The 60948-nt window shown below is 28.1% G+C and overlaps 2 protein-coding genes and 3 long non-coding RNA genes across 7 annotated transcripts; 2 read left to right on the top strand and 3 right to left on the bottom strand.

Moving 5' to 3' along the window:
• Positions 1–284: 284 nt before the first annotated feature.
• Positions 285–6386, bottom strand: LOC8286127 (protein DETOXIFICATION 41). Its single transcript, XM_002531076.4, has 8 exons — positions 5985–6386; positions 5312–5856; positions 4346–4432; positions 4207–4263; positions 2795–3033; positions 989–1107; positions 784–870; positions 285–610 (listed from the first exon to the last, which is right to left on the bottom strand). Exons 1-8 carry the CDS (start codon positions 6291–6293, stop codon positions 530–532), a joined length of 1524 nt encoding a protein of 507 aa, XP_002531122.1. The 5' UTR covers positions 6294–6386; the 3' UTR covers positions 285–529.
• A 14229-nt stretch (positions 6387–20615) lies between these two features.
• On the bottom strand, positions 20616–25774 carry LOC125370084. Its single transcript, XR_007215794.1, has 6 exons — positions 25099–25774; positions 24678–24742; positions 23899–23973; positions 21269–21785; positions 21048–21134; positions 20616–20954 (listed from the first exon to the last, which is right to left on the bottom strand). It is a non-coding gene; the product is annotated as an uncharacterized LOC125370084 (long non-coding RNA).
• A 15039-nt stretch (positions 25775–40813) lies between these two features.
• LOC8261168 (protein DETOXIFICATION 41) lies at positions 40814–48497 on the bottom strand. 2 transcript variants are annotated; one of them, XM_048370812.1, is made up of 8 exons: positions 48100–48497; positions 47000–47544; positions 46353–46439; positions 46210–46266; positions 45530–45666; positions 41869–41987; positions 41694–41780; positions 40814–41058 (listed from the first exon to the last, which is right to left on the bottom strand). In XM_048370812.1, the coding sequence occupies exons 1-8, from the start codon at positions 48406–48408 to the stop codon at positions 40987–40989; spliced, it is 1413 nt and encodes a 470-aa protein (XP_048226769.1). In that variant the 5' UTR covers positions 48409–48497; the 3' UTR covers positions 40814–40986. The 2 variants fall into 2 exon arrangements, with proteins under 2 accessions (XP_048226769.1, XP_048226767.1); XM_048370810.1 differs by having other exon boundaries at positions 45530–45768; positions 48100–48495.
• Positions 48498–53568: 5071 nt separating this feature from the next.
• Positions 53569–58578, top strand: LOC125369100. 2 transcript variants are annotated; one of them, XR_007214593.1, is made up of 3 exons: positions 53569–53893; positions 55573–55799; positions 58419–58578. It is a non-coding gene; the product is annotated as an uncharacterized LOC125369100 (long non-coding RNA). The 2 variants fall into 2 exon arrangements; XR_007214591.1 differs by having other exon boundaries at positions 53570–53893; positions 58430–58578.
• A 26-nt stretch (positions 58579–58604) lies between these two features.
• On the top strand, positions 58605–60438 carry LOC125369099. The gene is made up of 3 exons (XR_007214590.1): positions 58605–59073; positions 59479–59544; positions 60192–60438. It is a non-coding gene; the product is annotated as an uncharacterized LOC125369099 (long non-coding RNA).
• The last annotated feature ends 510 nt before the right edge of the window (positions 60439–60948 follow it).

The raw sequence follows: 60948 nt of genomic DNA, 5'->3' as shown, positions 1-60948 counted from the left end.
CTTAAACGATAATACTTTAATAATAGAATAGTCAATAACTCTAATATTAACTCAATTTTTTTTGTTATTGCTAGAATTCACGTTATATTAACATATTTGATAAATAATTTTACCAAATACTAAAATTGAAATCAATATTAAAGTACAGTATTACAAATTACGCACTAAAATTAATAAAAAGTACAAAATTCATGATTTTTTGGGCAAATAAATCTAAAATTAAAACTAAAGTAACTGAAGTAACTAGATGTTCTATAGAAAAATAAATATTTAATTAATCATTATAGACCTATTGAAATGTCAATATGCTTTTTATAATTTTTCTTTGGTAATTGTATTCGCAAAAAAGGAGCTACTTTTCTCTGTCTTACTGAACTTGAATCTCTTGTATGAGCAATTACATGATTTGCTATTGATTTTGAAAAAAGATTAATCAGATTCTTGAATTCCAATCTCACCTTCCAAACAAAAAGTGATATTTTCCCAGAAAATGAGAAAAAATAAAATAAAATGTGAGAAAACAGAAAACCTAATGACCCCCCTCAATATTGCCCACTAGTTCCATTGCCTCTTTCCCAGACACCTTCAATCGCTCAGCAGCTTTTTCAACCTACAAAATAACCATTAATTAAGAATAATGACAATAAAAGAATTTAATATGTATATAAGACTTTTCTAGGGTAATTTTTTATATATGTATTATATTCTATTATTGAATGAGTGATAAACATAAAAGATTATATATATATATATATTTAGTAACAGTATAATTATTTGAATTACCTCAGCTTCCCAATTTGTTCTTGCAGCAATAAAAAGTATAACTGCAGTCTGACAGAAAACTCCAATGATAAGCCCAATCCAGATGCCCTTACATAAACATAAAATGGCATTAGTTGATGAACAAGATGGGTTGTGAGAGAGGGAAAAAAAGAAAGAAAGCAAAGAATTTAAAGAAGAAGAAGAAGAAGAAGAAGAAGAGGCTTACTGATACTCCTAATTTGGTTTTGAAGCCAAGAGCACATCCAATGGGAAGACCAATACCATAATATGCCACTATGTTAACATAAGCTACAGTATCTTGCCATCCACTGCCAACAGCCACACCTGCATTTCATATATATCATCATAATACTAATTTTGCACTAGTTGATATCTTTTATCACTTTCAAATTATGCAATTGTATGTTGAAGATATAAACTATTCTTAGGGACTGTTTAAATTTTTGGATAAAGTATTTTTTTAATAGTATGAGAATTTATTAATTAAATATTTCGGTACAAGATAAATTGGATATATATTGGTTTAAAATTAATAATTATATTAATTATTTAATTGCTTTTTTAATCATATATGTTGCACGTGAACTATAATAATTTGATTTTTTATTATTTATATAATAAAAATAAAATAATTTAATTATAATAATTAATATTAAAAATATAATCAATATGCTAATTTATTAGTTAATATAATATTAAAAATATAATTAAATTGCTATAATCTAAATTTAGAATCATTGCTAATTTTAAATTCTAATAGAGTTGGAATTTTAATAGTAAATAAATTATTAATTATAAATATTATATATTATTAAATTAAATTAATAAATGACTAAATTAACGTAATTAACTAAAGAATTAGTAAGATTTTATTAATAAATTTATCCGTCCTCCTCTCTTTTTATATTTTTATATATGTTATGATATGTCATGTTTGTATAATGCAGCATAAATATTTATTGGTTAAGATTTATTAAAAATTTAAATTTTAAAATTAGAAGGTGGGAAGCTATTTATTAGATAATAAATCTTGAATATTTATTTTGAATTCAATTGTCAAACTCTATTCATCTAGTGAAGTTTTAAATTTGTTGATATTTTTTCAGTAATTTTTAATTAATTGAAGCAGTTTATTCTCACCTTTTTCTGTTATTTTGTAAATTATTACTTGATTCTTATTTGAAATAATTAATATAGATTATTTATAATTTTATTTATTAGGTTAAGAGAATATATCAAATGCACATATTTTGCTTATATCATGAAAATCAATTTATAGAACAATAATTTACTGATTTATTTGATTATTTTATGTTTGTACCTTTTTTTAAAAAAAAAATTTCTCATTAGTTAGGTATATAAATTGGATTAGTAAATTCACATAAAATAGTTTAATACTTTAGTATTGGAATGCAATTCTTTTTTTCTTTTTCTAAAGCCTAGTTAATAATTTGGAGGGTAGAAAAAGGGTACTCATTTCAAGTTAAATGTCTGATAATCTAGAATAAACATTAATAATTAATACTATGTACTTTCATATGTATTCAGGACAGAGCAAGGAATTGTACTAAGAGAGGGCTAAAGATAAGGAATTTCTTTTGGGGAGTGGAAGACACATTGCACTATTGTTTTCCAAAAGTACAAAGAAAAAACTTTACCAATAACATTAAATTAATATAATAATATATACATTTATCATTATCCGTCAATTATTTAATATCAAAATATTAAATATTTATAAATAATATTTATTTACTTTACATGTGTATATTATAAAAGTAAGTCAATAAAATATATACATGAGTATTTTATATTTTATATTAATCCATTAAATCTCATTACATATATTAATTATTTATGTATTACTTATTCAGCGAGTAGATTTGGATACGATATTAAAGTAAATTTCTTTCTTTTTTAAATTCAGCATCACTCGATTATTTATTGTAGTTTATATAAAATAAAAAAAAATGTGAAAAAGATATAAAGGAAAAAAAAAAAAAAGAGTTACCTGAAAGAATAGGCTGAATACCATTGAGTAAAACAGAGACGGCAAGCAATGGAATTAGCTTGAGAACTGCTGCAATAACCTCAGGATCACTTGTGAAGAGTTTACTTAATCCGACCCGACAGCTCAACACAATAACAGTGAAAATTATACTGATAATGATGCTGGTGACATTCACCACTATCACTGCAAATTTTGTTACTTTCGGATTTCCAGCCCCTAACTCATTACCTACTCGGATACTGCAAATTAATTTCATAATTTATTAACAATTTTACAATAAAACATTATTACCTATTTTCGATATATGATTATCATATATATATATATATATATATATATAAAGTACGAGAAAAAGAATTTTTAAGCTGATTAAAATATTCATGTTAATTTTATTCTAATTCTAATTCTAAATGTAATTAATTTAATTTTTAGTCTTAATCCTAATATAATTAATTAGTGATTATTCTCTTAATCATAATAGAATTAATCTAACTCAATCCTAATACTACGACAATTTCATATATATTTCTAATCTTATAGGAAATTGATAAGTTTCTATATATCACATTATGATAGAGTTCAAATAAATTAATATAAATTTTTATAAAAATTAAAATAAAAAGTCATAGAAAAAAGATATGATACGTTCAATTTTATTTTATTAACAATATTAATTCATGTGTTCTTATTATTATAATACTTCATCAGTATAATTATTTACTATTTAATAGTATAGTATATGTTAATTTATTAAATAACTTATATCATAATTATTATAATAATAATTTACATACATAACACCCATGACGAATAATATTAGTATAACACATATGTGTATTTTATATTCGGATAATAAAAAAAAATAATACATATTGATAATTTTGTAATATGGTGTAATTACTAACTAAATAATATATTTTGCACTTATATTCAAAAATAGCACGCAGTTGTATTTATTTATTTAATATTAGCAATGTGTTTTTATATTAATTTTTAATTTTAGTATCCAATGAAATTATCAACTAAATATTTTTTGATGTGACCATAATTGTTATGATAGAAAAAAGAATTTTGGACAAGTATTAAAGTTGCTAACTTATTATTAGACAATTTTTTTAAATTTTTTTTCTTATCGTTTTTGTTTGAAATCCTAAAATCTTAAGATTTTAAATACTTTTAACCAATACACAAACATAAAATGAACAAAAAAGATAAAAATATGGATAAAAGGTTAGATTACTATAATAAAGATGGATAAAATATTAAAAATAGTATCTATTATTAAATCATCTATTTTTTTATTTAATAGATGTATACAGTATGGTAGATGTATATATATATTCAGGATATTATGGAAATAAGAATTTGTCAATAAACAGAGATGTAAATCAAGTAAAAGCTAAAATGGAAACCTGACAGATATGGAGAGGCCCAGTAAGAATGTCAAGTCCCAGTTCCAGTAATTCATGCTGCAGAAGTTATGCTTACAGATGAGAGCAATGCAAGAAGAAGTATTACCATGAAGAGGAAAGTTGGAAAATAATCAAATACCCAATAGACATAGAGTCCAGTGAAACTGTTGGGTTTGGTAGAAGCCCAGATAGAAGTATAATCCCTTGGTTGTACCACAGCTCCAAACTGCCCATGCAACAACAAAACAGACTTATATAGAGATGGAATTTATTAAACCTTAAAAAGGTTTAATTTTTATTTTAAGAAATTAAATTAGATCAAGATTTTTTATTATATATAATATGTAGAAGACCCGTTAGTTTTAATCAATAATGCTATTGAATTTTAACTATTAAATCTACAAACTTACATCAAATCAGAATAAATCAATAAGTTTAGTTTAGTTATTTTTGTAGGTACAGAAGGGGGCAAACAAAGCTTTAAAGCAAGGAACAACCTATTGATTCAATTCAGTATTAGAGGGTTCTGCAAATCTATTATCTAACAAGTTTAATTTATGAATCACTAATTACTTTTGAGTCAATTCTAAATTAAAATATCACTAAGAGATTATATGATTCAAGTGTGGGAACAAATTGAAATTGTTAAGAATAGAAATTCTAAAGGTGGCGCAAACTTGGACTTTGAATGGTAAATATAAGGAATTAATTCAAAATTTTCTTTTTTTTGCTAGCCATATCTATATATACACAAAACTGATAAATGATTGATATATATTTATTAATTTTATATAATCGAATGTGTCCATCATTTAATATTAAAATATAAAGAATTATATATATAATTTTTTTATTTACTGTAGTTTACATACTTGATATGGGTAAATATTACTCCAAAAATTAATGAACCTTTGGAGACAATGAGCACAAGTGTCTATTGCCCCGATGCTATGTTTTATATCTCATCCTTAGATTCATTAGAACACGAATGACCGAATTATTTATTTTAGTATATAAGTGAAAACATAGACTAATATATATATTATTTTTGTGTTGGATGGTGTTATATGTACATGAAATGAAATGTAAATGGAAGGAGTATTACCAGAGCATGGCACCCGAGGCAGCAGCAAATTTAAAAAACGGCAACATGTTTCTGAAAGCATTTAAAGAAAAACCAGTCCAGGTTTCCTTGCAGTTAGGGCTTAGAAGAATGTAAAGTGCGAGTGAGATGACAAGAAGCCACCAAGAGATACCTAATACAATGGATACCCCAAGAAGCCCAAACTCCAAGACATAGACAACTAGCCATGAAAGAAGAATATGAATCAAGAATACCGCAACCGACAGGTATGCTATAGGGTTCACAATGTTCTGCGCCTGAAGAAATCTCTGCAGTGGGAAGCATATGGCAAGTGCATATAACTGAAGGATCAAACCGTGGGAAAATATTTGGCCTTGCTCGGCGATGGGCTTCGATTGCCCAATAGCTCTAAGGAAATCGCCCGACCATATGTAGAGGAATGTGAGGAGGACAGCAGCTGCCAGTTCCAGTATAAGTGCTCTCTGGCAAATGATGCCTAAGGCTGCGTACTGTTTTGCCCCATAGGCTTGACCACATGTGGTTAGCACAGCACAAGACATACCCAGCTGCGATTCATGTTGTTTCTATTAGATTTCGAAGAGAATAACATAACATGCAAAAATAAAAAATAAAAAGAAGAAAAATCTATGCCCTAACAAGATAATTCAGAGAAAAGAAGAAGAAACACTTGTACCAGAATTCCATAAGTTAAACCCTGAATTCCAATCGTGGCAACAGACGCACCAGCAAGCTCGGTGGCACCCAGATGGCCAGCGACCAGTATGGATACAAAACTGAGCATGAAATTGCAGAGGAAGACAGGTATTGTCGAACCAGAAAGAGTCCAAAGGATCTTTGATTCCCAAGCAAAGAGATAAACCCACATTCGGAAAGATAATCTTCTTCGTTCCAGTATCTTCTCCACTTCGTTAGATGGCAAATCGATAATGCTTGCATACGATTCATCTCCTGGTATCAGTTCTTGATCTAATGTCGGCTCCATAATTAATACCTAATTTTGTGGTTAAGTTATTAGGGAGAGCCTATAGATAGTTCAGAAACAAGAAGGGGTTCGCAGTCTATACTTATATACATGTTCATGTAATCGGATTATGCGCATGATAACCAAGTAAAGAAATCATATATTTTCTCACAAGGAAAAGGAAAACAAGAAGGTGAAAGAAAAAGACACCACATGCAGAAGTTGTAGCTACCATTCCCATGTACGTAGAATGTCTAGCCTTATCATACAGTAAAACCTAACCATCCTCTTTCCTTCCTTCTTATTTTCGTTTAAGAAATTTATGGCTAAGAAACACACACACACACACACACACAAAATAAAAATTAAATTATCTTATGTAATTTAAAGGAAAAGCTGTTTCATGATTTCTTTGTGCTTTCTTTTATCTTTTATTATGATTTTGAAGCAAATATTTTACACTAAATTTTACAAAACTTTAAATTATTTCGTCTCCATTTTTATCTCCCTCAATTTAATTATAAATGCAAGATTAACATGTAAAAGAATAGCCACCAACAAAAGAGATATGATAATTAAATTGTAACTAAAATTAAAATTAATAAATAAATGAAATAAATCAACCAAACCTAATTAGAATTCATGTGCAATTGTGCTATTAGAATCTTTTTTAAAAAAAAATTTAAAAAGAGATTTGAAATATGAGAAAACAACCCCGTAAAGAGGTTGCATCTTTTAATATAAGGAAACAATTCTGTAACAGGGATAAATTTATAAATGTTAGAAAATAATCTTAGAAGAGAGGTATATTTATGAGTGTGAGAAATAAATCTTGTAGAAGGAATATATTTATGAGTATAATAAAACAACTCCAAAAGAGGGTATATTTGTGAGTGTGAGAAAAATTTTCCTAAAATGGATATATTTATAAATATAAAAAAATAATCTCGTATGAAAAGTATATTTATAAATATGTAAAAGTAATCCGGTAAAAGATGTATATTTATTAATATAAGAAATCTTGACTATTAAATCTATATAATATATACAATTAGAACTGAAGTAGTTAAGAACAATTATTATAGTGACTAGTAACTATAATATTGTATATTAATTCCTGAAGTAAAGGAGACTTAATACTTAAAAGAATAAGTACTAAAGGAGAAAACAAACAACTTGGAAATCTTGACCCGTCTCTATTATATTATATCGCATGTTTGACTTCGCCAAATGGAATACATAGAAAAAGTAATAAATATTCTTAAAGCAATAGCAAAAAAATCGTTAGCATGCATGAATGTGAAATAAGGAAATCTAAACATAAATTATTTTAATACTCTTATAAATTAATCTCATAATTAATATTAAGATTGGATTTTCGTAAAAGCTTCTTATTTTCTCAAAGTAGCAATTGATCATATAATCTATATTTGCTTTAGTTTTTGCTTACTCTTATTTTCCTATCACATACTCAAAAAAGTAAGCAAGGTCATAAAATATTATTATTAATGTATGAGTCAGTGCACTAATTTAAAGTCTCAAAATTAAAATACTAAGTAATATCTAAAAAACCAAAATAACTAAAAGTCAATTCAATTTTTTTTTGGAATTATCAATCACATGCTAAATATTACTAATAATTAGCATCTAAATGTCGCACGACCAACCCATTAAAGTTTATATCCAATTCTATAAGATTGAAAAATACCAACATTTCAGTGGTATTTTTTCAATTTTTACCAATTCGTTGTCAATCTTTGAGTTATTTCAAAATATTTTTTAAATTAAATTATCAACTCAGCTACTATATTTTTGTTTATCTCCTTGCAAATTACTTTTATGTATAATTATTTCATGATTGATTGTGAATCCATTAAGCCATTTTTAATATTCTTTTCTTGGATGAAATTGATAGACTTTACTATCTATAATAATGATCACTGAGTAATTCACGAAAACACATACAAATTATAGATATTAAAATCCATATTTGATCATTAAATCTTAATATCTAACACTATCATGGCATAATTATTAAGGAAGTTAAGCCATAAATATTTATCTTCGCTATACAATCAAATCTTTTGTGGAATAAATGATCACAAGTGCTTGAATCAACATGTATGACTTTTCTCAGTCAAATCTCTAAATTTTTTAGAGTTTTTTATTTTTTGTCTCTGATGGTAGAAAATAAAAGTTGCCTTATGATTTGATGTATTTGAAACCATAACCTAGGAGTCTTTATATACTAATATAATATGATCACATTAAGCTTATATGGGTTAGAAAATAGTACCCACCCATTTAACCCATACTAAAATTCAGAAGTTTATGGGCTCTATATAAACAAATCACTTTAAATAAGTCCATTAATAAAATAGCTATTAATATAATTGTTATTAAATATGTAATTCCATATAATAGAGATTAAAACTTAACAATTTCCCACTTGGGCTATATATGAAATCTGAAACAATTATATCAAGAAATCTCTTATGTGTATACTGTATTGCTATTTCTTTAGACTTCCCCTTAGGTACAATTTGGTCCATTTTCTATATCAATATGAGATTATAGTGGCTTTAGTCACATATGGGCATGACTAAACCTTACATACTCACTATATTAGTATATTCAATGACATAGATCAAGTACGAATAAGTGGTATGAATATTACATACAATGTGATATTAAAACATGCTTATTTTCAACTGGTTCTACTTTATTCTTTAGAGAGATCAATCTATAATCATAATCAAATTCAGAGGTATAAAAATAAAATGAATCATAAACTTTATTATGCATAAATTTAACCATATAAATATGTATCAATCCATAGAATATCCAAAAGTAAAACTCCCACTAAATCAGGGTATCACTAAATATGCCTACACCCATATGAGTGTTGTGCTTGTGAAAGGCCTTAGGTGGTAATCCCTTAATTAATGGACCTGCTATAATAGAGTTTGTTCCTATATGCTCTATAAAAATTTGACCACTTTGAACTCTCTCTTTAATAAAAAAAAATATGATGTCAATATTTTTGACTTTACAAAGCTTCTATTGTTATTGAAATATAAAATTATAGATTTATTGTCACATCATAACCTTAATAGCCTTTTAATACCATTAACTACACGCGACCACATGACAAAATTTTACAGCCATATCTCATGATTAGATGCCCTCAAAACAAGCTAAAAACTCTACAATCATGGTTGAATAAGCTATGAGTGTCTGTTTGATACTTTTCTAAGATATAGTTATTCTAGCCAACATAAAAACATAGCCCAAAGTGGATCGCTTACTATCTTGGCATCCAAAAAAATCAGAATTAGAATACCCAATAATCTCCAATTTGTGTGATCTTTTATATATTATCATAAGTCTTTTATTCTCTGTAAATAACGCATAACTTGTTTAACTGCTTTTCAATTATCCATTCTTATGTTATTTAGGTATCTGCCCAATAGTCCCACTATAAATGCTATATTGTGATAAGTATAAACTTGAGCATATAATAGACTTCCAATTACCGAGGCGTATGGAATCTTTTGCATCTCCTTTATTTCAAGATCAATCTTGGGATATTGCTTGAGACTAAACTTATTTTCTTTAGTTACAGGTATATCTCTTGGCGAGCAATCTTTCATGCCAAATCTACTTAGCACTTTTTTGATATAGCCCTCTTGTGATAAGCCAAGACTACCTTGAGAGCGGTCTCGCAATATTTATATGCCTAATACATAAAAAGCGTCCTCAAGATCCTTCATCTTAAGATTCTTAGTGAGAAATTTTTTGGTTTCGTGCAATACTCGTATATTATTACTAGCCAACAGTATGTCATCAATATACAATATAAGGAAGATAAACTTACTCCCACTAAACTTATGATATACACAATCGTCAACTATTTTACTATTAGGGTAGTTGTTATATTTAATTTAATAGGATTTTAGTTGCAAATTATTATCTATTTAAGTACTCTTATTGGTTTTTATGTTTAATTTTATATCTTAAGTGATGGAGGCAAAAAAGAATCAAGGAGGTGATATAAGTACTTAAAAAGCTCAAAATATGCATTTTAGAACTCTACTCCGAGACCTAACCAGTGGTCCAACTGGTGGTTTAAATTAGGGAGATGACTAGTTAGAAGGGTCGGTTAGAAACATGGAGTTAATAAAGTGACAGTCCCTAACCGGTAGTTTGCACAAAGAGAAAAAAGGGCATGTTAGAAGGATAGCTTGAATCCTATGAATTTTAGGATTTGAAGGGCTATAAAAGACATAAGTTTAAGGAATTTTAAGAAGTTTTTTAAAAATTACAAAGTGCCTAGAGGTAATATTGAATGAGGCATTCAAGATCAACACTGAAGAAATTTCATCAAGATTCAAGAGTTCTTTTTCCCTTCTTATTTTATTTTCTTGTTCTTTAGTTTAATGAATTTCAATTACTTTTGTTATTTTTATTTACATTATGAGTAACTAAATCATTTTCTAGGATTTGGTGGAAATCCATTAATTTAATTTATAATTTGATTTAATATTATTTCTTTGATCTTTGGTTCAATTATCTTGACTTATTATTTTTGGACTTCATGTTGTTGTGAATGTTAGAATCAAATATTTGTAATATATATAGATATTAAGCGAAGTAATGAAAGTTGAAATTTAATATTAGTTTAAGGAATATCAGTAAGGGCTATTAAGGCTTAGATACAAAGTTTAGGTTCTTGAGATTTATTTCAATTTGCCATAAAACATAATGAATTTAGATTAAGACTTTTAATCATGAAAGTAGTCAAGTAAATAATATGAATATGGTGGGTATGACTTGAAAGAGTATATTTGCTAGAATATGATAAATTATCTTCAAGATTAGTTGAGCTAGATTAAAGGAATAGTTTAGTGAATTATAAAAGGGTTAATGTGGTAGAAACTTAAATTTTAGAGCCTTTATTAATTTGACTTCTTTATTACAATTATCTAATTTTAATTTTAATTATTTTCAAACTCATATTCAATTATTTTAATATAGTTAGTATAAAACTATAATATATTTTGGTGTTTAGTACTACAAATTCTTGTGGGACGATAATATGGATTCATTCCTATATTACTATTGCGGCAAGTGTACACTTAGAGAAATTATCAGAGCATTTACCACAAAACCATATAAGGTAATCACTTGATGAAATTTGTGATACCATTGGCAAAAAGCATGTTTGAAACGATAGATGTATTTCTTTAATTAAAAAACATTCAAATTTTCTAGCTAAATAATATAAATCATTTCATCAATGTCTCTATTGAGAAACACTGTCTTTACATCCATCTGATAGAGCTCTAAATCAAAATGAGCTATAAGTGCCATATTGCCCTAAAAGAATCTTTTGATGAAACTAGAAAAAATGTCTCTTTATAATCAATACCTTCCTTTTGAGTGAATCTTTTAGCGACTAGATGAGCCTTATATCTTTTAACATTGCCTTTTGAATCTCTTTTGATTTTAAATATCCATTTACAGCCAATAGGTTTCGCACCTTTAGACAATTTAATAAGATCCCAAACGTCATTGTCTTCATAGATTTTTTTTTTTTTTGCATGGCATTGATCCAATTTTGAAAATTGGAACTTCAAAAAGCTTCATGAAGGTTGATTGGATAATCTTCCACTAAGCCTGTAGAATTTTCTTGTTCTAAGAGGAATATGTAATAATCATCCAAAGTCACATTCCTCTTTTCTCTAGTTGACATCATTAGTGATATTTCTTGAAGTTGTTGAATTTGCTGTATAGGAAGAACTTTATTATTGTCTTGAAGTGGAGTTGCTTCTTGAATAATGTCAGGAATGATTTCCTGATCAATATCAATAATAATATTGGAAAGAAAAAGAAATTTCTCTTCTTCAAAGACAACTTTTTCATCAAAAGAGACATTCATTAATCCTTTCCCTACAAACTCTACATCCTCAAAAAATGATTAGGTAATAGGATGGGAATGATCGGGTAGTGGGATCATAAAAGTTAAATCCTCGAAAGCATTCTGCACATTCCTCAAAGTAGCAACTAACTGTCTTAAAGTCCAATTTCTTTTCATTGGACCTATAAGGTCTTGCTTCAGCTAGATATCCCCAAATGTGTAAATGCTTTATACTGGACTTTTTGGGTTTTAGCTACTACTTTGCTGGGTACTCTGTTAAAGGTATTGAAATACCTTATGGAAACCAAGAGGGAGATGGTGAATTAGTTGTCTACAAAAATCAATTTAAATTAAAAAATTTTATTTTAAAAAACATGAGTATAAAGACCAATATTAATGAAGCAATTAATCAAAACAATTGAATAATTATCAATATAAAATTCAAGAACAAATCACAATATATAACAAACATAAATATAATAATTATAAGAGTGTAGGGAAGAGAGATTCATACACAAGATTTATAGTGGTTCGACCAACTCTTTGCCAACATCCACTCATCAACTTCAGTTGAGATTTTCACTATCAATGATCCTTTTAGGGGTGTAAGACTAATCTTAATTGTTTCCAAGCTCATACTCAAACTTCTTATAAGTGTTTCAATGGCTAACTCTCAAACCCAATTATTTTTTCAAGGCACATAATCTAACCCAATCTAAGATTTTCAATCTTAGTTAAAAGAGAAATTAATATCTTACACAAGTGCTCAACCTAACTCTTTTGAGCTTTGAATACAAAAATTAATTACTCAATTATCCAATGACTCAAGCCCTCTCTTGAATCTTCAATATGTGAAGAATTTAACGAAGAAATAGAGGTTATTGAGAGATAATAAATAGGTGGCTCAAGTAAATGCTTTTGCTTGACCTAGAATCATTAAGAATGATGTTTAAATAGTTCTAGGTGAAATAGAGCCGTTATATCCTCATTAAATGCAAATATAGCAGTTGTAACAGCTTTTTAAAATGCAGCTTCATGGCTAAAAGAATCCTTCACGGTTGGAAAAAATCCTTCACGATCGTGAAGCATCAACGCGAAAAATAGATTTAAAAACTAGAACCCATCATGGTCATGAACAATTCTTCATAGTTGAAAACTTTTGTTCACGGCTGGAAACTCTAGTTTCATGGCTTGGGAATATTGGCCGTGACCTCTATTGTGATTTCTTGAAAATTTTGGAAAGTTGCCATCATTTACGGTTGTAAACTTTTTCTTCATGGCTAGAAACTTTTGTTCATTGCTTGGAAAATCCCTTTCATAGCTGTAAAGATTTTTTCATGGCCATGAATGGCTACTTTTACGGCTGGGATTGTTAGCCCTGAATGCTTCTATGGATTTTTTACTTTTCAGTCACGGGCATGACCATTAAATACTCGAAATTTTGAGCTATATAACTCCAAATGGTAAACCATTTTTTTGTTAGAAACTTTGGCCAATCTAATATAACATTGTAGTTTTGAGAAACTCCAAAATCAACAATCTTCATACTTCATAAATTTAAAATATTTTATTGCTCATCTAGTCTCGTCAATTCAAACATGCTTTAGTATTTTGGCTGTTGCGTCTTCCATACACCTCAGATTGATGTAAGACTTTTTCCATGTGAAATTAGACTCCCATGGCTATAATCTGAAGAATGGTATTTTAAAATTTCTCTTGTAGAAATAATACCACTAATTCTAATTGACCTCATATATTGTAGTCGAATCTGACATCTTGAGCATAATTCACTCAAAAATCGGAAACTCTATTTTTGTAGCTTAAAAAATTATTATGATTTTTATTCCTAAAATTAGACTGATGTAGCTATCCATTCATATATGGATTTTCCTCATAAACTCTTTCAAATAGTATAGTTTATTCTTCAAACTTTAGCAACTGATATATTCTATGGAGATCATCTATGTCCACATGAGTTTCTTAAATCTATATGCTCTTTGCTTTGCCCTTGTATGTTCTATCACTTTTTCTATCTTTATTACTTCATGATTTTTATCTTGATGTTCGTATTGATTCAAGTATTCAAGTTCTTTACTCTTGAATCCACCTTCACACTTATGCATTCATCTTCATTTATATGCATCAATGGTAATTAAAGGTTACCTACTAAGAACAACAATACCAAACAAAATTGTTAGTAATAATAATGTTTTGCATCATCAAAATCACATATGAAATTTTTGGGTCAACATTCTCCCCTTTTTGATGATGACAAAACATTGATGCAATAATCAAAATAATTTTCTCCCTTTTTGCAATCATTCAAAAAGGATTACTATTATAAAGTGTGAATGTAAAATTTAAATGAATTCATGAATTCAAAAGATATATGTATAATTCCCTTTCTTTTAAGACTTGAGGATCTTCTTGACATGTTTACTCCCTTTTAAAAAGGGAATATTTGCATCACTAAAAACATATGTCTCCTCACACCATAACTTTAGGCATAAATCATGAATTTTCAAAATATGTGAAGAATGATATAGATCATTTCAAAATAGCATTATCAAATAAATATCAATTAGTTCCCTTATAATATATTACCATTTGGAATATATATTCAAATATTTCATCTATAAGATCTAAAATAAATGTATAAGTGAGTTTTGGATATACTTCTCTTAATATGATAGAAAATTGATGCACGATTCTCCTTCTTTTGTAGCAAGATTTGAAGAGTAGATCATTTAGCTCCTCTAACTTATTTCCAATCTTTGTAGGTTGATTAGTAATCTATGTTTGTTGTCTTTTCTTTCATGCACTCAATACAAACTTAAAAATTTATTAAATCAAGGGAATCAAGAATTGCTACTTGGCATATTATACGACTTCGAAACTAATTTCTAAATTCTTAGATTTTCTAACATATTTCTTACTATTTTAGAGAGTATTTCATTATAATTTTAGCATTTAGTTATGATATTTAATTATTTCATATTCTTCTACCTTTTTAACTCTTTTTCATAACTTTCACTTTAGATAAAATTCTTAAATATTATATCATGACATAAAGTTTTTAGAAAGTATTTCATTACAACTTTAACACTTAGTTATGATATTTTATTATTTTATATTCTTCCACCTTTTTTAAGTTTTTTTTGTAACTTTCATTTTAAATAAATATTTTAAATATTAAATTACGATATAAGACTACATAATTATAAAATTTAATTATGTTATATAATCCTTTTTTCTTCTTTATAGTTTCAGCTTTTAGTTAGAATTTTTTTTAACTTTTTTTTAATTTCCACAGTTGAACAGTTATCTTATTAATTAAAAAATTAATTTTCTTTTCTTCTAATCATCATATTTTTACTCATTTACACTCATCATGTCTCTTCTTATACTATGTTACATATATTCCATCGAAATAAAAGCATGTTTCAAGTAAAAATACTTTGTTAAAAAATCCAATTTTTTTTATTAATAAATAAAATATCTTTAATGTATTTACTAAAAATTAATTTCTGAATTAGATTTTTATACAATTTAATAAATTAAAAATAAAGTAAAATATTTTTATTTTCATATAAAGAAAAAGAATGTTATTGGATTTACTTAAAAATAGAAAATATTAAATCAACAAAAATATCTGAAATATAATTTAAAAAATCAATATACTATATTTTTTTGAATTTTTTTTTATTTTGGTTTGATTTATGTGTTTAATTTATTCATTTTTATAAGATATTTTTAATTATTTAAATTTATATAAATGTATGAATAAAGTAATCAAGAAAATTAAAAAGTGCAAAAAAAGTATTAAATCATATAAAAAAGTGAATAAGCTTTTCTTTAGTAAATGATTCTATCATATTATTGAAATTAATAAGCAGTTATAGAGTTTAAAGAGATTATAAATTATTATTTATATTTATTTACTATTATATGTTATATTATTTATGATTAAAAAATAATATTTTTAAATACTTAATTAGATAATTTATAAATATTTATAACAAAAAATTATAATCAAAATATATAATTAACGGTGCATACTTAACCACTAAACATACATTTATGAACTTAAATTTACATAACTCGTAACTCTTCACATACTAATAATAAATACTCAAATAACTATACTTACTATTTAAATTCATATGTCCAACATTCCTCGTAAACTTAATATTTTTCTTTTAGTTACTTATTTGATTTATTGGACCATGATTGGAGGATAATCGTAAGCTACCACAATTATCTTTTTAAAATAACAATTTTGGAAGAATAATTTCTTAGTTTTTTTTTTTCATTTCAAAAGAAATCTTAGATTTATTGGTAATTGTAGTGGTGGCAATAATAGTTATTATTATATATTATGGTTTTGGTAGTGGTGACGGTGGTATTGATGCGTAAATCTGTCTAAAATTCAAGTCGTGCTGGATATAGATCATCAACGGCTTGAGTCTTTCAAGTTTTAGTCCGAGATCTATGGCTTAGCTATATGGGCTTAAGATTTTAACCAAGTTTGACCTATCATTGAGATATATAATTTTATATAAGCATCTAAAGAAATTATATTCTAAATACACATAAAAATAGAGAATTTTTTACTAAAATCAGTAAACTTTTTCTTTCAAAATTACTGGTTTTTAACTTTTTTTAAAATACAATATAGTTATTTTTTTGACTATTTTCTTGTTTTTTATTTTTTTTAGTTTTTGTTTTGGTTGTTTTATCAAAACAAATCGAAGAAAAACCAAAAAAAAAAAAAAAACAAAACCGTTTTTTAAAAATAAAGTTAAAAAAATCATACTTTTAATATTTTTATACAGTAAAAATATATTTTACACCGTGGATTTTATAAAATATAAAAAAACATAAATATTTTTGTTATTTTTTCTAAAAAATAATCGGTCTTTCTTCAAATTCGAACTCGGGTGGGCCTACAACATAAATTATATTAACAGGTTCATTAGTGTGTAACAAAGTGGTGGAAGTGATGTATATAATGGTTACTAGTGTTTGATTATAAAGAAGAAAACAAAAAAAGAAAAGGGAGAAGATGAAAGAAAGGAGGAGGTGGCTTCTCATGTGGAAATTTTAAGAATGATGCGACTGCTCACATGGCAAGTTTAAATATACAATTAACCATTCATCAAGACATTCTATTAGGTTTATCGGATTAGAGCTAATGAAATATTTAAAACTTTATCACAAAAAATATGACTAAAAATCATTAGTTGAATTATTAATATACGTGTATGTCGCACATTATTTACTCTTAAATAGCTTTGATTTTATTCAAAATTTTAATTAATTTTAGTTTGAATAAATGAATTATAAATATGTTAAATTTTGGCAGATGTATGTAAAAGAGAGTCAAATATATGAAGAAGATTATCAAATACAACTTTTAAACAGTGTCGCGAATCATAATGATCAATTTAAAGGTAAAATTATTGTGGGGCGTCACAACATCTAGGATGAAAAGCTTAACTCTATTGCGGACCGTGACGAATTTAAAAATAAAATTATAATAGTCTATGATATGTAGAATTATTTCTAAAAGCATGTTTTTTTCTTTTTTTTTTTAAAAAATATGATAATTTAGAGAGCTATCGTAACAAAAATAAGTCTAATTGCCACATACTAGTTTTAGGATAGCAACATCAAAAAGTAAAATTCTTCATGGTTTTTAACTTTATTTTGAGAGCAAAACAAGAGAGACAGAATGCAAATATTTATAAATCTCATAGAATCAAGTGAAAAGGAACTCAGGGAATTAAAGCTGCAACATCTAATAGTTCAAGAAAATGCTAAAGACTAAAGGGGAGTTCAATGGAGTTTTTCTAAACCTTTTGTTTCTTCTTTTGCTCTCGTATGAGTGATGTATATGGTTGGTCTTACACGTCTTGCTTGCACTCCTTGAATTTATGTTAAATTCTTGAACATCTAGGGTGTTATTTATTTATTTTACTTTTGTTAATGCTATTTAATGTTTATTTATGATTTAGGTATTTAATAATGATGTGTGCAAATCTTTGTGCTCAATATATTGAATGATTAGCTACCCATTGTCAATGATAGATGGGTTGTTGTATCAAGAACCAAGAGGTAATGTATAACAACTTGCTCATAAAAATGCCAAATCCTTATGTTAGATGATGAGTAGAAATACCCATTTGACCCATTGTTGCTTTTGCCATTACGTGGATTGACATAGCTTTCAAGAGTTTTTGGCCTAGCGACTTTCCTTCGGATGACAGGATCCTTAAGGGGTGTAATTAGATAGGTCACAGTTCAATCCCCATTAAATAGAATAGAGTGATATGGTATTCCCATTAATTCACCTAATCATTAATTATATTAATACTTTTATTTAATAATTTAGAGTGTACCAAATACGACTATTGCGGCTGCCAAATTACTACCTCAAAAATTTTAATGCAGCTACATATCAAATGCTCAAATTTGAGACTTTAATTAAAGTAGAAGAGACTTTTGTTATTTAATGTATCCTAATTAAGTTATATTAATTTAGTTTAATAAAATATTACGCTTTTGCTCAACTCAATTTGATCTTTATCTCTTTATTTATGTTTTTATTTTTATTTTTCTTAGTTTAGTTTTATTTTTTTGTAAATGTCATTACCAAATTTTCAAATAAGATTGCACCAACTAATTGATTCCGATATTTATAGGGATTATATACCTCATGAAAAAATAAAATTCAGACTTATTATTATATTGTTTGAGCGATCTGTGCACTTGTGATTCAGTAAAGTACTTATCAATCAGCAATCTCCAACCTCTAGAACTTTAGCCTTTCATTTACCATTGAATTTTGCTGCCACTGGCTAGCAATTTGATTGGTTGGTAAGCAAACTAGCACTCCTATCAAACAACCAACACACCAGTTAACCTTTGAATCTCTAAGCCCTTTTTCTTTCTTCCTTTCCACTTTCATGATCTTATTATTTTTAATTTTCTTTTTATTAATAGAATTGTCTAAGGCTCAAAATCGAGACTTCTATTTAAGTATAATTTTTTTTTAAATATTTCATCTACACATTTTAAGAATTATAATAGATTTAATTCATTTATCCACATCTAGAAACAAATAAAAAAATATAAAGCAACTTTGTAATTAATTAATATATTCGGCAAGCTCTAATTAAAATTAGGAGTCGAATATATAAAGTTATTTTATATTAAAAATAGAATAATGATATCTACTAAATTAACATACCATTTAATTTTATTTGTTTTCTATTTTATGGTATGTCTCTTGCAACATCTTTAACATATATGCATGAAAGATACACCTAAATGGAACTCACTGGTATATGTCACTAGGATTATTTATTGTTTAGGACCAATTTTAACTCTATTTTTCTACAATTTTGAACTATATTTATAAATAAAATTAATAATACTTATTTTCATTTGCATGAATATGATTTTTACCTAAAAGTACAGGCTGAACACCATTTTTGCTCTTAATGTTTATTGCTAAGGATCACATTTGCACTTAAACTATTTTTGATATGAATAACCAAAGTTTCTAAAATATGTGTTTTGATTCATTATTAGGGGACCGAGTTGAAATAAGAAACAGTGAAGTATATTATGAAATGAAATTTGATTTGATTGATTAAATAATAGTTAAAAGAGAATAAGAGACCGTAGAGCCCAACCGATAGAGTTGACTTTAGATTCAACTAAATATCAAAATGAGTATAACTAGTCATTTAGTTGGTTGGACCTTTACCCTTATAAATTGTTGTTATTTTTTATTTATTTGTGATGTGAGATCTCTAAGACTTCTCTTCAACTGCAATTGGAATTTGATTTAATGTCCAAATATCACTTGAAGTTGAAATTCTCCTCTACAACTTGAGATTAAATTGCACAACGGCAATATCAGACTGGACTGTTGGGACTGAACATTCAGCTGAAAAATCGAAAAATTAAAGAATCGGGGCAAACCTGCTCTATTGATTGATTAAATGAGAGTTAAGTGAATGAGAAAGTGTAAAGTCCAACTGATAGAATTAAGTTTTGGTCCAACCAAATACCAAAATAATTAGAACTAGCTACTTGATTGGTCGGACTTTTACTCTTATAAATTGTTGTTATTTTTTATTCATTTGTGATGTAAAATTTCTAATAAAAGAGCAAAATATTTTTTTTTTTCAAATTTCTACTAAACACGTCAAGCTTTAGATGGTATATCAATACTATAAGTTTTTTTATTTTTTTCTTTTTCAATAAAATTGAATGATCAAATATAGTTTTGAAATATTACAGTTGAAATTGTTAACGGTATTAATATATATACTGAAAATTATTAATGATTTGAAGCGCTTATGGTTATTTATATAAAAGAAATCTATATCCAAAACTTAAAAAGAGAGTCATAAACCTATTCTTTTTATATATTTTTTCCTTTAAAATATATGAACACTTTTTACATCACATTCATGTAAAGACTGAGGATGGTTAACATCGAATATATAGCACATGAGAATTGAACCATGGAATATATAGCACATGAGAATTGAACCATGGAATATATAGCACATGAGAATGTGAAACGTTGGATAAGGTGAACACACATCAATAGCACACATATAGTTATATTCACACCAAAACAACAAAAAGGCACAACATATAATTTCGTTAGCGTATCAGGCGCAAACCTGACAGCTTTGAAGAGGCCCCATATGAATGTCAAGTCCCAGTTCCAGTGAGTCATGCTGGAGAAGATGGATTGATATTACAGTGTCACATCAGACTTTGGCAGGTAGGATAAAAAGCAATCCAAAATAAACAAGGCTTAATTAACATACCTTACGGACATTGAGTCCAGTGAAACTATGGGGTTCGACAGGAGTCCTGCAAGGAGAACTACTCCTTGGTTGTACCACATTTCCAAGCTGTTGGTTCATCAACAGATCAGATCAGATACATATCAGGAAGGGAAGGTATTTATTTATTTGATACAAATATGTACATTCTGCTGGAGATTGTTTGGTATTTAACACTCAATGCAAATACATGGTTTTCATACCAAAGCATGGCACCAGAGGCAGCTGCGAACTTGGAAAAAGGCCATATTCCTTCGAAAGCACTTGAAGAAAACCCAGTTCAAGTTTTCTTGCATTTAGGTCTTAGAAGAATGTAAAGTGCCAAGAAGATGTCAAGAACCCACCAATATGGATACTCCAATAAGACCGCAGTCCAATACGTATACAGCTAGCCATGAAATGGGAATGTTAATTAACAGCACTGCGACAGACATGTATGCTATTGGGTTTGCAATGTTCTGCGCTTGGAGAAACCTCTGCACTGGGAAGCATATAGGAAGTGCGTATAATTCAAGGAATAAACCCCGACAAAATATTTGGCCTTGCTCGGCGATGGCCTTCGATTGGCCAACAGCTTCAAGGAATGAGGCAGCAAAGCAGTCGAGGAATGTGAGGAGGACAGCAGCTTCCAGTTGCAGCACGAGTGCTCTTTGGCAAATGATGCCCAATGCTGAGTATGGCTTGGCTCTGTAAGCTTGGCAACACGTCATTAACACAGCACTACACATCCAGGTGCACGTTTGTCATATTTATTAGCTCCGCAGCATGTGCGAATAAATATTACAAAATCTCTAAAATTAATAAATGTATATCAATTATCTAACAGTTTAGTATATAATTAAAGACATAAATCAAGTTTACGCTACAAAAAAATTTTCCGATAATGAAACCTCCCAAATAGAAATTCAAACTCAAACTCCCTGTATTACACCAAATTATTCCACAAGTGACACGTGCATTAAGAATAGGGTGAAAGTATGATTTGTATTTTAAATTGTATAACCTAACAATAGAATATGGTGCATTTGGCGTAGGAAAAAAAAATTCAAATAATAATAAACTGAATGGTACCCAAATGGGTTGAGACCATTATGGTAACAAAGTTAAGCAAGAAACTATATATACATGTTAATGTAATATAATATATAGATTGATAATGATAAATCTATATTTATATACTGAGCAATATTTTTTTAACTTTATTTTTTTTTATATGAGATGTCTAAACTATTGTTTTTTCTTTATTTTTAGAAAGTTAATCTATTTTGACATTTTTTTTATTATTTTAAAAATATTATATTACAACTTTTAATATCTTAATTATGATATTTAATTATTTTATATTTTATACTTTTTTGAATTCTTTTTTATAACTCTCACTTTAAATAATTTATTTTTCAAGTACAACACTTTAATTATAAATCTTAAATATCTAATAGTCTTTTTTTTCTTCAAACTTTATAATTTCAATTTTGATTAGATTTTTTTATTTTAACAGTGGAATAATTACCGTGTTAATTAAAGAATTATATTTATTTTTAATTTTTATATTTATACTTATTTACACTCTTTATCTTCTTTAAATTCTATCTTAAATATACTCTATTGAAATTGTTTTGATATAGTTCAGTTTCAAGTAAAATTTAATTAATGGAAATTAAATATTTTTTATAATTTATTAAATTAAAAAATAATATAAAATGCCGTTACTTTTATACATGTAAAATAAAATGATATTATTGAATTATATATTTAAGAAAATAAAATACTAAATCAACGAGAAGATTTTCTAAGACATAAATGAAATAATCAAGTTATAACAAAATCATTTAATTTGATTCAATTTATATAATTAGAATATTTAGTTTATTTAGTTTTATGAGATACTCTTATTTATTGAATTTTATATAATGTTATGAATATACATGATAGATAGACATTTATTAAATTGCATAAAAAATCTAATTTAGAAATTATTTCTTAATAAATATATTGAAAATAATTTATTTATTAATATAAAAATTAATTCTAAAATTCTTTTATTTGAAACTAAATTCTGACAAAATAATCTCAATGAAGTATATGTAAGGTAGAACAAAAGAGAGACGAATAATAAATGAATACAAATGTGACGAATAAAAAAATAATTTTTTTAATTATTAAAATAATTATTATATTATGAAAATAAATTTTTTAATAAATAACCAAAAGTTGAAATTATAAAAAATAATTTGAAAAGAAAGAACTATAAGATAATTAAGAATTTATAACTAAGTTGTTTTATATTGCAATACAATATTTTAAAAAAATTATCTAAAGTGGAAGTCATGAAAAAGAATTTAAAAAGATAGAAAAAAGTGAAAATTCTTTTAATTTTACCAGCACCATCGTAAAGATATCAGTGACCAGAATACTCTCGATCATTAAAGAAAGTAATAGATTTTTTAAAAACATAATATATTTAATTAGTTAGTCAATTAATTTTTTTTAATATTTTTGCTAAATCTTTATGGTATATGATATTATTCAATTTTAATTTTAGTGATTTTATAATTTTTATTGACATTAAATGTCATATGACCCAACCTGTGGGCCCGTGACCGGCACTAGAGAATGGGTAGGCGTAAGGCCACCGAATCCGGTAGTAAGCCTGACCATTCACTAACTTAATTAAATCTCATCTAATAGCACTGATGCCACAATTTATCTTAATAATTAAATTCTATATATTTAATTTGGTCTGCCAGTATAATTAGACAATACCCGAAACTACATAAAATTACAATTGATAAGTCTAAGCGGAGAATTTAAAATATTTACAAGTCAAACGTACCAAAATCAAATACAGCAACCCGATGATGAAGGAGTCGGACTGCTAGATAAGAACTGCGGAAAGACTAACAATCACCTGAAAAGCAGTAAAACTGAGACTGTCAATCTCGAGAGTGAGTTAAAATCATATATCCTAAAAACGAATATAAACACTTCAATAAAATAATTACTTAATTTAAAATAAAAATCCATGTCATGCTATGCTTCTGCAAAATAAAATAAAATAAAATAAATTTTTATTTCATACTACAGGACGGAGTACCTTAGTAGAACGCTAATCCTAACACTAACATCTCGACTCTCTCATTCTAACAAAACTTATGCCTAGAGAGCGAAGCTCGACTAGGGTCCTTAAATCCAGTTTAGTCACTTAATTATCATTAACACTTTTAGCCTTTCGGCTCTCTTACTCCAATAAGACTGGCGTCCAGAGAGCGAAGCTCGACCAGGGTCCTTAATTCCAGTCTGGTCACTTAGGTGTCCAAATAAGCCGGTGCCCAGAGAGCAATACTCAACCAGGGCAAGTCCTAATTTACCTTTTTAAATGTACCATTTTTGCCCTTTTATTATTAGTCTCGGATTCATACCGGTGCAACTCAGCAAATAGTATATTCTACTGTCGTCCCATCCCGAGTCATCATGCAATAATAAATTCAGTGATGAAGAACAATATATGAATAGTAATTAAATGAATAATTTAAATTTGCAATCAATTAATCACAATCGCTATTTAAAATCTGCGCATGACACGTGCATAACAGATATATGGCTTTAACTTACAGATCTGACGATCTTCTAGCTCTGCTCCGATGCCTCAGGTGGAGCGAGCCGAACTGACGGATTATCTAATCACGGAAAACAATTAATCAATATCGTTGAAACATTTGACAATTAATACTAGGTCTAAACTTCTAGGATTGATTGTCTAAGAATCTCGACTCGGAAGAATTCTACCGAAAAACCGGTATAACCTCCCCTAAATTACGGATATTTACCCCCCATATAACGGGTCCAGGACCTGCCAGAAAATACTTCAAATGTATAGCGATTAATTAATGGAAGTCGAGTCACCAAAACTGCATTAATTTTTTCGACTCCGCAACACAACACAAACACAACTATTGGCAGACAGTCCAACAATTTATTTTAACTAATAATATTTCTAAGGCTCAACTCATTTCAATAATCACATAAATTTTACCAGTAAATTTTAAAATCAACAGGCTAGAGAATTATTAAGACGCTTAATTGCTCGGCCAACTCGCCTCCAACCGCCGGAGTCCGATCGACGATCCGAACGCACCAACAGATTCAAAACGATGCGCTGATGACGATCCCTGCTTCCAATCTTCCAATCTGACCCCCGATCATCCAGAAAGATTTACAGATGATCTCGACCGTCGAGTTTCAAACAGAGTCCGATCGCCACGAAACCGGTGCCATTGGAAAGCTTGAGCTGAGGGGAGTCCGGATATACCCTGCGATCGGCCAAAGCTCGCTGGAAAAGTGAGAAAACACCGGCTGCCACTCATTTTCTCTCTCCACCACGAACTTCCAACTCCGGCCACTATTTGCATCGCCGCTGCCGCCAAGACAAAGCCTAGGCTGAGGGGAGTCGATAGATGGCGATCGACACCGGAAACGCCATGAACGGCGTCCAAAAAGGCTGCTGCTTTCCTCCTTTTTCGTCGTCTGCTGACGTCCCTTGCGCTGCCACCGTCACCATCCATGAGCTCGCCGGCGCTAGCTGCACCTCCGGCCAGCTTCGCCGAGCCCTAGGCGGACGCCTCCCTTGTCGGCCATGGAAGCCGACGTCCCCATCTCTCTCTCTTTCTTCTCCTTCTTCTTCCTTTCTTCTTTTCCTTTTCTTTTCCTTCTTTCTTTATCGGCAATTAGTCCCTGAACTTTTTTTATTTACCATTTAGCCCATCCACTTTTTAATTACTAACAGTTTCGTCCAGAAAAATTTCCGATTAACCCTTAAACATTTCTTTAGCTTTTCAATTAAGCCCCTAACTATTTAATTTGGGCCAAATTAGAATTATTGAAGATATACAATTACATATTTACCCCTTGCTTTTAAATATAAAATTACCAAAAAGCCATTGCCGGCATATTTAATTATAAAAATACCAAACATACAAATTTTCATTAAAACCCCATAATAATAAAATTACACTTTTAATCCTTATTCCAAATTAAATTCTCAATTTAATCATAACACACAATTAATTTAATTAATCAATTGCTAAATATTTTTCAATTAAAATTTAATACTAATAGCTAATTAAAATGCCCTTTTCCCCAATAATTCACTTATAAAATATCCTTTACTAATTCTTCCATAACTCTCAAGTATAGAATTTTAATTTATATATATATATATATATATATATTGGATGACCAAAAATATAATTTATTTTCTAAAGAATTTACTTAATTAATTTCTTCTTTTTTAAAAATCAAACTAATTGGATATAGAAAATAATTCTCCATTAAGTTTGCCTACTCTATTACTCATAGCTAGTCGCTCCGTCCTCCTGTATAGATGTAGATATAGAGGCACCTTTTTTATTCTGTCTGGCATGTCTATCACCGCAAAACCAATGGTATAAAGTAGAGAAAAGACTTTATCTTAGTTCTTATAGATTATTTACCTATGAATGTTGTAACCAGTGATATCAACCATTTTTTTAAAAGGTTTGGTTTCAACATTTTCATTCCAAACAAGTTAAGAAAAAGTTGCAAATGGAGGTACGGTTCTGGGAGATAAGAAAATCTATCTGAAGCTCGTTCAACTATTAACAATCTTAATTGCACATTTTTCTATAATAGGCATCTCCTTGTAAAATTAGCATATGTCAAAAATGGAAAAGCTAATAATTTGATTGGCTCTACCAGAACTTTTTAGCCATTTCACATGAATAATGCTCCCTTGTCGAAATCTTATGTTGATACTCTTAGGAGTGAGCACGATTCAGGAGAATTTGAGGATTTAAAAATCTTTAGAAGCATTATCAAATATCGAGGATTTCAAAATTGGATCTCTAGAACCGTACCGTAACATAAACTAATTTTTCGGAATAGTTCAATACAGAGATTCAGGTCTAATGGGACGGTTCGCTTCAATATGGTAAAACAGAGATTTAAAATTTTACTATATTTAAATGATTATAAAATAATTTTTTCAGCTTTAATGACTAAAAATTCAAATCTTATAAAATTCAACTAAAATAATTAGAACAAAAATGTTATGGAAATAATTAAAATCCAAATATAATAGTAACATAAAAAATATTAAATCTCTTTTTTAATCTAAAGATAAAATGTAATTGAATAGCCATAAGGTATCGAAAAATATAGTTGAAATAAACATAAAAGAAATTGTATTAATAAAAGTACTCGAAGGACCTATAGATTGCATTACAAAGGGGCTTTACTGGCTATAATATGAGCCACCAAGTTACACATCTATGCATAAAAATAAAAGAATAAAGAAGCAAGAGAACATAGAGTTTTATATTTTTTTATTAAATGAATAATGATGACATAAACTTAGTGTTTCTATTTTACATGTAGGCCAATGGAATTATATTATATTAAAATAGAATTAAATTTGTGTTTTATAAAGGTCATTTATATTTGGTTTGTGCTTGAGATTTGGACTTATTTAATGTAATTTATTTATATATATAAATAAATAATTTTTTAAAAAAAAAAATCGGTTCCAGTTTTGATTCTTTAGTTCGGGACAATACAATACGGTTCAGTACGAAGAAAATCAAATGGTCAACATATACTTTTGGTTTTGGATATTTGTAGTTCATTTTTTGGTACAATTCGAGATCTCCATATCCTATGCTCAACCCTAGATACTTTTACTTCAGGTCATGTAAAAAATAATGCTACAAGGCACTTGAAGGGTTCTATTGACTTTGAATATTCTTCTCAGATTAAGAAACAGAATGGCTCAAACATTGCTTAGTTGCCTATTTCTTTTATGTCAGAACAATATCAAATTTGCATTCAGTATTTAGCTCTCATGGGGTTAACTCTTGTGTTATCAAACCTCTTGGAGGTAAGAATATTGTAATGGTATTTTCAAAATCTAACGATATGAAAACTTTCTAATTGAATGTTCTATGTGGCTTGGAAATCATTTCCATTTGTAAAATAATAAGAGCTTAAAGATTATGCAACTGAACTTCTTGTATGGCTAAGATGTGAATATTTACCATTGCATATGTATGGAGTGATGAATTCTTTTCTCTAATATCAACTAGATGGGGGAACTTCTTATCTATGAGTCCTAAAATAAAATGTATAGAGAGATTGGACACTATAAAATTTTTTATCACGACTCCTTTGAAAACCTTCATATATGAAAGTATCAAATGAAAAGTAAATGAAGAGTTCTTTGTGATTACAATCATAGAGGAACATGCTCAGCTAAATCTTTCTATTCCTCATTTTTTTTCTGATAATTGATAAGGATATTCTCTTTATGATTAAATTTTTTCAGATATATATTAGCTACTTATCAATAGTTTGTATAGAGAGTAATCAATAGTTTGTATAGAGAGTAATGACTTATTGTAACAAACCTTATCAGCTAAGGTTAACTCTATCTACTTGTGTATTATATATTTGTATCAATGATCAATATCTTCTACTGCTCAATATCATAACCTATTGAAATCTTAGATCAAAACACTATGTATGGATGGTATGAATTGCCTAAACTGATAATTGAATCCAATTTTTTCCATTATTTTTGTATCCGTAATAGTGCGAAAAGAAGGCCCGACTCCAAGTTGTTCAAGAATAGTGGCGTTGAGTTTCTCGGCCTTTTACCTTAGGATTAGTCAGTTCTGGTATTAGAGCCTAATAAATTTTAACATCTATTATTATCGTTTGTTGTGTCTTCAAGTAAAGCCATAGCTACATCAGATCTTAAATCAAATAACACATTACCTTTAATCTCTTTTTCTAGTAATTTTCCTAATGTGGGTCATCAATTGACGCTGAAACTCATCTTTTCAAATTTTCTGCTATGGTAAACGCAACTGTTGCCTCTTCTTCATGGTTACAATTAGATAAAACATATTGATAGAACTCCATTTCCACTTGAGTTCACAGAAGATAACACTCCAAACCCTTCTTATATGATTTGGTTTAGTCATAATCAAATAGTGCTCAACTATATTATAAGCTCTTTATCTGAAACTGTATTGTCTCAAGTTGTTGGTGCCTCTACAACATATAAAGCATGGAAGAAGTTGACAAGGACCTATGCCTTTGAGTCAAAAACTCAGAGTAGGCAGTTAAAGACTAAACTACACATATTGCGTCGTGACAATGATAGTATCCAATCTTATATACAGAAAGTAAATATGATCTTTAATCAACTTATTACCTTAAAAAATTCTATCATAGAGGAGGATTTTGTTAATGTAATACTTGCTAGTTTGGGTCCAGCACGCTTGGAGTCAATCTCCTTTAATGATCTTTTTCGTTTATTCTTGAGTGAAGAAATTCAACTTTCTGCTGATCTTGCATCTAATGATGTAACTATCCTTACTGCTCACTTTTCAACTAGAGGGCGAGGTAGAGGATGAGGTGGACGTGGCAGAGGATGTCAAAATTCCAATGGCTCTCACCAACAATATGGTCACAATTCCTATACTACAACAAATTCATGAGGCAACCTTATATGCTATAAATTTCATGGTCTTGATCATGTTTCCAAACAGTGCCTTTCTCCTAGACAACAACCAAATCATGGTTCTAGTTCAAGATCACCAACAACTCATCTTGCTACTCGATCCAATTCTAGTAATAAATCATGGATTGTTAAAACTAGTGCAACCCATCATTTGACTGCAGGCATGGAAAACTTGGTAATTCATTCTAAGTACACTAGGCCTGAGGAATGGTTATTAGTAATGTAGAACTTTACGAATCTCTCATGCTGGTCTTAATACTTTTCAATTAAATGGAAAATTTTCTTAATCTCAATGATATTCTCCATGTGCCTAATGGTTGTGAAAATATGCTTTCTATGAGTGCTTTTACTCGTTCTAACTCTGTTGCCATTGAATTCTTTCCTAATTATTTTTTAATTAAGGAATTATAAGCAAGGATGGTGTTGTACAAAGGTCAGAGTGTTAATGGTCTCTATTCCATGGTGCCATATTCGAGTAACACCTTTCCTGTTTGAGTCGATCTCTTTTCTTTATCTACTTGGCATGCCTCTCTATCAATTGTGAAGACTGCATTAAAATCCTCTAAAATTTTTTTTTTGTCCAATGATGTTTCTTCTATTTGTCATACTTGTAGTGTTAGTAAAATAAAGAAACTTCCTTTTGCTATTTTTACTTATCAGGATGAAGGACCACTTGATGTTGTTTGTTATGATCTTTGGGGGCCTTCCCTAATTGCTTCCATGAATTGTTCTAAATATTATGTCATATTTTTTTATCATTACAGTAAATATTCCTGTATCTATTTTATTAAATTTAAGTATGAAGTTCTAAATTATTTTATTAAGTTTAGGCATGTGGTTGAAAATTTTTCTGGCCATCCAATAAAATCTTTTCAAGCAAACTGAGGTGGAGAGTAATAAGCCACGAGTCATTATCTTTCTGAAAATGGTATAAGTCAAAGAAGTTCTTGTCGTCACACACTGAAACAAAATGGATGTGTTAAAAGAAAACATCGTTATATTGTTAAGACGGGTTAGCCTTTCTTCATCATGCTTCTGTACCGTAAAAATATTGAGATCATGCTTTTTAGGCTGCAATTTATGCCTTTAATTGGTTACCTACACCAAAATTAGCTCATTAATCTCTATTTTAATTTCTCTTTAAATCTAAGCCTGATTACAATGGTTTGAAAAATTCTAGTTGTTTGTGTTACCCTTGTTTAAGACCTTATTCACATAATAAATTAGCTCCACATTCCACTAAATGTGTTTCTTTGGGTTATAGTATTACTCACAAAAGCTACAAATGTCTGCTTCTTGATTCCTATGGAATTCATTACTCACGCCGTGTTATTTTTGATGAGCAGGTTTTCTCTTTTGCAAAAGAGGGTGTGGTTCGTACTAGTGTCACACAATCTTCTAAAGAACCTATAGTAACTATACTTCCTCCTTTACCTCATATTATTCTGAATACAAATATTTCACCTGAGCAAGATAAGAGTTCTACTTCCAGTCAACATCAATCTCCATCCAGCTCAAATTTACAAACTTCACACCAATCATCTTCAACGGACAATCATATACCATTACCATCAGAACTAATTCTATCCAACCTAGACCATTAACATATCAAAATACTACAGATGCACAACACCCAACCAACACACAAAATCTAACCTCTGCTCATCCAATGTCTACTCGTTCTAAGACTGGAAATTTAAAACTAAAAACATTCACCACCACCACTGTTGTTGAAACTGAACCATCATGTTACACTTAAGCTATTAAACATGAGAAATTGCGCAAGGCTATGGGGAAGAAATTGACACTTTGCTTGCTAATAGAACTAATTAGTTCCAAAAGATCAAGTTCAAAATGTTATTGGCTGTAAGTGGGTTTTTCAAATCAGAAGTTTGATAGATCTATTCAATAATATAAAGCAAGGTTGGTTGCCAAGGGTTTCTATTAACGTCTTGGAATTGACTATTCAGACACCTTCAGTCCTATTATCAAACCTGTAATGGTCTGTTTGCTTTTAACATTTGCAGTCTCTTTGAAGTGGAAGGTACGACAATTCAATGTATCTAATGCATTATTACATAAAATGAGAAAGTTTACATGCACCAACCATAAGGTTTTATTGATTCCAATCATCCTGAACATGCTTGTCGACTTAAAAGATGTCTTATGGCCTTAAACAAGCTCCAAAGTCATGGTATTGTCATCTCACTTCTTCTCTTCTTTCTCTTAGTTTTGTTGGATCTAAAATAGATATTTACTTATTTTATTATAAGGATGGTGAAAAGTGTGATTTTTATATGATATATATGGACAATCTACTCTTTGCCAGTAGTGCCGATTCTTTTATTAATTCGGTGGTACAATCAGTACAAAAGCAATTTTGCTTTAAAAGATTTAGGCCTGTTGCATTATTTTCTTGGAATGGAGGCTACTTGGAATGATAATTCTTTATTGCTTACACAAACAAAGTATATAACTGAATTACTTTCTAAAGCTAATATGCACATTGCAAACTCTATGCCTATACTAGCTTGTGGTATGACTCATCTACATGCTGATAAAGGAGAGGTGTTTGAGGATCCTACATTGTATCGTAGCATTGTTGGAGGATTATAGTATTTGGCTATGATATGAACTAATATCTCCTTCTCTGTTAACAAGGTCTGCCAATTTATTCATAAGCCACGTTTGGATCATTCAGTGGTGATTAAAGACATCCTGCGATATCTGAAAGCAACCTTTGAGTATGGTTTTTTTTAATTCAGCCTTGTTCTAGTTTTGTCTTACAAGTTTGAAGATGTTGTTGATCGTAAAAACACTACCGGTTATACTGTTTATCTTGGTTCCAATTCGGTGTCATGGGGTTATAGGAAATAAAGGATTTTTGCTCGTTCTTCCATAGATGTTGAATATAGAGCACTAACAACAACATCTTTAAAGGCAATTTGGTTACATTCTCTTATGAAGGGAGAAAGAATAATTGCAAACTTGTACATATTGAAGGGAGACTTTGCTAGACGCAAAAGCACCAGTTGCTTCAAGTAGTTGAAGTGAAAGACTTGCAGTGGTATGGCATCAAAAACTTGGACATATGTTTGAACAAGGAATAAAATTCTTGTAAAGCAAAATCTACTTCTAAGACTTACTGAGGTTTCCTTACCCTTTTGTGAACATTATGTTATAGGAAAGCAACACCGATTAAAGTTCAACACATTAAATTCTAAAAGTAATTGGATTCTAGGATTGGTTCAGTCTGATGTATGGTAAGCACCAATTACATCCTTTGGAAGAGCAAGGTACTTTGTATCCTTCATAGATAACTACTCTAAGAGATGTTGGGTGTATCCTATCAAAGTAAGGCTGATGTATTTTCAGTCTTTAAACTATTCAAAGCGCGGGCAGAACTTGAATCTAGTAAAAAGATCAAGTATTTACAGATAGATAATGGAAGGGAATATACAAGCAATGAGTTTGGAGAATTATGTAATCAAGAAGGCATCAAAAAACAGTTCACTACAGCATAAACTCCTCAGTAAAATGGAGTGGTAGAGCGGATGAACAAGACCTTGTTAGAAAGAACAAGAGCTATGTTAGGAGATATAGGCTTAGACAAGGCTTTTTGGGCAGAGGTAGTCAAACACCGCCTGTTATGTAGTAAATTGGGCCCCATCAACTACAATTGAGTTAAAGACATCGATGGAGATGTGGGCTAGCAAACTAGTTGATTATTCAAACCTTTATATATTCGAAAGTCTGGTCTATGTGATGTACAATGCCTAAGAAACTAAAAAGCTAGATCTGTAATCTAGAAAATGTTTATTCTTAGGGTATACTGATGTGTGAAGGGGTATCACCTATGGGATCCCACTGCTTGCAAGATTATTATTAGCAGGGATGTGATCTTTATGAAAGATAAGAGACAAGAAGCAAATGATAGCACTGGAATGAAAGTTCAAAGCTATAGTAGTAAAGGTAGAAAAATATCTAAAAAGGAGGATTCTTCTGAAGCTGAAGTGGTGCACAAGGTGCAGGAACCAATTGAGTCACAAGTACCAAGATTCGTTGATCAGGTCGGCTGAGAAAACGACCAAGTTAGCACGCAAATTATGTTATGGAGAGCAATGTTGCATATTGTCTTCTAACAAAGGATGAAGAGCCATCAACTCTCTAAGAGGCAATGACTAGTTCATATGGGGGTCAGTGGATGACAACAATGTAAGAGGAAATAGAAGCTCTTCATAAGAACAAAACTTAGGAACTTATACCGTTACCATAAGAAAGAAAGCCCATTGGCAATAAATGGGTATGTAAGATTAAATGTAACAATGATGATCGAGTGGAGCGGTTTCGTGCAAGATTAGTGGTAAAAGGATATGCTCAAAAAGAAGGTATTGACTTCAACAAGATCTTTTCTCCTATAGTTCGACTTAGAACAGTTAGAGTAGTCTTGGCAGTGTGCTACATTTGACTTACATATGGAGCAGTTAGATGTCAAAACTACTTTTCTCTATGGAGATCTTAAAGAAGAAATTTATATGCTCTAACCAGAGGGTCTTGAAGAAAAAGGAAAAGAGAACTTGGTATGCAGGTTAAATAAATCTCTATATGATCTCAAACAGGTGCTGAGGTGTTAGTACAAGAGATTTGATTCCTTCATCATGAGCCTTGGATACAACAGACTTAATGCATATCCTTTGTGCTTATTTCAAGAGGTTTAGTGAAAGTGATTTCATTATTTTGCTGTTGTATGTAGACGACATGTTGGTAGCAGGCTTTAACAAAGATCGTATCAAAGAGTTGAAGCACAATTGGCTAGGGAGTTTGAAATGAAGGACTTAGGACCAGCAAGCAAGATTCTAGGGATGCAAATTCACTAAGATAGAAATAATAGGAAGATTTGGCTATCTCAGAAAAAAAATTTAAAGAAATTCTTGCGGCGCTTCAACATGCAAGATGGTAAACCAATTTCTACCCCACTTTCTGTTAATTTCAAGTTATCGTCCAGTATGAGCCGTAAGAGTGAAGCATGGAAGATGGAGACGTCTCGAGTATCATATGCATCAGTAGTGTGAAGGTTAATATTCACTATGATTCGTACAAAACCAGACATTGCACAAGCAGTGAGAGTGGTTATTCGGTATATGGCGAATCCTGGTCAAGATCACTGGAATGTTGTTAAAAGGGTCCTTAGATACTTTAAAGGGACCACAAATATTGCATTATGTTATGGAGGATCAGAATTTATTGTTAGAGGATATGTCGACTTAGATTATGCAGGTGATCTTGATAAAAGCAAATCCACTATTGGATGTGTGTTTGTTCTTGCTAGTAGAGTTGTAAGCTGAGTTTTAAAATTGCAATCAGTTTTAGCTACATCAACAATAAAAGCAGATTATATTGCGGCTACAAAAACTAATAAAGGAGCAGTATGGTTGAAAATGGTATTGGAGGAATTCAGGCATGAATAAGAGAAGATTTCTCTATTTTGTGAGAGTCAGAATGCCTTGCATCTTGTAAGGAATCCTACCTTTCATTCAAAAACAAAACACATTCGGGTGCAATATCACTTTGTTTGTGAGAAAGTAGAGAAAGGAATAGTGGATATGCAGAAAATTCATACAAAAGAAAATCTAAAAGATCACATGACTAAGGCAATTTACAGAAACAAGTTCATTTGGTGTCAATACTCAAGTGGCCTAGCAGAGACATAAGCAGCTTGGGAATGGCAAGATAAAAGAATGATGTCAAGATATAATTGACTTTCAGTTAAATATTCATGTGGAAAATTGCTGAAATAATTTAAAAAAAAAAGAAAAAAAAAGTAGACTTGGTGGTGAAAAAATTATTTTTATCCACACATTTGTACTTGATGACCAAAAATATTCGTTTGGCCACACGATAGCGCTCGGAGGCCAAACACTTCTTGTCTATAAAAGGCAAGAGGTACAATACCTACTTATATTCCATTTTCCTCAAGTTCTTATTTTAAGTTTAAAAAAAATATTAGGGAGATAAGAAGAAAAAATGTGTTCTTTTTAAAATAAGAGGAAAATTATAATCTCTTTTTTTTATAATAGAATTTTTTTATCATTATCCGTGTCTTTTATCTTAATTTATTTAGAGATTTTCTACGTAAAATTTATGAGATCTATTTTACTTTATTATTATTTTTTCTCAATCTATTTTACCTGTAATTTTGCTATGTCCAATAATTAATCCCAATAACTTTTACTCACATTCATTCCAGCCTAATCATATATCTCATGCTTCCTTTTCACATGGTCATCAAGCTTCTTGTTACATATAAAATATCGTGCTTCTCTAGGACTCAATAGATGATTGTGATTGAGTGCTACGGTTGTCACTTCAATAATGCTCCCATTAGAACATACTTTTAATCTGATTTTTGCACCACATCCCTTTTTTCTTACAATTGACATTTAAACAAATTTGTTTTTAGCAGTTGTAGACTTTCTTGTTTTAGAACAAGCAAGAGTAAAACATTTCATAGTCCCATCATAACCACGATTTAATGTTCTTTTTGCAGATGCCAAATCCTTTTTGTTTTGCATAGTTAGAATAGTAAGTAACAACTTCTTCTTCAGAGCTAAATAACATACCAACTTTGGATTCTTCAAATACTTCTATTCTCATTTATAATTTTTGTAACCACTGCTATCCTTATTTGAAGTATCCATGTCAACTAATACTTTGGAGATTGAGAGATATAATAATAAAACATACTAAAAACATGTAGTAAGATTTTGTAAACAATTAGGGAAAATAGAAAGATCATCGGTAAAAGGTAAATCAATTGTTAAATTAGAGGTACATTACTTAAGATTAAGATGAAAAAGACGATGATATCAAAAGCGGTGTTTAGATATTAGAAAAAAATATTAAAGGATAGTTTAGTAAAAGTATCACATGCCACATCAGGTGAGCAAGGGGTGAGACAAATATTAGTGGGCTGTGTAGTATTACTTAGGAAAAAAAGAGTAAAAAATCTCCATTTCTTATTTGAAAAATTATAAAAAATAAAAAGAATTCAAATTCAAATTACTATTTTACTCTTTGTATTGAATTAATTCTTTTTTATGTTTTCTTTTTTGGAAGAAGTTATTTTTTATGCTATGCTATTAGTAAATGTTGATTTGTAATTATAAAATTAATTTATCATTAAAGTTGACTAATGAGATATTCACAAAAATATTATATATTTATTTTAAAATTATTAATATTATTTCTTACATTAAAAATAAAAAAAATAATTGATGAACAAATAGTAATAATGGGAAAATAAATTAAAAAAGAAAACACAAGTTTTCCTCTTCAAAACAAGGTGAATGAAAATTAGTGGGGCCAAAGAAAAATGTTGCTATTCACATTCTTTTCTTCATATTTTCCCCCACTCTCTCAAACAATGAAATGTTGGTTTCCCTAACCCTTTTTGGCACCTTCCTTTCCTTTCCTTTCCTTTTCTGACCCTTTCTTCCCTTCCCAAACAATGACTTAGTGATTGATAGACTTTTCGTCATGGCAATATTCAAAATACCAATCAAATTCACCTTCTTAAAACAAACTGTCAAACCCGCACTTTTCTTTATATGATTCAGACATCTATCCATCTATCCCTCTTTCTTAATCAATAATAATATAATTTTTTTTTCTTATGTATTTTGTCTATATTTTTTTATAACATGGCGCAAACAATTTAATAATTGTCTTATCTTGAATAAAACATAAAAAAATAACATTAATTAATGTATCTTTTATTACTAGTGTGAATAATATAATATTATACAGTAGTTATTTACTTGTGTATTATACTCTGTTATTATTATTTTAATTATAATATTAAGTTGATAAATACAATCTAATAAAATTTTCAGTATTCAATATTGTTTTATAGAATTTTAAGAAATAATAATAAATTAATTATTTTTAAATGTTTTTATTTTTTAAAATTTTATTAATGTAATAATATAAAAACTATTTATTAATTAAATTTAATATTATAAATTAACATATCAGTATAATTAATATTACTATTTTTAAAATTAAATTTTTATTATATAATTAAAGGTTTAATTTATTATTAAATATAATATTAGGAATATATTTTGAGATATTATTTTCTATATTATAATTATTATCTAATTAGAAAACTAATTTATAAGTTAATATAATATTAAATATAATTAATATGCTACTTTTTAGGATAAATTTAATATAATTATCTAATTAGAAAATTATTTATTAGTTAATATAATACTATAATATAATTAATGTGCTACTATTTCTTAGGATAGAATTAATATTATTATTTGATTATGAAACTATTTATTAGTCAATATAATATTAAAATATAATTAATATCCTATTTCTTAATATTAGAGTCGGTGTTTAATTAGGAATGTAATTTATTGATTAATAGAAAAAATTATAAAATTACACATAAACTTGAATCTCATATATCAAAAGTAGTATATATGTCAAAATAAAAATTTTATATGTCAAAAATTAAGCACACATGTTAAAAAAAATTTAAGATTGTATTAATAGTAGTCCTCTATCCACGTGTTATATTAACTGTTATATTAATTATAAATATTTTATCAATTTAAATGTGATCTAAATGTTTTATATGTCAAAAATATGTAAAATATTTTATATGTCAAAAATATGTCAAAAATTGTGATCTAAATGTTTTCAATAAAAATTTAATTAGATATTTTTATGCATTGCACTTTGATATATTAAAATCCACATGGGGAATAAAAATAATTTATAATAGATAAATAAAGAATTTCTTTATCTAGTAAAATTTTGAATATCTAAAATTATGTAATTAATATTAAAATAAAACACAAAATAATTTTGTATATGAATAGAGACCGATTACAAAACATATCAATAAAAATTGGGACCTGCCTATAAAATAGGTTAGATAATGTCAAAACTTTAGTTAAATACTCTCAAAGTTCTGCTTTTCTTTTTTATATATAAAATCGACCCTTCTATAACTAATATTTAATAAGTTAATGATTTCTTAATTAATAAATCTTGAAAACTAACTTTATTCCTTATTGAATAATTAATAAATTTTGTAAAAATTTATTAACAAATATTAATTTTTTGCAGGGAATATTTAAAAAATAATATATTACATGTTTGTATGTCATCTTATTCTTAATGTTTATTATTTCAACATTTATGATTGGTAGTAAATTTGAAAATTTAGAAATTACCAAATATAAAAATCTTGGAAATTATCAATTAAAAAAAAAGGCTATCAGAAGTTAGATCGAAGACTAAGTAATTAGCTTTTATTTGTTATGACAATTTTTCTTATACAAATAATTTATTTGCTTTAAATGCATAATTCATGGCAGTTACTTTACATATTGGCTATAGTGAGTGGTTTATTGTGGACTTGGACTGGGCACTTGTGAAATATTGCCAACAATTTGAAATTATTTTTTATTTGTTTGATAAGATATTGTTAATATTGCCTTCAACTTAGCCCAAATCTATTTTGAAGTGATACATGAAATAAATCTCTTACACCAACGTGTAAGAGCTTACATATAAAAGTTGTTAATACTTGGTCACCAAGTTTCAAATGGTTATAATTATGTATTCTAACACATTGGTGTTCAAGTTTAAAGTAGTTACAATTATGGTCTTTTATGATATTGGTTATTGAATTTAAAGGGTCATGAATAGGGTTGTAATTATATATTTGGTATCTAAATTTGTTAAGAAAATAAAAATTGAATGGTTAAATTTTTAAAATTAATAATTAAGTGTAATAATTTATAAAAAGATAATAAAATAATATTTTTAGCAAGTCGTACATTCTAAATATTAACATAGAATTTTTTATATTAAATGAGATAAAAAATAAGAGACGCGTGTTAATGATGTGTTGCGAAAATAATAAAATAACAGATTTATCCATTATATACAAATGTATTTTACCAAGTCATTAGAATTGTATATTGTAATCAAATATTAGAATTCATGATATGGAAATTATAAATTATAATTACTAAATTAGGAATTTTAGAAATTTGGATTTCTAATTTTTTTTATTAGTCCATGACTTTCTCATCATATAATGCTTCTGATACAAGCAAAGATGACCTTCATCCTTAGTCTTTTTCTTACAACAAAGATACAAAGAAAGAAGTGAGAAATGAGAAAAATAAAAATTAGAGAAAGAGTGTTCAGGAAAATAGAGGTTTTAAAAACATATATTAAATAAAATTTAGCTTAAGGCCATATGTCACTTGTAAAATCATTTTAGTGCTTGATGTGTTCAATAATTTCTGCTTTCTTATTCATGTCCGTAAGAATTTAAGAAAAATTTAAAGATTTCTGATTTTTTCCTACATGGTCATCAAATTTAAAGTGATCATAGAGATGACTTTCTAGTGCATTAACTACTAAGTTATCTTATTCTTACTTTATTTTTTTGGTTTAACCTTGTGCAAGTGTGTTAATTTCTTTGACAAATATCTTGTGAGGTCCCTTTAAGTTTTAGTCTCTCCTTTTAAGTCCAACAATATTTATTATGTACAATTAGAGAAGTGAGTTTATTAGGTGTGTTTGAGTTCAAGGTTTTTAGAGTTATTATCTACATTTGTATTTTGTAAACTTCAGTTTATTTAGAGGATTTTACTTCTTTTCTCACCCCTGGATGTATGCTTACGCCGAACCACGTAAATTTTTATTTTTATTTTTTTCTCACTTTATCTATTTTCTGTCTAAATTATAATTTTCAAATAAATATTTTTCTACATCACTTGAAATTTCCTTACAGTTTGACTACAGATATTTATTTGGAAATTTCTTTTCATGGGAACAACAAAACTCGACATGGAGAAATATGACAATGGCAATGTTTGAGGATCTGAAGTTGCGCTACTCATTACCCTGGAAGGAGCTTCAAATAGAGAGTGACTCATTGAGTCTCATCACTCATATGGCTCCCAACTTGGCCAAACTAGCTGTTGATTTGCCTTTTGCTGTTTCTTCTTCTGTTCCTCTTGCTGCTGTTGAACCTTTTCTTGCAGCTGGTTTAGCTGCCTCTTAATAGCAAGCTCCTGTTTCTCAAAAAAAGATTATTTATGATTTTGGCCAATTTATAATTTTGGTTCAAATTACATAAGGTAAAATGGAATAATTTATATCATATGACTCTTTTTATATTAATTATAATATAATAATCCAACTATGACTCTTTTTCATACACTATTAGGTAGCTTGTAATGCTAATTAAGAAAATAACGAAAAACTTAAAACAAGCCTAAGGTGTGTATCAAGTATGTTGCAACCCTATGATAATATCTAATGTCTTCAAGCATTATTCACCATCGAGTCCAAGCTCTCTCTTGTAGACTCCTTTAAACGTTCAGCAGTTTTTTCAACCTGTAAAAAGAAAACAATGTCAGTCACAGTGCCTATCGTCTGTATTTAATCAGATAGAATATGCACTTTCAAAGCATCACAGGGACATCCTTTATTATGCGGGCTCCTATTAGTGTCTGAGCCGTTTTTCTTCCAAAAAATCATTGTTATTTGAAATCGAATTGAATAAAATTTAAATATGATTTGTTGTTAATTGAGTTGAACTCAAATTTAAAGTATCCAAATAGTTAGACAGATTGAACTCGAGTTCTTAATACTTAATTTGATAAGTTTGTAAGCCTAATAAATTTTTTATTATTTTACATACTAATAGATTTGTATTACTATTTTAGATAATTAAGTTAAGCTGCCTCGAGATCGATAATATCGAATATGTCATATGATATTAAGCTTGAGTTCAAAAAATAAAAGTTGATTAAATTTAAATTGAAATTTAAATTTTTAAATTAAATTAAATTTAAATTTAACAGTATTTCAATTCAGTTCCATTCGATCGGACTCTAATTATGGAATAACTACTTTCACTCGGTAAAAAACTTAAACAATGGTTGTAAAAGTGCACAAATACACTCGCCTATATTGTGTATATTTATATGTTCCAACATAATAATTGATGAATTAAAATAATACTTCACCTCAGCATCCCAATTTGTTCTTGAAGTTATTATAATTAAAGCCACTGTCTGGAAAAGAACTCCAATAATAATGCCCCACCAAATTCCCTGAAATAAAAGAAAAACAGTGCCATGCTTTCATTGCTATATATCATGAATCAGAAATGTTGATAGGGATTATGCTCTGGAAGCTTACTGCCACTCCCAAACTGGTTAAAAAACCAAGGACACATCCAATGGGAAGACCAATGACATAGTACGTAGTTAGGTTAACATAAGCTACTACAGCCTGCCATCCACTTCCAATGGCCACTCCTGCCATTCAAAAGAGAAAAATAATTATGAGCTCAATATAATTTATGATAATATTGGATATTAATTACTATTTTAATACCTATCATCATAAAATTTATTTATTTTAATTAATTAATTAATTATATATGTCATATATATATATATATATATATATATATATATATATATATATATAATTTTTAATTATTTATATAAACAGAAATTATAAAAATTAATCTTATTTTATTAAACATATATTATAATGACTGAAGTGGGAAATTAATCTTATTTGTCATTTATGTTTCTGATTGAGGATGTGATATTGACATCTTTCATTTGGCATCTCATATGATGCTGATGTGTTTTATTAATTGATTGATAAGTATTTTATTTTTATTTTTTTATTAATAATAAATATATGGTTAATATGTTTGTATATTATAAAGAAAAAGTATTTATAAAATATAGAATAAATTATCATATTTGAATGCCTGATAACGAAGGCAATACTTGATAGTGAATAAATAACTAAATATTATTATTGATAAAATTAATGTAACTTTTTCCAATACTTTTTCCCTAAACGTTAATTCTAAAGATAAATATAATCAATTAGTTATTGAAATTTAATTTAGTTTTTATATTTATTTAATTGAAATTTATAAAATAGATAGAATTTATTTACAAACTCAAAGTTTATATGCTTTGAATAAAGAAAAAATTGATTTAAGATTTTAAATAATTATATTTATGTTGAATTAGTTATAACTAAACTAATATTAATTTATTAATAATATTCCATAACGTTAAAATTTTTCTTTTAACTCTATTATTTTTATTTTTTTTCTCTTTTATATTTTTTTTTCAAATAAAATAAATTCCTTAATGGATTTTAACAAAAAATAGCATTAAAAATAGAGTCGTTTACATAAATCTCCTTTTTTTACAAGTCAATAATATTTTTACTTTAGAAAAAAATACTTACAAAAATTCTCTTTTAAGCTGATTTTTTTATTATAAAAATATGTTTTTAATTTCCAACTATATTTCACGCATTTTCTTAGTACTAACATTTTCATTTCAATTTTTTTTGGCATTTTTTCATACTTTTTGCTTTACCCATTTATTTTTAAATTTTAAAACTTACTCATTTTTTTATACTTTTTCTAAATTTATATTATCAATGTAATTATATTTTTTAATTAGTTAAAATTTTTAGTTAACTAAAAGATACCTTGATATCTTGAAGCTCTAAAATTGCTATGGTAACATGATTTAACCACTATTTGCCTTGAAGTGCTTTCTATACCTTACTTATTTATTAAATTAATCTTTTAAATAAATATCTTTTCAAATTAAAACATTATATTTAAAGCAATTGTGAAATATATTTTTGAACTTCCAAAAAATATAATAGCATGTGAAATAACTTATTACTTCCTTTTCTTTTATAAATTTAATTATTTATTATATTTTTATTTTATATTATTTTACACTCATTTACTTTCATAATTTAAATTAAATAAAAATTACATTTATCACAAATTATTTAAGATTTTCATATTTTTTTAAAATAAAAAATCTTGAAGTAATAAATATCTTAAAATAAAAAACTAATATATCGATATATTTTGTGTTACTTTTCTTCTTGACAGTCTTTTTTCAATTGATTATAGAATTAACTATATTATTTTATAATTTCTTTATAGTTATTGTTTTATTTTTTTAATTAATAGCATGAAGATCTAAGCAAATTAATTTTTAGTTGCAGTCGTGACTTCAATTTTTTTTAATTATTTTTCGCATCAATAAAACAAAGAAAAAACAACCATAATCAAGCATAAAACAATATAAATATAAATACTAAAAATAATTTCTTAATAAAAAAATTAATTTCTAATATTTTGAATCTTCTTCAAAATTTAAATAATAGTTCAAGGAACTTAAAACTATTTTTTCAATAATAGGCCAATTTCTAATATTCTAGATTGTCTTCAACATGTAAATAGCAGTTCAAGAAAAGAAATAAAAGGCATTTCTTCATACATCTGAAATTCAACCAAACATCAATTAAACAATAACCAAATATCAACCAAAAACCAACAAAATTGTTTAATTACAGAAAGACTTAAAATAAATAAAAAACAGTAAAAATTTGGCATAAAATCTCTTTTAAAAAGTAATAATATTTTTTTATATAATAAAAAAAACTTTAATGAGAGAGATCAAATAAAGAAAGCAAAGAAAAAATAGGTTGAGACCCATAAAAAAAAAATACTGTTCAAGAAAATAAATTGAAGAAAATTATTCATAGATCTGAAAATCAATCAAATATAAATTAAATATCAATCAAACGTCAACCAAACGTCAACTAAACATCAATAAAATCATTCAAAGTAATTAGTTATATAATACAAAAAGCACTTAATTTGATTTTTTTATATTTCTACGACATATTTTTTTGGAACAAATTCTCTTTTTCTCTCCATAAAAAAAATGTCGATCAACTTATTAATTCAGCCTATGATTATTTTTTCAATTTTGTTATATATATGTATTAAAACAAGTAAATTACTTAAGGTTATTTTTATGAAGGTATATAAATATTGAATATAGTTGGGTTCTTGTTGCTTATTACAACAATATAAATTTTTATTTTATTTAAATTTTTTAGTGATATTTTATTAATTTAATATTTTTAAAATATTAAATATTTTGAGATATATGTAAACGTGCTAATTTATTTTTTATTAATTATATTTAAGTTATTATATTTCTCTTAAATTATTTTATTTTAATATTATATTTTATTATTAATTCTACTTTAATTTGCACAGTTACCTTATTATGAAAAGAAACCGTAATACTTGCACAAATACTAAGAAAAATTTAACCAATCTCAACATACTAAAAAACTAATAAAAAATTATGCAAAAATTTCACTAGATGATTTAGTAGAAATAATAGATTTTGAATGAAACATCAGCTGTTTAAAATTACAATGAAATACATAAAAAAATTAAAATTGACAAATATATATAAGCATATAATATATATAGAAATCTCTCAAAAATATATTATATGATTGTTTTTATAAAAACTGATGTAGGTGTAAATAAAGATATCATAAAATTAAAAATAAAATTTATTTTTATACTAATATAATTATAAATTAAATTATATAAAATATATAAGATAAAATTTTAAATATAAAATTAATAAAATGATTATGCATGAGCAAATTACTAGGCTTTGCCGTAACTAGAAAGTAAAAAATGAAGGATTTCATGATATGTGACTATTATTTCAAATGATGAAATTAATCCACTGAAATCAAACTTTACTAATTTGCTGGGTCACTTCAAGTAGTACACTGAGCAGCGTAAAACTATAATGTTAAAGCTTCAAAATGTAACAAAACAAAATAAGAGAGATTTTTACAATTAATTCTAGATTAAGGCATTTCTCTTGAATATATCTTGTGGTGAATAGACTCATTAACTAGTGGCCCAATATTCATATCCTAAACATATAAATGATGGCATAAGAATTAAGAGTCTTACCTGAGAGAATAGGTTGAACACCATTGAGGAAAATAGAGATAGCAAGTAATGGAGTCAAATCAGAAACTGCTTCCATAACCTCAGAGTCTGTTGTAAAGAGTTTGCTCAATCCAACTCGGAAGATCAACACAATGGCACTGAAAGTTATGCTGATAAGAATGCTAGTTCCATTCACTACTATCACACAAAATTTGGCTACCTTTGGATGGCCTGCCCCTAACTCATTACTTACTCTAACACTGCAAAGTCAAGTCCCAAAATTTCACAATATTATCATAGGCCACATGCTTAAAGTAAATAGATATTTTTCTAAAATCAGATTTGAGAAAAACAGTTTATAATATTAAATTAAAAAATTTTCAAACCTGCTTTTTAATACCCAACTGTAATTTCAAACACACCCTAACTCATTCTTTAGCTATATTAATTCTATATTTGGTTGAAACCCATTAATAAATTTATTTTATTTGAAATAAATACATGAAGTAATACTATATTTGGTTAAAATCTATTAAATAATTTATTTTATTTGAGATAAATATATGAGAAAAAATAAAATCGAATTAATAAAGTTGAAGAAAATATTTAGATATTATGAAATATATTGATAAAATAATGTAAAATTTAATTGACCGACGAGGCTAAATATGAGTTGCATATGATTAATATATCTCACAAACCTTGTAGCTGCGGCTAGACCCAACATAAATTGCATGTCCCAATTCAAGTAATTCATGCTGGAAGAATTACATTCTCAGATTAGAATATTCAAGCACAGGAATGAGAAGATAGAGGTGGAAAATGAGGAATAATTATAACATACCAAATGGAAATGGAGTCTAATGAGATTGTTGGGTCAGGGAGTAGGCCTGATATGAGTACCATTCCTTGGCTATACCATATCTCCAAACTGCATCGCCAAAAGTTAACAACATTAAAGGTCATTAGTGACACATACTATATATATTAGAAAAAATATCACAAAATACTTATGTTTTTTTTTAAAATTTTTGTCTTTTATTTTTATTATGTTAAAATATTAAAAATATAATATTTTAAATTGTTTTTAAAATTTATGGTTTTGATTGATTTTTGAATTTTTTTCGAATATTCTTTTATTGTTTTTGGATAAAGCGACTGAAAAATAATTAAGGAAATAATTAAAAAAATAACTGAAAGCAACTAAAACTATTGAAAATAACTAAGAAAACCAACTGAAAATAATTAAGAAATTATTGAATAACAATCAAAAAATAACTGTAAAACATTATACTGTAAATTTAAAAAATAAAAAATTGAAAAAAAAAAAACAGTATTTTTGAGGAAACAAACATTTACACAGAAAAAGTGATATTTTATTTTTGTTGGTTTTAGTATATTTTTGAAAAGCTGTCTATATTTACTGACTGCCATAAAAAATAGGATATAGTGTGAAGTAAGTAGTAGAATACAGTGACTTAATTTTCAGACCAAAGCATGACAGCAGAGGCAACAGTAAGCCTGAAATAAGGCCAGATTCCTTTGAATGCACTTAAAGATAAGCCAGTCCAAGTTTCCTTGCAAGATGGGCTAAAAACAATGTATAGTCCACTTAAGATGACAAGAAGCCACCAAGATAAGCTTAGTGTTAAGGCTGCTCCAAGAAGCCCATAATCCAACACATAGACAGCAAGCCATGAGAGGAGAATGTGAACCAGGAACACCCCAACAGACATGTATGCCAATGGATTGACAATGTTCTGTGCCTGAAGAAACCTCTGCATAGGGCAACTCATTGCAAATGCATATATCTGGGGGATCAAACCCCGGGCGAAAGTCTGGCCGTGCGCGGCGATGCTCGCAGATTGCCCCATTGCTAGAAGCACTGAGCCTGAGAACCAGTAAAGGAATGTGAGGGGGATTGCTGCTCCCAGGTGTAGTACAATTGCTCTTTGGCAAATGACTCCCATTGCTGAGTATTGTTTTGCTCCATAGGCTTGTCCACACACAGTTTGGACAGCACTGGCCATACCTAGCTGTTTTTTTTTTTTTTTTCATAGTAACTTTTTATTACATGTAGAACAAAATTAACTTAATTGCCAAAAAAATCTTAATATGTAGTTTTAAATTTTCTAAAAGTTCAATATTATACTTTAACATTAATTTTATTTTTAGCCTCCAATAAAATTATCGGCCAAATTTATTGATGTGGTATGAACTTTAACAACTGAAAAAATGAGAGACTGAATTAATACTCCAATTACTAGAATGTTATTGTTTAAACATATAAAAATTAATAAAAATTCAAATTAAGAAAAGTAATATTAGTATTATGTGCTTAAATAATAATATTTTATAATAGGATGATCAGCAATTTTAATATTAATTCAATTCTTTTTTTGAATTTATATTACGTAAATAAATTTAGTTGATAATTTTACCGAAAATCAAAATTGAAATTAATATCAAATTATAGTACTGAAATTTAAAAATTTAAAAATTACATGCTAAATTTGATAACAAAGTCAATAATATATTATAAAATGCATAGCAAATTAGAATCCTCGTAATTGAGAAAAAGACAAACGTACCATAATACCATAAGCAAGACCCTGAATTCCTACATTAGCAACAGAAGCACCGGCAAGCTCAACAGAACCCAAATGGCCAACAAACATCTGGGTAACAAAACTAAGCATGAAGTTGAAAATAGAGGCAACAATAGAAGCAGCAGATAAGAACCAAAGAATCCTTGATTCCCATGCAACAAGACGAGGCCACCATCGAATTGGCAGTGTTCTCTGTTCCAAGAATTCTTCGATTGCAGATGAAGATATGTTTGGTATTCTTGAATGTGAATCAAGTCTTGGTAACAATGATTGGTACTCTATTGAACCCATATGAGTTCTTTTTTTCTTGTCCTTTTTCTGCAGGTTATAAGACACTTGGTATGATCTACATAAAGAAGAAAAAGATAATGGGTTGATATTTATATGTTCATATGATATTTTTTGACACAAGTGAAGTAAGCATAAAGTTACTATGTTTTTTAGCTACCGGTCACTGCTAGGAAGTAGATTGTAAGAAGGGTAGCTAAATCTAACTCATGGACATCTTTTTGTCAACTAATATATTAAACTTGAAAATTGTAAATGCTTTCCATTTGCTTAGGCATAGACACGTAGCAATGACCTCGGTTCGAAATCAGAATTGGACCGTTAAAAGCCGATTCTAATTTTGATCTGATTTTAATTTTATTCAGTGTTTTTCTTTTTATAAAAAGAATTATATATAAGATTATAATATAGCTCCTTAGAAATCGTTTGGCAACTTAAGCAGCTTCTCTATTATGAAAATATATTCAAATTAAAATCGAACCAACAATTTTGAGTTTCATCTCTAGAAAAGAACATCATAATAGAACTAGTTTTTCTATAATGATAAACCGGATGGTTTCGGTTTGATTTTAGACCAGTCCAAATAAATTTGGTTATGGTTCCACTAGTGCTGAGCATGGATCTCGGTGATTTCCGCCCGAACCGAATAACCGTACCGAAAATTACCAGAACCGAAAAAACCGAAAGTTTTTATAACAGAATTGAACCGATCTGAATTTTTTACTATTACGGTATGGTACTGGTTCTTTAATAAAAACCGTACCGTAACCGTACCAGAACCGATCCGTCTTGTACTGATCCGGACCAAACTGTAAAACCGAATTTTTTACATATATTTATAAATAATTATTTATATTATATAAATAATACATATATTAAAAAAAATACATATACTCTATAAAAAATTATTTTATATTTATCATTTATATAATTCAAGCAATTGTTATCGAAATACAAAAAATAATACATATTAAAAATAACTATAATACTATAATATACTTTATACTCTATAAAAAATATAAGTTATATATATTAATATGTCACATAGTATATTAATACTAGTAATCTAGTATACATACTATAATACTAGATTTAAAATTTATTTACTATTTAGAAAATTTTTGACAAGTTAATTAAAAAATTACTTAATTTAATAAAAAGTTATATAAATTAGTAAAAATTATAAAAAGATATTATTATATAAATATAATATTATTTACTCTATATTTATTAATAAATTAGTTTTTAATTATATAATATTTTTATTTTAAGAATAATAATATTAATTATACTAAAATTATTAATTTATATAAATATTAAAATTAAGAAATAAATATTTTAAAAATAATTTTTATATTATTATACTAATAAAACTTAAAAATTAAATATTTAGAAATAATTAATTTATTAACTATTAAAATATTATAAATTAATATCAAAATATAAAAAAATATTAAATTATATTTATAAATTTAATTTTTTTTTTGAAAAGGATCAAACAAAACTTGAAAAAAAATTGTCAAAACATCTTTTAATAATATAGAAATTCTTTAGTTCCTACAACAGCGGAGGTCCTCATTTGTTGTCAAGATTGGTTTAGAAGTTCAAATAAACCTATCCAACTAGAAGAATCAATAGAAGATATTGAAAGCATAGAGTCGGGTAATATTTCTTTACTTCTTACATATGTTTGTTTATTGTTGATGCTGTTAAGTCTTATTGACGTTATTTTTTATTTTTATTATAGAAATTATTCAAGATCCTGAGATTGGTGAATCCCTTATGGCCAAGATTAAATGTGGAGTGCTAATTTTGAGGGGAGGTAATAACATTCCTTTGCTAATTTTGGACATGTATTTTAGTGCTACATAAAGTTTGTAAATTTATTTATTTTAATGATTGCCATCTGTAAAATATTTTTATACTAGCAGTAATATATATTGTAATGGTTTGTATTTGAATATTGAATGATTTATTGTATTTGCAAGTGATTGAATTGTGAAACAGGTTGTTCAAGAATGTGATTGCAATTTTAATTCAGATTTTCATGCTACTTTTTTTAGGTTGGTAATCATATTTTCTCTAAATGTATTTGATTAAAGATAAGATTAAAGTTGTGTTTTTAAAATTTTTTAGAACCGAAAATAGCACCGAACCAAACTGTATTGAACCGTAAAATTGGTACAATACGGTATTGGATCCTTTTATGTTTGGTACGGTACTGGTACCTTCAATTTTAAAATAACCGAAGTTTAGTATGGTACTGGTGATTTATAAATAACCGAATTGGACCGATCCGTGTTCAGCCTTAGGTTCCACATTGGTATGGTACTGGTGATTTATAAATAACAGAATTGGACCGATCCGTGCTCAGCCTTAGGTTCCACGTTAGCCTGTGGTTAGGCTACTTAAAATTAATGTATGAAAGAATTGTAATATACACTATTGTGCTCCATTCGGTTAATAGATGAATGTTGCACATAATATCCTTAAAGATATCAATCATACTTGATTTCATGTATAAATATATTTTAAAAACAAAAAATTTAAGTAATTATTATGCTTATGATATTATTGTACATAGACTTCTTTCTCATCATATTAATTTTATACATTTTTATTTTATTTGTTCCAGTCAGATAAATTATTCTTTTAAATTTGATTTATAAAAAAACTAACTTGACATATTATATATATTATAGTTCTATTTATAGACTAAGCTCTTAAAACCAAATAGTAATCAATAATTATAATAATAAAATCTAATAACAATATTTCCTAATGCGTTATTATTAGATATTCTCAAATATATTTCCAATCTTCCTCTTAAATAAGATATTTCTCTAAAAAATCAAACATGACCAAATGAAGAAACTATTTAATAAAATATGATAGTTAAAAATTCTGATTAAAATTGTTCTTGCATTATTCTCCCCCAAATTGGAATTGGCTCAATATGATGTTTCTTTTTGCATGCAAAATATTTTTTAAGTACTTTGAACTTTCTAATTTTCTTTATAGTATTCATCCAGTCAGTCCAATGATATTTAACACAAAGTATGTAATTTAAAAATTGCATATATAAATAAGAGTCGTTCTAATGTACTATAGATGTACTTTACCATATAAATTAAAATTAAAATTAAAATTATTTTTATTTTTATAATTTATAAAAAAATAATTAAATATTAGATTAATCAGTTATATATATAGTACTTAGTTATTGATTAACCAAATATTTTATTTTTATTTATTAAATTTTTATCTATTTCTAGAATTTAATCAATGATATTTTACAACTATAAAATTCATCTATATATTTTTAATTTATATAAATAATTAAAAATTTTATATAAATTAATTGATAATCTAATTAATAGAAGAATGTATAAAGTTAACTAATTATTTAAAATAATACTAATTAATTATCTAAAAACTAAAAATATATTTATAATGGCAGAATGCCAGAATAATACTGTAGCAAAACTCTATAAATAGGTATGCATAATAATAATTTTCTTGTCTAGTCTATTCAAGATAAGTATCATATTTTACTGGCAAATCTCTATTAACATTTGGAATTATTTCTTTAGTATAAAGTTAAACTTGACTTTGTAAATCTTTCACAAAAGCACTTGTAAGTGTTTGTTGTTCATGGGGTGATAAGATTATTGTGTGTGCAGAGAAGGGTTGTAGGTGAAAGCTGGGGTCACCTAACTCTTTGTTTTGGCAAAATAGAAATTTGTGCGCCCACTATTGATGTTTATTTTGAGAAAAGCATTAATCATTTATTATTTATATTAAGTTTATATCAAATAAAGAAGATTTTATACTAATCTAAATTAATCTAATTTCATCTTCTTTAATAAAAAGAAAATCAGATAGTTGAATATAAAATCCCAGTTCTCTCTCTCTCTCTTTTTTTTTTCTTGTTATTTACCATAATTATATTTTTTGTCCAATACTGATCTAAATCAGGATTTTTTTATTAATTAATTTTAATAAATAAGTATTAATATATTTTTTTAAAGAGTTTTATAATAAAAAGTATTGAGTTATTTTTCTATAGAATTCATAATGTATATAAGAGTAGTGAAGAGAATGAGAGATTCAATTAGATATTTAAATAATTAGACTCGTCAAAAGACACCTATAAAATTAATATGTGGAAATTTGATTATTTTTTTAAAGTTAGAAATTTTATAATTGAACTTATAAACTTTGATTATTTAATATATTGTATTTAGCAAATTAGATAAACTATTTAATTATTCAATTTTTTAAAACATCTTATTAATTTTTATTTTAATAGCCTGTTTGAATATACTATTGTTTGATAGAAATTTAATGTTGAACGTGCTATGTGTGTAAGGTACACGGGCCATTAAAATTGAATTGCACTTTAACTTCTATAATCAGATTAATTGTGAATTCTTAAGCACCTTTACCACAATTTGTTTAGATCCTAATTGAATACCATTGGAAATAATATGTTTGATGTAAAAAATAAAATTGAAAGTAAAAGCTAAAGATTTTGCTTGAAAGAACATGGAATTGTATTAATTATAATATCAATAGTTTTGAAAATTGAAATAATAATTTGAAATTGACAAATTAAATTGAAACAAGACTTGTATTTGAAAAGTACAAGAATTGAAATAAACAAAGCTTGAGTAATTGAAAAAGCTTGAATGAGTGAAGAACTTACTATAGAATTTGTTTGTTATGCAGTAGTTGTTGATGTTGATGTTGATTTTTGTCCCCTGTTCATTCTCTGCTTCTACTTTTTATAAAGAGTTTGAAGTTCTACTTTTCTTGGGGAATATTTCTTTCTTTTATGCCGTAGAACCCCATTATCTCCTTCTACTTGGGAAAGTAAGAATAACTGCATATATAACTCCTCCTATTACTTCACGTGTACAATAGTTATCTTTAATTACTAACTAATTAAGTTACTAATTAATTAAATTAATTAGATTAATAATTATGGGCTTCAGGCTTGGGCTTTTACTTTACGGGCCCAAAAGAAAAATAATCATAGGCCAAACAATTGCCCTTCTCACAAGTATTGGCAAGTATTAGCCAATTACACATGTAATTTAGCTCCATTCCATTCCACTGTATCTCCTCTATTTAATACATGCAGCTATAAACAAGCCACATTTTCTTCTCTTTTTTTTGGATTTCTCTCTACAAGTGGCCCCTTTTCATTATAGCCACCTTGCACCGGAAAAGACACCAACTTACTCTCTTCACATGTGTAGCCACCTTTCATTAATCGCACGCTGTCAAGAAGGATAACCATCATACTGTCACCGCTTGTTCGTCTGCTACTACTTCTTCTTCGTTCAACGATGCTGGCACTACTTCAATGCTCTTCCCTTCACCAATCAGACAATCTTCACCACTGTAAGCTTTAACAGAGAGCTAGCTGGTTTGATTCAAACCGAAACTCATCTCCTTTGTGTGTGACTCTTTGAGTTAATTGGTGAGATTCTATTTGCATAAATTCTTGGTAATGGAAAATATAACCATTTGCAAAAGAAAAGTTTTTTCAAGTTTATAAGAGAAAAAAAGGCTAAAAATGTTTTTTTTACCTAAAATATTTGATTTTTGTGTATTTATTTATTGGATAATTGTGTATAATTATATTTAAATTGCTAAAATAAAATTTAGGATGTAGCCTGATACGTATGAAAAAATTAGTTTTTTTCTTAGATTAGATCCCTAAGAATATTTCCAAAGGGGCTCTAGATCCTTAAGTACTGAATTTACTTGGGGATCTAGAACTCCTTTTTTTTTTTTTTTCTGGATTGGATCCCCAAGAACATTTTCAACTTGGAGCTCTAGATCCCTAGTACCCAATTTACTTAGGAACCTCAAACTCTCTTTTATTTTTATTCTTTTTTTTTTGTTGGATCCCTAAGAACATTTTCAATTTGGAGCTCTGGATCTCCAAGTATTTAATTTACTTGGAGATCTCGAATGTTTTTTTTTTTGGGTTGGATCCCTAAGAAAATTTCCAACTTGGGGCTGTGGATCCCCAAGTACCCAATTTACTTGAAAATCTTGAACTCTTTTTTTTTTTTTCTGGGTTGGATCCCCAAGAAAATTTTCAAAGCTCTCGAATTATAGTATTATCAGTTAACTCGAGGACCGATAGAAAAAATTAGAGCACCAAGAACTAGTTTTACTTAGGGATCTCATATTAAAATCCAATCAGTTCCCTAAAAACAATTCTAATTTGGGGAGGGGTTCTCGACTCAAAATACTTTTAAAGTATTATTCGGTCCCTATGATCATTTCCAACTTGGGGAACTACTTGAAGTTCCACTTTGAATATTTTAATAGCATTCCTTGAGGAACCATATATTTCTAGGACCAATAACATATTTAAATCATAACATGCTTATTTCCACACCTATACAATCAGACTTTTATCATTAAAATTTTTAACAATTTAAATAATTAAAACATGTGCATCCATTTGTTTGTTTTGTAGTTATGGATCAGGCTTAACCAATCATCAGTCCTCTTCTAGAGATAGAGTTCCTTTTCGTGCTGTTATTGCAGCATTTTGATTTTTTTATTAGAATGAATTGAACTTTTTCTCCTCTTCTATCTGTTATATGTTCTTTGCTCTTACTGAGAGAATGGCTTCAAATCATTTGCCACTTCATGCAAGCATATCACCTTACATACAACACACATGTACTACAACTATATCATTTGCATCATGCAACCATTCATTCATGTAACCACACCAATATACCTCTCCACGCTCTTTTAACTATTTTGCATCATGCAGCCATGTATCTTGCTTTATCCTATTATTTCTTTCTTATTGGCTAGCTGTATCACAAATAAAAATACATAACTATAGAAAAGAGTGGCCATGAGGCCTACTTTTTATTAAATTTCAACTAATGGCCCTAAAATCAACTTATAAGAAAAAAATGAACATAAAGTAGAAAAATAGAATATCTTAAGAAAATGGATATATTTGGCCTCACATAATCATGAAAGCAGTGGAAATATTGTCTTAAGGTCATTTTTATGGTCGTAGGTCGGCCTTATACTCTAACTTCTCTTTTTTTTTATCATTTCCTACATGGTGGGAAAATATTTCTTCAAGTACCTCATACTAATGTACCTTATGTGTGGTAGAATGGGCTTGCCATCATAAGGGCTGCGAGCAGGCGAAACTCCTCTTGGTAAGCCTTCATCTCTCCTGTGAGGGAAAACATATCTCTGATATGGAATTAGTGGAGCTTGGAGTCTTGTAGCATCATTTTCCTTCTTGAAACTAGTGGAAGATTGTCCTTATTGCTCTACATTTTGTCCCACTGCTTGTGACAAGACATCATAGCCTTGTGGCCTAAGACTTAATTGAGGTAAAGTTGAAGTAATTCTTATAGCAGTGTTAGTCATAATGGTGCTAAATTGCTGTATCAAATTATTGGTTACTTTCTTTTGGCTCTCCATAAGATTATTATGAGTCATCTCCATATTCTTGGGTGCAATCTCTACTTACATCCTGAAAATATTAATTATAGAGTTATCAGTATCAGAAATGTTAACTAAATATAAAACATCATTCTGCGCCCCCTCCCCCCAACAACAGTATTTCCTGTTGGAGGTACTAACGCCTCATGTAGCTGAACATTTTAAGGCGGTTATTGCTTCTTTCAATCTGTTCCTCTCATCAGCAGTGACTCTGATGTCTTGAGACTCCACAACATCTTTTTCAGTAATACTTCTAGTTTTGAGGGCCATGAGAATTGGGTTCGCTAGGAATGCTAAAATATATTTAGTGAAAATTTGATGCTGAGCGTGCCATGTGTATAAGGTACATGAACCGTTGAAATTGAATTGCACTTTGACTTTTATAATCAGACTAATTGTGAATTTCTAAGCTCCTTTACCATAATTTTCTTAGATCCTAATTGAATACTGTTAGAAATAATGTGTTTGATGCAAGAAATTAAATTGAGAGTGAGCTAAAGATTTCTGTTGAAAGAAAATTGAATTGCATTAATTATAATATCAACATTATTGGAAATTGAAATAATAATTTAGAACTGAAAAGCTTGAATTGAAACAAGACTTGTATTTGAAAAGTACAAGAATTGAAATAAACAAAGCTTGAGTAATTGAAAAAGCTTGAATGATTGAAGAACTTACTTTAGAATTTGTTTGTTATGCAGTACTTGTTGTTGATGTTAATGTTGATTTCTGTCCCCTATTCATTTCTTGCTTTTGCATTTGTTAGAGAGTCTCAAGTCCTACTTTTCTTAGAGAGTGTTTTCTTCTTTTATATCGTAGAGCCCCATTATCTCCTTCTACTTGGTGAGATAAGAATAACTGCCTATATAACTTCTCTTATTACTTCACGTGTGCAGCAGTTACCTTAATTACTAACTAATTAAATTAACTAATTAATTAAATTAATTAGATTAATAATTATGGGCTCCAAGCTTGGGCTTTTACTTTACGAGCCCAAAAAAGATAATCATAGGCCAAACAATTATATATTATTTTAATTAAATAAAATTGTGTTAAAAATTATGTATTTACTATTTTAAATAAATTAATAACCTCAAGTAGTGATAAAATCTCTCGACCTCAACTCGGGTCAATGTACTACTTGAATAATTTCACTTAATACATAAGATAATAAATTTATTTGGCTTATATGTATATATAGGCTTTACTATTTATTTATATAAATAATAACTTGTGAATTCTATGTATATGCAGAGTAACTTTTGATCATTTTCTTATTTATAACTCATACATGAATCTTGATAAAAATATATAAACAAATAATTAAAAAATAAATCCTTTTAAATTAATAAATATTTATTTATTGATAAATTAATAGAATATTCATTGATAAATAAATAATTATGTAATAAATAATAATTTTTAGATATAATAACATTATTTTATAGAAATTTTATTCTATTTTGATAATTATTTGGATAATGAGTTACATGTGGATTATCCGAAACTCTATAAGTATGAGAATTGATTTAATATATATCACTGATATGGATTTGGGTAAGGTATAGGTAGATATACATACTTTTAGATAATGACAAGGGTATAATTTGAAAGATACTCTATCCATTATCATTTCTATGCAAATCCATAATTTTTTTGAAAATTTCAATAGATATCTTTTATTTTATTTAGATAGATATTTAGATTGTTAGAGAGCTTGAAAATTAATTATACTCACTGTATTCTCTATTATTTGAACTAATAATGCCAAAATTTATGAAATATTAGCTTAGAATTGATATATAAATATAAAAAAATAACAATTCATATGCAAGAAAAATATGATTGTAACATCTGGAATTTTCTTTTAATAATAATGATATAAGTAATAATTAATAACAAGTTTTATTAAATTAATATTACTTTATTCTTAATTAATTTAATTGGGTGATTTAAAATTTAATTTCAATGCTAGATAAAAATAAGAGAGTCATTTTTTTCTATATCTAATTTGTTTGATTTTTAAAAAATTAATTAAGTAAATTCCTTGGGCAATAAATTTATTTTTGGTCACTTAATTTTCTCCCCATATGAGTGTATCAATTAAATTCTATATTTGAGAGTCATGAAAGAATTAGTGAATAATATCTTATAAAAGAATTTATTTAGGAATGATAAATTTTAATTAGCAAGTGGTGTTGACTTTAATTGAAAAATAGTTAGTAAGTTGATTAATTAAGTTAATTAAGTGTTAGGATTAAATTGACAATTAATTTTGGAATAAGAATTTAAAAAATATAATTACTTTAATTTGGGGTTTTAAATGAAAATTTGCATGGTTGGTAATTTTGTAATTAAATGTGTTAGTAAGGGTATTTTGATAATTTCACATTTAAAAGCAAGGGTAAATAAGTAATTCTATATTTTCAATAATTTTAATTTTTGGCTCAAATTAAATAGTTAAGGGCTAAATTGAAAAGCTAAAGAAAAGTTGAAGGATTAAACAGAAATTTTGCAGGACGAAATAGTAAAGAAGAAAAATTCAAGGAGCAAATGTCGATATAGAGAAGAAAGAAAAAGGAAAAGAGATCGGGGAGAGGAGATTGCACGGAGGAGAAGAAGGATCGGCATCCGTGGCAGACTATCTGGGCACCATGAGTGGGCCGATGAAGCAAGCGGCGAGGAGTGGCGTCAGAGAAATGCAAGGAAGAGAAAGGGGCAGTGGCTATCAACGTCGTTCTGGGCATTTTCGGCGGCCAATAACGACAATTTTGATCCTAAAATGACCGATGAGTTAATGGCTTTCTTTTAAAAATAGCGGCGTCGGCTTTGGTGGCTAGAGGAAGGAGTTCCGGTGAAGTAAAGGCGGCCAGGATCTCGTGCTTTTTCGGCGAGTTCTGGCAAGGGATGATCGATTAGAGGACATATCCGGAATCCCCTCAGCTCAAGCTTTCCAATGGCACCGGTTTCGTGGCGATTGGACTCCGTTTGAAAATTGACGGCCGAGATCGTCTGTAAATTTCTTCGTATGATCGGAGGTCGGATTAGAGGATCGGAAGCTGAAATCATCATCAGCACGTTATTTCAAATTCGTGGCGCATTTGGATCGTTGGTCCAACTCCGGCGGCTAGAGGCAAGTCGACCGAGTGATCAAGCGTCTCGGTAATTTTCTAGCCAGTAGATTTTAGAGTTTGTTGAGAAAATTATGTGATTAATTATTATGTTGAGCATTAGAAAAATATTGTGAGGATTGTTAGTTAAAATAATTAATTGTCGGACTGTCTACCAATAATCGTGATTTGTGATGTGTGGCGGAGTCGGGAAAATTAATAAAGTCTTGGTGACTCGACTCCCGTTAACTAAATTATTAGAAATTTGAAGTGTTCTCTGGCAGGTCCTGGACCCGTTATACGGGGGGTAGATGTCCGTATTTAGGGGAGGTTCTACCGAATTTTCAATAGAATTTACCCAGATCGAAATTTTTAGACAGTTAATTCTAGGAGTCTAGACCTAAGGTTATTTTATTAAATGTTTTACTTTTTCTAATTGAATTGTGTCTGTGATTAGATAAATCCGTCAGTTCGGTTGGCTCCACCCGAGGCATCGAAGCAGGGCTAGGAGGTCATCAGAACTGTGAGTTAAAGTCATATATCTATTTATATGTGTCATGCTAAGATTTTACGTAATAGTTCTGATTAAATAATTTAATATCTTAATTATTTATTTAATTACTATTCATATATGTGTCATTTTCTGTATCAATGCTATTGTGAATACATGATGACTCGGGATGAGATGGCAGTAGAACATGCCACATGATGAGTTGCATCAATTTGAGACATATAGTAAAAAGGTAAATTTAAAAAGATAAATTTAGGACTTGCCTTGGTCGAGTTTAACTCTCTGGGCTGAGTAGAGTGAGTTCCTGAGTCCCTCGTCGAGCATTGCTCTATAGGCGCTGGCTTTATTGAAAATTTAAGTGACCAGACTGGATTCAAGAACCCTAGTCGAGCTTCGCTCTCTGGGTGCCAGTTCTATTGGAACGAGAGAGCCGAAAGGCTAAGACTGTTTAGTAATGGGGATTAGGGTTCTACTGAGGTATTCTGTCCCGTAGTATGTAAAACTTATTTTATAGAAGCATGGCATGACGCGTCTTTTTGCATGACTTAATATTTTGTTTTAAATCAAAAAATATTTTATTGAAGTGTTTGTACTCATTTTTGGATATATGATTTTAACTCATTCTCAAGGCTGACAGTCTCAATTTCACTATTTTCCAGGTGTTGTTAGCTTTTCTGCAGTTCTTTTCATTTAGCAGCCCGATTCCTTCATCTTCGGGTTAATGTAACTAATTTTTAGTATGTTTGAATTTTAAACTTTTAGAATCTCCGCAGTAGAAATTTCAGACTTTCATTTTGAAATTTTATGTAAATTCAGGTCTTGCCAAATTATGCTGACAGGCCGAATTAAATATGTAGTATCTGATGGCTAAATGTTAATTGTGGAATAGAGCTAATGGTTTGAATCCGGATTGCAGTTTGATTAAGTTAGTGAATGGTTAGGCTTACTATGAGATTTGGTGGCCTTAATCCTACCCATTCCCTAGTGCTAGTCACGGGCTCACAGATCGGAGCGTGACAATGATGAAAATAATTTAAGACAATAAAGGTTCAATTTACAATCCTTAACGAACTAATTTGATTGTTATATTTATTTATTATGATGATTTTTTAAATCATTGCACTACTGAAATTCTTATTTATTTTTAATTACATAAATTATTTTTAATTAATTTATAAATTAATAGCATAGATATAATTAATATGCTTTCTAAAATTTAAAATATTATTAAAATACTATTTTTAGGATTATTCTTATTTTTAATAATAAATTAACTTATTAATTAAGAAATAATTATATAAAAAATTATAGAAATTGTAACCAACATAATTTAGCATCTATAATATATATAAAGAATGCTAAATTTTTCTATGAGACTTCACATGGCAGAATTTTATTAATTCATATCATGTTATT

The sequence above is a fragment of the Ricinus communis genome, chromosome 1 (genome assembly GCF_019578655.1).
Source record: "Ricinus communis isolate WT05 ecotype wild-type chromosome 1, ASM1957865v1, whole genome shotgun sequence".
In the NCBI taxonomy this organism is placed as follows: Eukaryota; Viridiplantae; Streptophyta; class Magnoliopsida; order Malpighiales; family Euphorbiaceae; genus Ricinus; species Ricinus communis.
This window is presented reverse-complemented; position numbering and strand designations above follow the sequence as displayed.

Excerpts from the sequence above, each read along its gene's own strand:
- LOC8286127 (XM_002531076.4), bottom strand. The coding sequence starts at position 6,293 with ATGGAGCCGACATTAGATCAAGAACTGATACCAGGAGATGAATCGTAT. Across the intron at positions 5,857-5,984 it reads GTTTAACTTATGGAATTCTG|CTGGGTATGTCTTGTGCTGT; the intron begins GTACAAGTGTTT and ends CATGAATCGCAG. Across the intron at positions 611-783 it reads GAACAAATTGGGAAGCTGAG|GTTGAAAAAGCTGCTGAGCG; the intron begins GTAATTCAAATA and ends GTTATTTTGTAG.
- LOC8261168 (XM_048370810.1), bottom strand. The coding sequence starts at position 48,408 with ATGGGTTCAATAGAGTACCAATCATTGTTACCAAGACTTGATTCACAT. Across the intron at positions 46,267-46,352 it reads TTAGACTCCATTTCCATTTG|CATGAATTACTTGAATTGGG; the intron begins GTATGTTATAAT and ends TAATTCTTCCAG. Across the intron at positions 41,059-41,693 it reads GAACAAATTGGGATGCTGAG|GTTGAAAAAACTGCTGAACG; the intron begins GTGAAGTATTAT and ends TTCTTTTTACAG.